The 71,809-nt window shown below is 32.8% G+C and overlaps 6 protein-coding genes, 1 long non-coding RNA gene and 2 pseudogenes across 15 annotated transcripts in view; 2 read left to right on the forward strand and 7 right to left on the reverse strand.

Moving 5' to 3' along the window:
- Positions 1-2,052, reverse strand: part of LOC123192815 — a 2,545-nt pseudogene extending 493 nt beyond the window's left edge.
- Positions 1-2,226, reverse strand: part of LOC123192818 — a 4,478-nt gene extending 2,252 nt beyond the window's left edge. For 2 of the 3 annotated variants that reach the window (XR_006496942.1, XR_006496941.1), the window contains exon 1: positions 2,051-2,226. This is a non-coding gene — a long non-coding RNA (uncharacterized LOC123192818). The remainder of the gene's footprint in view (positions 1-2,050) is intronic. The other variant, XR_006496940.1, reaches the window with a different exon arrangement.
- Positions 2,227-18,067: 15,841 nt separating this feature from the next.
- LOC123193574 (transcription factor MYB33-like) lies at positions 18,068-23,645 on the forward strand. Of its 4 annotated transcripts, none has more exons than XM_044606610.1 (5): positions 18,105-18,197; positions 18,626-18,720; positions 19,488-19,906; positions 21,309-22,317; positions 23,083-23,645. In XM_044606610.1, exons 3-5 carry the CDS (start codon positions 19,553-19,555, stop codon positions 23,388-23,390), a joined length of 1,671 nt encoding a protein of 556 aa, XP_044462545.1. In that variant the 5' UTR covers positions 18,105-18,197; positions 18,626-18,720; positions 19,488-19,552; the 3' UTR covers positions 23,391-23,645. The 4 variants fall into 4 exon arrangements, with proteins under 4 accessions (XP_044462548.1, XP_044462545.1, XP_044462546.1 ...); XM_044606611.1 differs by lacking the exon at positions 18,105-18,197 and adding an exon at positions 18,209-18,500; XM_044606612.1 differs by lacking the exon at positions 18,105-18,197 and adding an exon at positions 18,209-18,399.
- A 705-nt stretch (positions 23,646-24,350) lies between these two features.
- On the reverse strand, positions 24,351-28,720 carry LOC123230385 (annotated as a pseudogene).
- Positions 28,721-32,931: 4,211 nt separating this feature from the next.
- On the reverse strand, positions 32,932-37,942 carry LOC123193763 (uncharacterized protein At2g29880-like). Of its 2 annotated transcripts, none has more exons than XM_044606852.1 (3): positions 37,703-37,942; positions 33,923-34,278; positions 32,932-33,835 (listed from the first exon to the last, which is right to left on the reverse strand). In XM_044606852.1, exons 2-3 carry the CDS (start codon positions 34,274-34,276, stop codon positions 33,275-33,277), a joined length of 915 nt encoding a protein of 304 aa, XP_044462787.1. In that variant the 5' UTR covers positions 34,277-34,278; positions 37,703-37,942; the 3' UTR covers positions 32,932-33,274. The 2 variants fall into 2 exon arrangements, with proteins under 2 accessions (XP_044462787.1, XP_044462786.1); XM_044606851.1 differs by having other exon boundaries at positions 33,923-34,342; positions 37,703-37,941.
- A 2,687-nt stretch (positions 37,943-40,629) lies between these two features.
- On the reverse strand, positions 40,630-46,514 carry LOC123192330 (putative disease resistance RPP13-like protein 1). Its single transcript, XM_044604841.1, has 2 exons — positions 41,870-46,514; positions 40,630-41,362 (listed from the first exon to the last, which is right to left on the reverse strand). Exon 1 carries the CDS (start codon positions 46,297-46,299, stop codon positions 41,941-41,943), a length of 4,359 nt encoding a protein of 1,452 aa, XP_044460776.1. The 5' UTR covers positions 46,300-46,514; the 3' UTR covers positions 40,630-41,362; positions 41,870-41,940.
- A 6,028-nt stretch (positions 46,515-52,542) lies between these two features.
- LOC123193582 (putative disease resistance protein At3g14460) lies at positions 52,543-57,121 on the reverse strand. Of its 3 annotated transcripts, none has more exons than XM_044606622.1 (3): positions 54,107-57,121; positions 53,099-53,467; positions 52,543-52,969 (listed from the first exon to the last, which is right to left on the reverse strand). In XM_044606622.1, exon 1 carries the CDS (start codon positions 57,119-57,121, stop codon positions 54,203-54,205), a length of 2,919 nt encoding a protein of 972 aa, XP_044462557.1. In that variant the 3' UTR covers positions 52,543-52,969; positions 53,099-53,467; positions 54,107-54,202. The 3 variants fall into 3 exon arrangements, with proteins under 3 accessions (XP_044462557.1, XP_044462555.1, XP_044462556.1); XM_044606620.1 differs by having other exon boundaries at positions 53,051-53,467; XM_044606621.1 differs by having other exon boundaries at positions 53,051-53,484.
- Positions 57,122-57,184: 63 nt separating this feature from the next.
- LOC123193583 (putative disease resistance RPP13-like protein 1) lies at positions 57,185-58,808 on the reverse strand. The gene has a single exon (XM_044606623.1). It carries the CDS (start codon positions 58,589-58,591, stop codon positions 57,185-57,187), a length of 1,407 nt encoding a protein of 468 aa, XP_044462558.1. The 5' UTR covers positions 58,592-58,808.
- An 11,616-nt stretch (positions 58,809-70,424) lies between these two features.
- The window catches only part of LOC123192642 (galactoside 2-alpha-L-fucosyltransferase-like), a 2,351-nt gene continuing 966 nt past the window's right edge, over positions 70,425-71,809 (forward strand). The window contains exons 1-2 of the mRNA XM_044605269.1: positions 70,425-70,755; positions 71,155-71,809. The exon at positions 71,155-71,809 is cut by the window's right edge and continues 966 nt beyond it. Coding sequence (XP_044461204.1) covers positions 70,590-70,755; positions 71,155-71,809 — 821 coding nt within the window. The 5' untranslated portion in view covers positions 70,425-70,589. The remainder of the gene's footprint in view (positions 70,756-71,154) is intronic.

Raw genomic sequence — 71,809 nt, forward strand, 5'->3', positions numbered from 1 at the left:
GAATCATCTTCATCTATTAAACCAGGTTCATAATTCCACTTGAATGAGCCATAAACACGGGTGGTATCATATAATCATCATGATCCCCTTCCTCTCCATCCTGTCTTGATTTGACTTGATCTATGACTTCACCTGCATGTTCACAAATAAAAGTACCAGCACGGATAGGATCCCATGAACACAAAGCCCGACTTATTTTTTGTTTTAAACACTTCCAAATGAACTCTAAGGCCAGCTTGTGACACTCTGTTTTTACAATTAGGAGCACATGGACAGGAGGGACCGCATTCATATATCATAGGCTTTCGGCTTACTAGGACCCGTTTGCAGTATATCGACAATAATCCCTGTTTCTCTGCATGCATGAGCAATTTGGATTGCCCAGGAGGCATGCACTAGGACAGTTGCATCCAAAAGATGGCTGAGTCAATCTTAAGGACTTTGTATACTTTAGGGAAATAAGTAAAATAAGCAGGCCCTTTCTAATCATCAATATCATTCACAAGTGATACAGGTGTGCTTTCAGCCCCAGAAGTAAAAGGTCACAAAGAATAAATCCAACCCTTGATGACGAACCATTCTTCCAGTTTTGAATCAATTTCCAAAGAGAAAACGCGCCAGGCATTCTCCCTAGTTTATATTTAAACATGTTGCAACCTGATTTCCGCTTCTCCTTCCAAGATTCTCGAATCCTACACAGTCCATCATATACATAAACCTTTGTGTTGGGACTAACACCATCTTTCATGCCCCAAATAACTCTTACTTCATTACCCCAGCGCAAGATTCTCTCTAAAGCAAGATTACCCCATTCAAGGTCCTGATCAGATGACTGCTTGTCCTTGTTATTGGCATTTCCACCCTGCCCAGTATATACCAGAATATCATTATCCTCAGCGTCATCATCATACCCTCCAGATGATACAATGCTCAATGCCACAGGTTCTTCCTCTAAATCACCCCTCGAGATCATAAAATCAATCCCAGCCATGGACTGTGAATGCAAACCAATCACACACAACTCTATCCAAAAGAAGAAAATATCACCAATTTCCAACCCTGGAACAGCTCCAACCCTCTTCCTCATATTGGTTCGTACACCAGTTGTCAATAATATATTAGCCACTTTCAAATCAGCACACCTTATAATCCCTGTAGGAGACTCTCTTGCATCCTCAATCTGACGAAGTCTTCTCCTAGGGGCATCAAATCTAATCAATACACTATTAACAACTTGACTATTACCCTCATCCCAATCATATGAACTAATACCAACAGCAAAATCCTTACTACTAGATGCCACTAAATCCAGGACATCGCTCTTTTTAGCCTTCTATTGCCTAGAACCAGATTCCTGCAAATTATGAACCTTGCCACGTTTTTTCCCAACAGATCCCATCTCCCCATTAAACACATCTGAAGGATTAATATCTGGTGATCTAAATGACTGAGTGGGAGCCGCAAACGATGCAGGTGGTGTCTGTGACTGGCTAGAGTGGTTGTTTTGGCTTACATCAGGCAAATTTTGGGGAGCAACAAACGGGTAAAATGGCGAAAATCCAGCAGGGAAAGGCCCATAAGGAGGTGCACAAACAAAGGCAGGTCCTTCAGGACTTGAAGGTAACATAGGATACAAACTACGAAAAGGTTTTACTTCTAATACTTTAGTTTTATCAATAGGACCTTGAGGAACTGTGCTGTAATCTGACCCTCCTTCCATCACAAAACCTTACAACAACACAAAACAAATAGAAACCCACTTCACAATTCAGAAACTCATTTCTACACACTATTAAGTTTAGAATTTCAATATAATTTTTCTTCTTGCATCTTAAAACCTAGCAAATACACGACACAAACACAAATCGTGTATTCTCACAAAACCACCGTATATTTCAAAAGCCATTGCATTACACAAGTCAAAACTTAATGTCTTGCTGCAGCAAGAACAAAAAACTAAAACGAAAATTAGATTTTAAGCAAAGATCCAACAAAAATTGAGCTCAGGATCTGAAAAAAGTTGCAGATAAGAAGCGAGAAGTGGTCATACCTGAAAAGGGTGAGATAGTTTGCTAGGATTCGGAGCAAAGGGTGATTGAGTGGAGAAGAAATGCAGGCTTTGGTGTGTGAAGTCAATTCAAAGCCTGTGTTTTTCAGACCAATTTAAAAATAAAAACATTTGTTTTCTCTGGTTATATATATAGATGTGTGTGTGTGTTTAGTTCCACCACGTGAAAGGCAAGTTGGAAACTTTGGTGGGAATGCACCTAACAGTATACATGTGGTGGACTTTTCCACCACGTGAAAGGCAGGTTGGAAACTTTTGTGGGAATCCATTTAATGAAGAGGAGTTGGCACCTTAAGCAATGAATCTTGGAAAGTGGAATGATCTTATTGGCTGTGGTGAAGGAATTTGTCTACATAAACCTACCCCTTTTCATTGTGTATTGCCATAGGTTGAATTTTTCCAACCTACTTGTGTGGTATCTCTTATGTGCCATTTCGAGAATCAGTCTTGCATGTGTTCATATTTTGGTTTAGGATCATTGGTTTTATTTTGCTTTAAACTTATTAGGGGAGTGGCTCTAGCTCTTGACCAGTTTGTACAAGGTTAGCCTAGTCTCCTCTTCAATGCGTCGTCACAGTAACATTGTACACTCCTCATGGCTAGAGAGCTCGCAACTACAAATATTGCATCTATGAACCCAATGATCACACACACTCACTGTTAAACGTCTCATCACTTATAGTTGTTCAAGCTCTATCACGACTCCCAACCTAAGCCCATGACAAAATCCCTCACTCAAAATGAAGCACACTCTCGTACTTCACTCAACTCACAAAATACCCCAAACCCTGCTAGTCGCATTGAATGACCACGCGATGAGTGTCCCTCATATTGGCTAAAGGGAAGCTAAACTCCTTGTTAGGCGTGACATACCCTATCCTACCGATTTCCTCATGACATCTTGGAAGACTCTCGTCTTCCACTTGGTGCACCCCCTCGCTATGGCAGATGTATTCTTGGCATTTTCTTGTATTCTTCGAGATTTCCACCATTTCTTGCACAAGGCGATCAGTCTGTTGCCGCCTGTATTTTACTTGGAGGGATCTTTTTTCTCTACCTCAACATTGGTGATGGTTTGGCTCTAATACCAAATATCACAAGTTGAATTTTCCCGACCTGTCTCTATGGCATCCCCAATGTGTTGTCTCAAGAATCAATCTTGCATACGCCCACATTTTGCCTTAAGGTCACTGGTTTCGTTCTGCCTTGGACTCATTAAGGGAGCAGCTCTAGCTTCCAACTAGTTTGTGTAAGGTTGGTCTAGTCCCCCTTTCAATATGCAACCATAGCAACATTATGCAAGCCCTATGATTAAAACCCCTCTAACTACAAATATTGCATCCACAAACCCAATGCCTATGCACACTCACTCTTATACACTTCATCACTCATAGTTACTCAAAGCAATGTCATGGCTCTCAACCTGAACTCATGACAATATACACACAGAAAAATAAACAACACTTCTCCCACTTTTGAGCTTCATTTCTCTATCAAATATTTTGATCTTGCTTTTATCTTTCTTTTGTCTTTCTTTTATCTTTCTTTTCCAATTAATTATATTTACAACAATTCTTACGTTTTAACATTGTAGTTTTTTTTTTTTCAATTTCAGTACATATTAATGTTTTATTAAAAAAATAATCTAAAAATATATTAGTTAAAAGATTATTGGATATAAAATATTATTATGTTAAATAAAAATTGATAAATATAAATAATTATTGTATTTAGTTGAGAAAATAAAAAATTATAAAGATGTTATTTTACTTAAATTTTATTGGGTAAAATTATTCTAAAATATTTTTCATGTTATTTATTATATTAATAAAACTATGTACACAACTTTTGTATATTATATAATGATACATTGTTATTTGTGCATAAAGTTATGTACAAAAATCATGCATATGACACTACTCTTGTTAAATTAATTAGAAATAAGGGTATTTTGTCCTTAAAAATTAATTAGATAGAATACAACAAAATAAAGTTGACCTTGGTAATTTTTTAATATATAAAATGGAGTTAGTAATCAAATTATCACTTATGTTAAATGTTACATCACTATTAATAATAAAAAATTGGCCAAAAGACTTGTTCCCACCCAAGATATAATGAAATCTCAAAATTTAACCTTCTAACTTTCAAAAACCCAAACATCCATCTATAAACAAATTTATGTTAAAAATCTCAGTTAGGGTTAAGGGTAAAATCGTTACTTACTAAAAAAATTAAAGTTTTATTATATTTTTCTCCTTAAGTTTAAAAATCTCACAATTTTCCCTCAACTGAAAGTTTGAAAAGTGACAATTTCTCTTCTAAAGTTTTTTCCTCTTCTTTTTGACAACGATTAGCCATCTCTAATTGTTGGTCATCCTCCTTCCCACCTTATCTCTCTTTCTCAACCTCCTTTTTTTCCCTTTGGGGTGGTCTTCGACCTCATCTTTGTCTTAGACAAAGACCAATCATCTTCATCTAAGAGACAAAGACGATTTTGTCTTCGTCTGAGAGATTCAATCGAAGATCACCAGAGAGAAAAGAAAGAGAGATCGGGAGGTTGAGATAAGACGAAAAGGAGGACGGCCAATGGCTGAAGATAGCGAATCATCGTCGAAGAGAAGAGGAAAAAACCCTATAAGAGAAATTGTCACTTTTCAAACTTTTGGTTGGGAGGAAATTGTGAGATTTTTAAATCTAAGGAAGAAATATGATAAAACTTTAATTTTTAAAATTTTTTCAGTAAATGATGGTTTGACCTCTAACCTTAATTGAGATTTTTAATAGAAATATATTCATGGGTAGGTGTTTAAATTTTTGAAAATTGGAGGGTGAGACTTTGAGATTTCAACATAACTTAGGTGGGAACAAGTCTTTTGGCCTAAAAAATTATTGAAATCTATATTACTTACAAATCAAACAAAGTAACATAAAAAATAAAAAATAAATTACCATATATACCAACCAATCCAGCCCTTAGAGTATGTATTATTTACTTTATTTCACTATGAAATAACTCAATATAAAAGCTTTAATGATTATGGATTAAAACTTCATAAACGAGTAATGACCATAATGCCCATTTAACAAGTCTTTAAATAGAATTTAAATTAACTTATATAATGTGTATTGACTATAATACCCTTGAAATGCATCAAAAGTATTTCAGGTATACGAAATTAGTCATCATTCTAGGGTTTATACTAATATAACCAAAATCCTAATTTAAAGAGAAATTTTTAAAGAGAATGCTTACACTATTAGGTTAGAGAAATTAAAATTGACTGAGCTTTAAAGGATATAACGACAGATGGAAATTCCAAATTAAAATTTAATAATTTATTTATGTAAAATTGTCTCTAAAACAAACAAGGCAAAATTAGGTAGAATTAAGTGAATATAATATCATGTTTCACTTTCTAACACCTCTTATTCTGACTATACCCATTATCAAATATTTTTTAAATTTATTATTTTAACCAATTAGGGATAAAAATATATTAAGATTTGATTTTTCTGTAAAATAAATTTTAAAACAAAATATTGAAAATTGATGAGAACATATATATAGAGAGAGGCTTTACATTAGCAAATCATTTATATCATGCAGACTGGCCCTGGCCAATTTAAAGCCCATGAAGGAATGTTGAGCTAAAATCCTCTAAGAAATAAGTTCAACTAAAAGCAGTAAGATAATGAGGATGTTTGTACCTTAAGATCTTCCCAAAACTGAAATTTATAGAATTTAATTCCATAAGGTGGAAGACATTAAAGGAGCAAATATAAAAAAATATTCTAACTTATACATATAAATTGAAAATGTAGCATGTGATCAGGTAATATGATTGTTTACATTTTTTTCTCATTTTAAAATTACTCAATCACATGTCGTCCCATCAGCTTACATGAATAAATTGGTAAGATCTATTTATGTGTAATAGTACTGACTCTACAAGCATAGAATTAAACGATAACTATTGAATAAACTTACAAATACCCATTTTTGAATATCCAATTAGGGGTATCTTTATGATGCGTCACAATTTAATTGAGTGATTTGAATTAAAAATAAATTAATATTTAATCGTATATAATATATTATTTAAATATTCAATTAGATATTCGATCCAATAGCATTGTCCTAACCTTACACTATAGAGCTGTTTTTTAGCCCATACTGATAAGGCCCAAATTCCTCACAAATTATGTTTCTATCTATGGGAATCAGCAAAAACAAAAAAATGAAGCATTAGAAGAAAAATTACATGCATATGTTAAAAAGGGAAGTTATTGCTTTCAAGAGATAAAAGGATGCCTAAATGAAGCTCCTCTTTCAGAAAATATCTTTAAAATCTCAATATAAAGGGGTGAATTTGAAATATTTAAAATATCCTTAAAATCCTTTTGTGTTAGGATTTTTATTAAAAAATAAATGTAAAAAAATAATTATGAAAATTTATTAATATAAATTTTCTTTTATATTAATACAAACAAAGAACTCCATTGAGTTGAGTCGATAAATGAAACTTGAACTCATATTCTCTTATATATAAAATTTCTCTTTGGCCATTTAAACTATCCTTTAGGGGTGTATCTGTTTTTAAAATATCCTAACATCATATTTTATTGGATTATTTTTTAGAATTATGAAAATGAATTTGCTTTTATTAATTAAACAAAAAAGATTTTTAGCATTTAAGATAGACACAGATGGTGTTATTGGATCATGTTCGTATCATGTCAGTTCAGATTTCATATCAAAGACCTTCAACTTTAATCTAACCTGAATTAAAATCTTATTAAAAATTTTCAACTCTAACCTAACTCTTAAATATTCGAGTTGACCTGATTGAACCTAAATTGATCGGAAATTCTCTATTATTTTTACTCTCCAAAATATTTTTACTATTTTAGTTTCTTCACCAAATTATGTCAACCTACTATTAATAAAATACACGATATAACATTTTATTTTATTTATAACTGATCTAAAAATTGCATATTAAACCCTTAAAATGCATTAATAATCTGATTAATTAAATCATATTCTTATTACTTAATAATAAAATAAAATATTTAAATAAAAATAAAAAATAATATGAATAATTACAATTATATAAAAATAGAACTCTATGTAATTTGTAAATATTCCAACTGTTATTAATATCATCTTTCAACATTTCTATAATTTATCTCTAACAAATTCTATTAAAGTAACATTTCTCCAAAATATTTAAATCGATTCAGATTGAATCAAATTACTTTCGTATGAACTCTAACACTATCCAATTAATTTCGAATTGTATCAGTTTTACCTGAAATAAATTTTGTACTAAAAAATCAACTCAATAATTTATTTTTTTCGTGTCATATCATATCAGATTAACGAATTATATTAAAAATTATCAACTTTAATTTTGAAATATGGATGGATGTAGAACTTGCTCTTATTATGTACAAGGTCAAAAAACTACAATTTATGCATGCATCACCCTCATTTATTTGTTCTCATTAGACCAAATGACTATTTTCCACCCAAGGTATAGTGTAATCTAAACTGATATTTGCTAATTTTTAAAAACCTAAAATCTCACTCATAAGTCAATTTCTATTAAAATTTTTTAGTTAGGGTTAGGGGTAAAATTGTTATTTTGACAATAATATTTAAAAATAATAATTCATTAATTTTCACCCCGAAGTTTTAAAAACTAACAATTTCACCTTTGATTAAAATTTTTTAGTTTTAAAAAGTCGCATTTGCCCCCTAAACCTAGGGTTTTCTTTCCACTCTTATCCAACCACCGACGACCTCCACGAAACTCTCTAACCCATCTTCGACCATCACCTTGGTCTAGATTGGATGAATCTAGACCAAGGTGGTGGCTAGAGATGGGTTAGGGAGTTTTTTGGAAGTCATTGGATGTCAGAAAGAAGAGAAAAGGTTTTGGGAGGGCAACTATCACTTTTCAAAATTAGAAAACTTTAATAGGGGTGAACTGTTAGTTTTTAAAACTTCAGGATGAAAAAATAATAATTATATATTTTTTAATATTATTATTAAAATGATGATTTTACCCCTAATTTTAATTAAAAATTTTAATAAAAATTAGGTTATAAGTGAAACTTTAGATCTTTAAAAGATAGCAATATCAATTGGATTACATTATACAATAGGTGGGAATATGTCATTTGGCCTTCTCTTTAATGTTTGGCTACTTTTCTTGTAATTCATAAACAAGGAGATGAATTTAGGGTGGATTCCCCGTGACAACAAAAGCTAGAGATGTCACATTCAAAATGGAATATCAAGTCAACTATTTTTTTTTTTTTTGGGAAAGGATTATTTCCCACTTAAATTTTAGCCTAATCTCAAAGTCACATCCACAAGAGATGAAAAACCTAAACTCTCATCTATAGTCAAACTTCTGTTAATTTTTTCTATTAAAAAGAGAGGTAAAATAATTATTTTACTGTTTATATTAAAAGTTATAAAGTTTATTACTCCTCCCTCCAAGTTTTAGAAACTAATATTTTACCTTTACCTAACGTTTTTAAACTTTAAAAATAACATTTTCACCCCCCAAACCTAGGGTTTCCATATTTTTCAAAACTCAACTACCCCCCATAACTTTCAAAAACAATTGTTTTTACCCCCACTCTTCAACTTCATCTTCTGGCATTGTCTCTGGTCTCTTCCTTCTCCTGGTGTGACAGTGGTGGTGCAACAAAGAGATGAAGATCTCTTCATCGCACGATGTGACAAAGAAACGAAAATCTCTTCGTCACACGGTGTGACAAAGAGACGGAGATCTCTTCGTCGCATAACCCAGATAATGAAGGACGACACTTCGTCATCCTTCGTCTGTTCTTCTAGATCTAGATGACGCTTCGTCTTCTAGATCTGGGTTATGAAGGTTTATCCTTCGTCATCCTTTATAACTGGAGAAGGGAGATCGATGGAAAGCATCGGCCATTGGTGGTGGCTGAAGAAGGAAGCAAACCTAAGGGTAAAATCTAAACTTTTCAAACTTTGAAGATGGGTTGAAGTATTAGTTTTTAAAACCTGGATAGGGAAAATGATAAAAATTTTGAAGTTTTAAAGTTTATAGGTAAAATAATAATTTTACCCCTATCTTTAACTGAAAATTTGGACAACTATTTGATCATGGATGAGAGTTTAAGTTTTTCATCTCCCGTAAGTGTGACTTTGAAATTTGGCTAAAATTTGGGTGGGAAATAGTCCTTTTCACTTTTTTTTTAAGAGAAAGTCACATCATATAATTTACTAATCCTGAGACACATATACGTCACACATTCTACAATTTTTATGAGAAATTACATATGTTATATATGTGATCAACTAATTTGATGTCTAAATGATTTAACATTGCAATTAAAAATTTTCAAAGTACAAGCACTCAAGAATTTTCATATATATTATCTATTAATAGAGAGTTTTGGCATGAGTAGACATTGAGTTTGCCATTGAAATTCAATAACTCTCCTATTATACTAAGGTGTTGATGACGCTAATATAATTATAAAAAGTTTATACTTTACTTAAATAGTTACATATGTAATCCTAACATTCAGTATAAATTCAAAATAGTATAAAGGTTAGAGAGAGACACTTTTAATAGCACTCTAGTATTACAATGCTAATTTTTCTATTTATATTACTCAAATAATATCACCTATCATGGACATAAGCTCTTAGTTTTTTGATAGAGTCATGTTAAAAATCTTGACTACTCTTGATCTTCTTGTGTCTTTTCATCTTCTTGTATTGAATTTCATATAACACCTCCTCCAAAAGTATTACCCTCCAAATAAAAGCACTACGGACTTAAAATTACTTTGAGCATGCATTCACTTATAATAGTAATATACATATGACATTTATCAAATTTATTGAAATACTCTTATATTCAAAACTCGCGGAAATGTAACAAAGGATGTCTAATATATTCAATAACAAATCCCAACCACAAATAAAAAATGTGTAGCAACTGAATATCCAACAAACATAACAATTGTCTAGAAACCGAAAATCTCATAAAAGAAAATTATGCCCTCATAAGCCCTAAGTTTGCTAACTGCCACTCGCCTCACAATCGCTATGATCATTTGTCCCTATAAAATATAAAAAATAAGGGAATGAGTGATAATCACTTAGTAAGTATGAAACTCTACTTAACTTTTACAAAGTCTTTAAAATACATTGGCTCAATAGGAGAGAGACTTCTAACAACTTCCTTGTACTTTACCATTGTAATATTGTTATTCTCTTTATATTACTCAAATAATATCACTATTGTGGACATAGACTTTTAATTTTGTGGTAAAATCACATTAAACATTTGGATTGTCTCTTAATCTTTTCGTGCCTCTTCATTTTCTTGCATTGAATTTCATAACAAGACAATATGTTTCTTATTAGTGTTAATCTTATCATCGACGCTACTTTTATTTTTGTAATGAAGACTCATTCATGCATGAATTTTGTAATTCTCTTAAGTTTAATTAGTGCAATCTTTCTTGTGCAATAACTTATTATAATCACCATTCCTTTATCAACATTTGAAGTTTTAAATGCAACTTAATAACTAGAAATTTGAATAAAAATAGATTCCATTATTTTTGTTATACTAAAAACTATATGTTCCCAATTTTGAGTGTATAATTGGACACTCAAATAATATATTATAATATAATTGAGTAATTTTAAATTTAAAATAAATAACATTTATTCATATAGTAATATATTATCTAAGTATCTAATTAGATACTTTAAAAATATAACATTACTCTTTTATTGTAAAAGCTTCTTTCTTAAAATCATATTATTATTGCTCTCAAAAAGTAGCTTGAGTGATAAAAAATAAAGCTTCATATATAAGATAAAATACAACAGGAGGAGTGATAATATGATAAAATGAAAAGAAAATTTTCTAAAATACTGAGGATATATGTGATATTTTTCAAAGTGATAAAGAAATAATTAGAATTTTTTAATATTTTATTATTATTTTTTAAAAGAGATACAACACAGAACGAAATATGCGTTCAATTTCCTTAAAACTAAGTTAATTAGTAGAAGTGTGTATGATCTAATTTGATGTAGTTTGAAAGCCTTTTCAAATTAAACTAAAAAAACGAAGTTAAAATTTTTCAAACTAAACCAAATTATTTTAAATTTCAAATCAAACTGAAAACATTTGATTTGATCTGATTTAGATTATGGTTTGAACTTATTAAAATTATTTATATTTAAATATATATTATTTAATAAAATTAATTGAATAATAGTTTTGTAAAATAAATATGAAATATATACATATAATGTACATGTAAAAAAAAAGATAAAATAAATATGAAAAAATAAATTGTACATCTAGTTACTTATTAAAAATTTTATTAAATATATTTATATATATATATTTAAAAAAAATACAGTTTATGATTTGATTTGGTTTGAAAATAGCTAAAACCGTCATCCAAATTGAAAACTATTTTTTAAAATTTTATAACCTAAACTAACCATTTTATAAACCAAACCAAATCATAATTTTTAAATAGTTTAATCCGATTTTATGATTTAAACTGAATTATACACACATCTATTAATTTTAAATTAACATAAGTCTATGTATTATCCAAATTATATAACTACCACTTTTGTCATTAATTTTTTAAACTAATTTTTAATTGGATTCAACCACTAATCATAATATTTTCTTTCAAAAAGAAATATAAGAAATACTAATTCATAAAAAATTAAAGAAGCGAAAATTATAAAAAAATAATAAAAATATGTCAATTTTTAAAAATCTTAAATTTATAATTTTTTGATTCTATTAATTTTTTTAAAATTCCTTTTGTTTAAGGTAATTTAATCGAAATTTTTTATGTTAAGTTGATTTTTTCTTTTTCCTTGAAAACTTAGTTATTTTTCTTAATTTTATAAAACTTATTTTAGGGTTAATTTTAGGCCAAAGGACTATTTCCCACCCAAAGTATGTTATTATCTTAAAGTTTTCCCCGTTAACTTTGAAAATCTCATTTGTCTACCCTTGAACGGTTAAAATTAACGAAACCCTAACCCCTTAAAATTTTATCTTTTCTCCCCCCTAACCCCTAAGAACTAACCATTTTCCCTTAGGCCAAGTTTTAAAAAATAGCATTCCCCCCTAAGGTTTAGTTTTCAATCCCCGACATCAAATTCGGTGGCCTCTCTTCCCTTATTTGAAATATCGATCGACCCAGATCCAGTGTCATCTTCATCTGAAAAGTTGAAGAGCTTCGTCAATGAAGCTCTTTGTTTTTCCAGACGTCTTCTCCTGGGAAGACGATCGTCTTCCAGAAGAAAACGACGTCAGATCTAGGTCGATCGACATTCTAAAGAAGGGAAGAGAGGTCGTCGAAGCATGGTTGTGCATCGAGAAAGCTTCGTTGTCAGCAATGACGTCGGATTTGATGTCGAAGATTGAAAACTAAACCCTAGGGAGGGAATGTTATTCTTTAAAACTTGGTCTAGGGGGAAATAATTAGTTTTTAGGAGTTAAGGGGAGAAAGTGGATTAAATTTTAATTTATTTTTAATATTATAGATAAAATGAAGATTTTATCCTTTAAACCGTTAATTTTAATAGTCTATGGGTGGGTAAATGGAATTTTCAAATTAACTAGAGAAAACTTACGAAAATAGCAAACCTTGGTGGAAATAGTCCTTTGGCCTTAATTTTGTCATTCACATTTTATTTTCTGCACAGTGCACTCGTGTTTGACAATCTCTTATCCGCTTCGCCTTCTCCAAATCTCTTTCTGTTTCTTCAAGCTTTCTCTGTACTCCTTGCTCCATTGTCACCAGCGGCCTAAATTGTATCTTTCGGCTCTCCTCCACTGCTTCTTAAACTTGAAGCTTATGATTTTATATTATCAATTCATACTTATAGCAATAGAAAATGATAGAATACTGTTTAAGAACATTGGTTAATTTGACCGGAGGTTATAAACGCATCAAGCTGAAGATTTTGATCGCAGAAACAAGAATGAAGATGAGCATCAGGTTCAAAGAAGCCTGCAGGCATGGTGGTAATGAGTGAGGATGATGTTAAATCACTTTCTGGTTCATTCAACACTTGGTGTTGCAATTTCTGATGTTCCTCCCACTGATATTATTGCTCCTGCATTATCACAAGACACTAGTGGTTGTAAACAAAACTGGAAATTCATTCCATCTAGAAGCAAATTAATTAGAAGAAAGAAACCTGAAGGCAATTTGACGATGTTCGGAGTGCAAGGCCATTTGTGGTCTTAGAGAAGTGAACTAATAATTTTGGCCAAAGCACTTATTCCCACCTCAGGCAGGGTTTTGAAAATCGGAATGGATTGACTAATTCAACTGGTTACACAGTGAATTTATAATTTGGTTCACTTTGTATATAAATATTGATTTGTTTAAAATTTGCTCAAACTTGATAAATTGAAAAAAATTATTTAAAATTAACAAAACCGGATTTACATAATACTACATAATTTTTCTCTAATTAAAATTTAAAAGAATTATAATTTGTAGGATCTGAATTGAATTAATAATAAAATTTATTATTGATTTTTTTTTTTTATCTATGTAATAAAGTGTCAGTAGTTTAATTAATATATTTAAAATTATGTTTTATATGTTTCAAAAATATAGTTCATGTTTGATATTATTAAAAAATATATTATAATTTGACAATAGATTGAACTGGTTGGTTATCTGATTAAACAAGTCAAACCACAAACTAGTGAGATAATTGATTCGATTACTGATCTGATTTTAAAAACATTACCTAAGGTTTAGTTTATTAACAAAATTTTATCTGTTAACTTTCGAAAATCCATATATTCACCATCAATTGTTATTATTATTAAAAATATATTAATTATACGGATAAAAATATTATTTCACCAATAATATTAATAAAAACTAATTTTTTTTCAGCGTAATTTTGAAAACTTACTATTCCTTTCTCCTTCTAAGGTATTATTTTTTGACTCATTCAAATACGCCCTTATCTTTTAAAATAGGGAAATTGAATTTTTTTCCTTATTTTAATCTATGTATATATATATATATATATATATATATATATATATATATATATATATATATATATATATATGTCACTCATTTTAAAACTTAAACAAATATACTATAATAATAATCTACTTTTTCAAAATACCCCTCTTGACGTGACTCATGCAGAGATTCTCTCTTTTTCTCTGTAACTTTTTCTCTCTTCTTTCCCAGCTTTCAAGTGAGAAAGGAATCTCTACAACAACAAAAAAAAATTTCATCAGAGAACACACATGATTGAACAATAAAACTCATGAGAAAATCATTATAAAGGATTTAACTTGGACACAAAGGAGGGAGAGACAAAAATTGCTAAATTTATTAAGAAAATTAACATCTGTCGCAAAGATTTCACAACAAAATCATCTATATTCAGGTCAGTGTTGACTCAAGCTCGTATGTTATATGTTTTCTTTATGAATAATTGAAAATGAAATAAGTATAGTAGATTCATGTTCATAACTTCATGTAAAATTTAATTTTGTTATGATTTCATGTTATTAGATTTTTTAATGCTATTATTTCATGTTGTTTCTTTTATTTAAAGTTGTTATAATATTGTTTAATATTGTATTGATAGTTATAAAATACCAAAATTCAGGTCTAAAAAATTTCAGATGAAAAACAGGTTGGCGTTAACACCAACCCCCTGGGCCCCACTGAATTTATTTATTTTTTCTGTTTTCTTTCATTGTACTTAATTCTTTTATTTTTTATACTTGTTTATTTTAATTTGGTACTCATGCGTGTATTATTTTTATTATTTAAAGTTATTATAATATTATATTAATGATTATAAAATACAAAAATTCAAATCTACAAAGTTTTCAAACGAAGCAACCTCTTGGCATTAACGCAAACCTTTGGTCGCAAAGCCAAAGGCTTGGCGTCGCCAGCCCCTATCAGATTTTTTTTTTCCTATGCAATGGGTTCCATTGAATTTAAAGATTTCTTTGTTTTTAGTCCTTTGTTTTGGATTCCTACACTCTTGAGCTCCACTGCATGAATAAAAAACTAGAGAAAAATAAAGTCAAATATAATATTTTATTTTAGTTGTTCTTCATTTGTAATATTTTATTTTATTTTATATTATTTTTTCTCTATCTACAATTTAACACGTACATTTGAATTCATTTTTCAATCAAACTTGTAAGGGTCCATTATATAAAAAAAGAAAAAAAAAAAAAAAAAAATTGGGAGGTTGGCGATGCCACCAAGGTTGGCATTAATGCCAATGGATTCGCGACACCAACCCATTCTTCGTTTGAAATTTTTTCATATTTGAATTTTTGTATTTTATAATCATTAATACAATATTATAACAACTTTAAATAATAAAAACAATATGAAATAACAATATTAAACAATCTAGTAATATGAAATCACAATAATATTAAATTTTATATGAAGTCATGAACATAAATTTATCATATATTATTTAATTTTTAATTGTTCATAAAGAAAACACATAATATATTGATTTGAATATGAATGATTTTGTTATGAAATTTTTATAACAAATAGTAATTCTCTAAATAAATTTAGAATTTTCATCTCTTCCTCACTAAAAGACTGAAGGAAAAGAGAGAGGTAATATTCTTCCTTTCTACAAAGTTATATCAATAAAAGTATTTTAGAAAAATAAAATACTGTTACGATATTTTTATTTAAGTTTTGAGATAAATAATATATATATATACGGATTAAAATAAAGATAAAAATTTCAATTTTTTTATTAAAATATTTGTTATATCTCAGCAAACTACACTCTCTCTCTCTAATGATTATTTTCCTTAGTAATTTACTGTTGTCAACATTTTCTCCCTCTCCAGTGATATTTTCAACATATCTAACATAGTTTTTTCTAGTACTGTTTTCGCTTTCAAAGATTGGAATAAGAGAAAGATTGATTGTCAATTTCCAAGAACTCCCCTGTACTACTTGGGTTTATTCGGTCAACAATTTATTATAAGCTAGAGTTTGATAATTTTCACTATAACTCATTAATTTAATATAATACAATAAAAGAAATTAAGTTAAGATTGAATCTTTTTTATATGAAATTTAATTTAGAAATTTAGATTAATCTTAAATGATTTAAAATTAAATCAAATCATAACATGATTGATATGAAAGTAATTTAAACTAACACAAATATTTAAATAAATATTATTTTAGTAGAATTTGTTAAAGATAAATTACATAAATATTCATAAATAAGTATTAACAATAACTAAAATTCTTACCAATTGTATATAGTCATATTTTTATATAGTTTTTTATTACTCATATTGTAATTTATTTTCAATTAAAGTTGTTAATTTATTATTATGATAGTGAGAATGTGATTTAGTTATTAAAATTAATGATGTGTTTTAAAAATCTTATAATATAATTTTTTGGACAATTTATAAATAAGAGAAAATATTATATTATGTGTTTTGTTAATAATAGGTTAAAGTAATTTAGTAAAAAAATTAAAACGCTAAAAAACATTTAGGAAAGTCAAAACAATAAATAATTTTGTGTCGTTTTGGGTTATGTTGGTTTAATCTGAATATTATAGTATTGGGTTAAAATTGAAAATTATTGATACGATTTTAATTCAGATCAAATTAAAGTTAAATATCTTTGACCTAAAAGCTAAATTGATACCATATAAATGTGACATGACGATGCAAATTGTCCGCCTTTTATAAAGTTATTGAAAATGTATGTAAATGTTTTTAGTTAGGCCAAAGGACTATTTCCCATTCAAAGTATATTGTTTTCCTAAAATTCCTCTTATTAACTTTAAAAATTTTATTTATCTACTTATAAATTATTAAAATTAACGTTTTCAAGGGTAAAATCATCATTTTATCTGTATTATTAAAAATAAACTTAAAATTTATTTTATTTTCCTTCCAAACCCTAAAAACTAATAATTTCATCCCAACCCAAGTTTTAAAAAATAGCATTTCCCCCCCTAAGGTTTCCAATTTTCGAATTCAATTTTTTGACGTCGTTTCTTCCTCTCCAACGACCTTCAGACGATGCCTCTTCCTCTCTGACATCACCTCTTTCTGACAGCTCTCCTAGGAGTGGTCGTCTACGAAGATAAGTTGTTTTTGTCTAGATTAAAATAACTTAAATATGAAAATACTCTATAAATAAGTTATAATGACATTATTTATAAATTTTATGTATAAATAATAACTTATCATTATGCGGTTGAATCGTTTTAAATTATAAATAAAATAATATTTAATTATATTATAATATATTATTATTATATATAATTTGATTGTTTGAGACAGACATTGCACATATCATTTAATAATTCTAAAAGTTTTAAATTTTTATTAATTAATTATTGGAATAAAATTTCCCTTCATTAATTGTTTTCCCAAATGTAGGGGTACTCAAGTCCCAAAAAAGGTAAAAACCTGTTCCCAAGCTGTGAAAATTGATTATCATAAATTACTGTCACTAAAATGGTGATTTTATTAAATGAATCCAGAGAATAAAGGAGAACTTTTGAATAAAAAACAAATTTGATATTATTATTCTTTCTATTAAAAAATTGAATAAATATAAAAAAAAATTATACAATTTTCAATAATAAAAAATGTAAACAATTACAAGAGAGATTGAATATAAAAAAATAAATAAAAGAAAAAGACGATTATAGCCTTTGAATATAGAGAACAGTATTGGGATTGATAGTGTTAATTTCCTAAAATTCGCAGACGAGTGTTTTCTTTTATGCCAAATCTCTGGGTGGGTGGGGATGAGGGGGAAAATGAAAAGAAAAAAAGATCAAGGGGGGAAAAATAGAAAAGAAAAAGTGAGGCCATTGGCGTTATGGAAAGAAACAAAGCGAGTCAGTGATTGGTTGGTCCAGTCATTGAGTTCATTTGATTTAATTTTAAAAAAAAATCCCAAAAATAAAATATAATAAATAAAGTGATTTGATTTGATTCTCGTCCCCTCTCTTCTTCAAAAGCTGGGAAAAAGCTTCAACCTGGTACTCTCTCCTCCTTTCTCTCTCCTTCTTTTACTCTTCTTACGCCATTTCTCTCTTCGTTAAAAACCTCAATCTGTCTCTCTCATTCTCCTTTTCTTAACCCTATTCTCTTTTTCTCTTTCTTCTTCTAATTCTCTCGTTGGATCTCAATGTTTTATTCTTTGTATGCTCGGATCCTCTTGCTTCTTTTTTACAATTTCCGGTTAGCTTCCCCGTCTTTTTCTCGTCATTTCCTTCTGGGTTTTGGGGTTTTATTCATCTCGATCTATTACATTTGAGTCTCTCTAATTTCCTAAAATTAGGGTTTGTCTTTTTGTTATATTCTTTTCATTTCAGTTGTTTTTCGAGCAATTTAAGCTAAGATTTGTTGTCTTGTTTCAATTGGTTTGTCAAAAATTCATTACTGATTCCCACTTTGTTGTTTTCAGGTGCTCCATTTTAACTTTTGTTTCAGCTCTTAGCTCATTTAGGAGCTATTAATTGAGTTAAGAGTCTGTTTGTGTTTGGATTTTAATCTATTCAGGTATATTTCCTCTTTATGCGTTTAGCTTTAATTTTTTATAGATTTGAATTGATTGAGCTAAAAGATTCCATTTTTAGATAATTTCCATGAGATTCTTTTTTGTTATTTAGTTTTCTTTGGTTTACTGCTTAGCGTTTGAGTTTGTAATGTTCGTAGTATTGAGGATGATTTTTGTTTAATTAAAGGAATTAGGGTTTTTGCTTTTGTAAAGAGACCATAAATTGGTATGGGTCTGTTTTGGTTTCTAACTATTGGGAACTTTTTGGTGGTTCATTGCCTTCCATATATGGGTAAAAGAATTTAATTCAATATGGAAATCTTATTAACTGAGTGTCCATTTTTGTTCTCAAGAGATCCATTTTTTTTAGGTGTTAGTTGCTTCTATTGATCGCAGGATTCAACCCTTTGTTCAAGTTGTTTGTGTTACTTACTTTACTTCTGTGCCTGCCATTTCTAGCTAATTTATTTATATGTGAGCTCCAATTCGTTTTTCTTTTGATTATTTCAGTTGCTTCTGAGTTGTGTCTCCGTTTTTGGCTTTTTGTACTTGAACTTGCGTCAGGCTTTAGATTTAAGCGTCAGAAGAGTTTTTGGATTAGGCAGTATTAGTTTTGCTCTGTATGTTGTTTGCATCCTTTCGCAAGGATATAATTGAAAATAGCAAGTCTTTCAGAGTCTCTGAGTAAATATAAGAAAATGTGTTTAAAGTTTCGCTGTCATTTTAATTTATTGCTTGCTTAAAATTTTTTCTCTTGTGTATGCTTCAGGATTTCACCTTGCTGTTTGAATGGTTCTTTTCTGTGGGTGGAGATTGGTGTGATATTGTCAAGAGATGAGTCACACAACAAGTGATAGTGATGATAGGGTGCTTTCCAGAGGTCAGACTGATTTGCCGTTAGTGGATGAAGGTGGCAATTCTGTTCAAGGAGTTATACTGAAGAAAGGACCATGGACATCTGCTGAAGATGCAATTTTAATTGACTATGTTAAGAAGCATGGAGAAGGGAACTGGAATGCTGTTCAGAAGAACTCAGGGTTGTTCCGTTGTGGCAAAAGCTGCCGATTGAGATGGGCAAATCACCTGAGGCCAAACTTGAAGAAGGGCGCATTTACTCAAGAAGAAGAGCAGCTGATTGTTGAGCTCCATGCCAAAATGGGAAACAAATGGGCACGCATGGCTGCACATGTATGCTATTTTTTTGTTTGTTTGGATATTTTGAAAAATATATTTATTAAACTGAAATTGCTTTTTTTTTTTAACTTTTGGTCATAGCTACACATGACTAAAATATATGATTTCTTTTTTCAGTTTGCTCTGTTATATACGTTAGTTTGATGATGCCATTCCATGTGTTTAAGCATGGTAAACTTTAACCGTTCTGCTGTTTTCCTTCGTTTGGTTTGAAATATGTAAGAGAAAATCAGAATTTTTTTTTTTAAAAATTATTTTGGTATTATTGAAAGCCACATGTTTGCATATGTATCAATTAAGCAATAGAAAATGAAAATTGTTTACTCTATTTTGATAGTTGTGTCTTCTTCTGGTTCTCTTAAATGCTGTTGCATTCTCAATTGATCCCAACACATTCATTCAAGATTAGCAAAATGGAACTAAATTCTGTTTGGGAAAGGTCATATATAATTCCTTTCTATAATGTGTTAAAATTGTGAAAACTGGTTTGAACCTGGATTTCAGAAGCCAGCAATTACCAGTGTAATGCTGTACTGGTTCATGATGTTATGTGTTGAGATATTTCTACCACACTAATTATTTTAATGTCAGAAGACTCTGAACTCACCAATATACTACTGAACATGAAATGAGATAGCTGCTATATATGATGCAAGTACAGAGTTTTATAACTTAAAGATTGCATTGTGAAACTTGTAGTGTACTTGTAAGATAATAAGTGAGAAATGGTTTTGGTGTATAATTTGGTCAATATATTTTTTTTCTAATTTTGAAAACATGTTAGTTACTTTCAAGGAAGACTTATTTTGATATCTGCACTGTGTTCACAAATAATGCATTGCTTTTCTTTGGAAATTGTCAACACTCAGCATGACTTAATCAATTGTTAAATTGTGCTGTATATTTGATCCTAGAGGCTTTTTTTTCATTATCAGAAGATAAAAGATAAATATATAGATAGAAAACAGGAATATTCGTTCCTCAGTTTATCCAACATGTTAAGAACCTACCCTGTCCTTGAGAGATAAATTGTGATACATCCGCTGTATTTGAGGGATGATTTGTTAAGATGTTGATACTGCATTTCCTGCATTAAAGCCAATCTGCAATCTAGACGTGGTTTACATGGCACAGTTTAATCTCTATCAGATTTCATGTAATATTGTCAATCTTATGTTTACCTGAAATAAGCAAATTTCCCTTATCAAATGGGATTTTTGGCTCATATTTTGTTATAAGTGGGTATTTTGTAATTTCTTCTAATGAATATTGGTGTATTGGTTTTCCAGTTCATTAATCTTACTTCCCAGTTCTATAAATTGAAATCTAGGTTCCTCTATTTTTTTTGAATATGTGTCTTTTCTTTATCTAAAAGGATGTATGTCTGTTCTCTCAGTTGCCGGGTCGCACAGATAATGAGATAAAGAATTACTGGAATACTCGAATTAAACGACGTCAACGTGCTGGCTTGCCTCTCTATCCTCCAGAAGTGTCTTTCCAAGCATTGGAGGAGAGTCAAAACCAAAACATTGGTGGAATCAATAATGGGGTTAAAGGTCATCCTGATATCTTGCAGGCTAATGGTTATGAGATACCTGATGTTGTATTTGACAGTTTAAAAGCCAATCAGGGTGTCTTACCTTATGTCGCTGAACTTCCTGATATTTCCTGTAGCAACATGCTGATGAAAGGTCTGGGCTCTCCATTCTGTAGCTTCATGCCACCAACAATTCATCGCGAGAAGCGTCTACGAGAATCTGTGGGATTATTCTCTGGTTATAGTGAAAGAGCAAAGAACGAGTTCTGCTCATTTGATCAGTTCCAGAATGATACTCCTGATAAGATGGCTCCACCATTTGGGCTGCCTTTTCCTCTGGATCAAGATCCTACAACCAAAGCCCCTGAGACTTTTGGGGTAATACAGGGTGGCCAGACCCTTTCAAATGGCAATTTCTCTGCTTCTACGCCCACTTCAGGGGCTGTGAAGTTGGAGCTCCCTTCACTCCAATATCCAGAAACTGATTTAAGTAGCTGGGGTACATCATCTCCCCCACAACCTTTACTTGAAACAGTTGACTCTTTTATTCAGTCTCCTCCAACTGGTACTGTTGAGTCAGATTGCCCTTCACCGCGCAACAGTGGCCTGCTTGATGCTTTACTCCATGAGGCAAAAACTTTGAGCAGTGCAAAGAATCATTCCTCTGACAAGAGTTCAAATTCATCTTCTGTTACTCCTGATATAGCTGATAGTTGCCTGCCGAATGTTTGTCAAAATGAATGGGAAGACTACTGTGACCCCCTTTCTCCACTGGGTCATTCTGCAACCTCTCTCTTCAATGAGTGCAGTCCACTCAGTACCAGTGGAAGTTCATTGGATGAACAAGCTCCGATTGAGCCATATGTTGGTATGCATCAAACTCTTTGATATTATGATAATAATATATGGATAGAATGTATCTTTTTAGATTGTTTGAAACTTCATCCAGGAATTTCAGAATCATTATTTCTTTGAAGTTGGTAGAACCTATTATAGAATATACTGAATATTTTATACTGTTTATTTTTAGAATGCATATTGTGGGTAGGGCTGGATTCGAGCCGAGCCAGCTCGGGCTCGAGCTCGGCTCGGCTCGGCTCGGTTCGAGCCCGAAACGAGCCGGGCTCAGCTCGGCTCGATCGAGCTCGAGCCGAGCCCGAGCTGGCTCGGTATATTTTTTTAAAAATTTTTTTATACAAAACGGCGTCGTTTTGATTTTTATAATATATACAAAACGGTGTCGTTTTGATATAAAAAACGAGCCGAGCCGTTACCGAGCCGAACTGAAAACGAGCCGAGCCGAATTCGGCTCGAGTCGAGCTCGAGCCGAACTCGAGCCGGCCCTCAAAAAGCCGAGCCGAGCCCGAGCTCGGCTCGGCTCGAATCCAGCCCTAATTGTGGGTTATATATCGAATACCTGAAAAATTTTTGAACCATTCCAAATAACTTATGTTTGCCAAGAACTACTATGCTAAGTGCATCTCTTGTTTCCCTTTTTTTCTCGGGGCTGGAGAGATATATTGGCAAGTGGCTATCAGCTAAAATTCTTCGATTGAAAGCTGGATAGATTTTTCCAACTGCCCTGAACCTGTTTGCTCAATAGTTTCTCATGTAACTCTTGATTGTTCTGCAGGGTGCAAGGTGAAATTAGAACCGGTTGACCAGGCATGGACTCCTGATAGAGGAAAAGAAAGCAGTAACCTGTATGATCTTAGTCAGGCTGATGCTTTACTTAGTTCAGACTGGCTTGAGCAGGGGTCTGCTTATGTTAAGAACCCAACTGTGATTACTGATGCCATAGCAACCTTTTTTGGAGATGATTTGAGCAGTGAATATAAGCAGATGACAACAGGAACTTTGACAGCAAGTCAAGGATGGGGCTTTGGTTCTTCTGCATGGAATAACATGCCGGCAGTGTGTCAAATGTCTGAACTCCCTTGAAGTCTGTAGTGATTTCGGAAATGTATGAACTGCTTTGAAACTTTTTTTGGTTGATTGGTTTGAATATTGCTAGTCAGGTAATGGTGCCTGGCGGACAGCAAAAGTTGATTTGGGGTTTTGAACTTGTGGCATGATTTGTATGGGTCATTTGTGGATTTTGATTTCTTGATTCCTGAACCAGTGTGAATGCCTGTATGCAAAATTTGGAATTTATTAGATATAAATGCATTCAGGCTTCTTGTTTTAGTTTTTTAATAATTTTGCACTTCGTTATGGATGGATTTTAGCTAGTTTCGTGTTGATTTTCCTGATATTTGCCAGCTGCTGTTCTTTGAGTTTTTTATAGAACGATTTATAAATTCGGTGATTTTGAATTAGAGAAAACAATATTTAATTATATTGTCACATTAATGTTGTGCACCAATTTGTGCATATAATGCTATACAAATTAGACCATCAATTGTTGGATTTTTTTCCCTACCTTTTAAAGGTAGCCACAGGAGGTCTCATGTCTGTCGTAAGAGGTTTTCAATCTTCTTGGCAATGGCCTCTAAAATGTGAAAAAAACCATTTTTAAAAAAATATAACAATTTAGTTTTAATGTACGGATGTTTTTTAATAAATACACCAAATAATTTTTTTTTCGATGGAAAATTCAGTCGGGTGAAATCATTTTGGTGATGATTGCCTTTGATTTGAGGAAGTGATGGTTTGAAATTCATCCCGGGGTGGGGTGGTTGGGGGTGGGGCGGGTGTGTTGTGTGGTTGTGTGTGTGGGTGGTTCATATATGTAACCGATGCATGATTTTTTCTCCACTTATACCAGGGTTTTTTATTTTCTTTCGTCTATTAGATTTAATATGAATCCATGAATAACAAAATAGCAACAATAATATATTATGCAAATATGACACTGTAAAGTACTGCTCCATGTCTGCTTTTTACTCTCCTCTCGTTAAATTATTTTTCAGTTGATCTTGGTGATGAAACTGCATGCCATTGCAATGGAGGAGAAGGGTAATATAATTGACGAGCCAATCTTATCGGCGGAGTTGGCGGCAGTCTTGTTGTATAACTCATCTGGCTGGAGCTGCTGCCGCTGCTCATTGTTGTGCTTTCCACACTAAAGCTTTCATCGTCCTCCCACGGCGATGGCGTTTTAGACGACTCCCCCAAGCTACTTCCGGAATACGACGGTGCCGGAGAGAGCCCTCTTACATCACAAATATCTCCGCCTTTCCTTATGAAATTCAGAGCCACAATCACCTGCGGTATCGTTGATAACATTCATTCATACAATATCTTAGATAATTGTGATTAATTTGTTTGAAAATTTTTCTACATCAACTAATATTAATTATAATTTTAGTTTAATAAAAATCAGTAATTTAGTAACAGTTTATAAAAAAATTTAAATGATCAATAAAGATAAACCTAATATATTTAAAAATTATAATTTAAATAGATAACATTACTGTAACCTTTAAAGGTTATTAGACTTTTGATGAGAGAGTCAATTTATCAACTATATATTTATTAGATCTCACTCTGAAATCAAGTATAGCTTTTCTCATATTTTAGAAACAGAAAATCAATTACTTTTTACATATTTAAATTGTATAATATTTTAGATATTTTTATAATTCTAAAGAATTTCATTCAAATACTATATAACCTGTGAATTAAGATTGCATGATTTTATATAATTCATGCAAAATAAATCTTACATTATCATGAAAGACTTACATCATACATAGGGGGTCTCTTTTGGGCACCCTTGCTGAGACATTTTTCAACGAGTCGAACCATCCAATGGAGCTGATGAACATCTTGCAAATCTGGGATTCTAGGATCAATAAAATCCGGGTAGTTTTTTTCTTTTAATAGTGGCCTTGCCTGTAACAAAATAATTAATTCAACTGGATTCAATGAGCCCTTCACATATTAGAACTAAAAAGGGATGACTGGATGCAAATTCTCTGGCGTTTGAGGCTCTTACCCACCCCACAAGACTTTTCTCTTCTAGCTTTTTATCTGTAGTCTTGAGTCCAGTGATTAGCTGTAGCAATACCACCCCAAAGGAATAAACATCTGTTTTAGTTGACACTCTCCCATATTCTGCATATTCTGGTGCCAAGTATCCCAGAGTTCCTACAACTATAGTCTCTGAGTAGTTATCTGAGTCTCCGCATCGTGTAGTTCTTGCAAGACCAAAATCTCCCAGCTGGTTCAGCAGCAAATGATAAAACTTTTAACCTTGGTTTGGTAATATAGTTTCTAGAGTTGATTATTGAGTATGATTAATGTTCAGAAAATTTTTTATGTAGGTTAACATTTATTATGAGTTTGATTTAACAAAACCATTAATTAAATACTCTAATAACAGTTTATATATAAGCTTAAATAATTAAATAAAAATAAATCTAATACACTTAAAAATTATGATCTGGATAAACAATACTAGTATAAGTCTTAAGGTTTAATGTGCTGTTGATAGGAAGATTTATTAATCTACTATATATTGGTTAGATCTTCACTCTAAAACTAAGCAGTATAGATTTTTCATTAAAAATCATCATTTAAGGTGGTTCTAGAAATGAAAAGCCACTCACTTTTATACAAGTGAGGTAATTTCAGAAGTTATATGGATTTAGATTATATAGTGTTCTAAGTACTACTGTAATCTTAAAGTTTTACTTAGGATTTCATGATTTTATTAAGTTTATGCAATATAAATCTTACAATTAATTCTGAAATTTCATTAGCGATTAATCCATAAACTTAAATGATGACAGCAAGAGCCAACACTGAACACAAACAGTCCTTGTGGTGTGAGAGTAAAATGAAAGCATATTAAATTGTTACCAGCGGTTCGTAATCATGGGTGACAAGAATGTTTTTCGGCCTCACATCTCTGTGGACGATGTTGTTTTCATGGAGATACTGTAAGCCTTTGGCTGCTCCCACTGCTATTTTCAACCTGTTCTCCCAGCTCAAAACTACACGGGCGTGCTCTGCGTCCACGTTTATCAGAAATTATTCATCTTGAATCAGTCCTTTTCAGGATCAAGAGTTTCATCTATTCTTCAATTGTATTTGTGTACTTACTTGATAGATGTTGATCTAGTGAACCATTACAGACGTATTCATAAACAAGCAGCCTGTGATTTCCTTCTGCGCAAGACCCTAAAAGCGTCACCAAATTCTCGTGTCTAGCTTTGGTCAGCACCAGAACTTCGGACTTGAATTCCTTCTCCCTCTGGTGGCTGGCATTTTTGTGTTGCTTCACAGCAATCTTAACACCATCGATCTCACCTTTGAACACAGAACCAAACCCTCCTTCTGATAGATAGTTCTTCGCCGAGAATCCCTCGGTAGCACCTTGGAGTTCGGCATAGCTGAAGTCTCTCCTGCATCTTATTTTTGGTCGCCTATTGCCGCAAACTGAACAACTTGAGTTTTGAAATTCTTCACATGTTGGATTCCATCCCATAATCCAACATCTTTTTTCATCTAGAGTTTTTGGGTTATAAATTTCTTCTGCAATCTTGTTTTGAACACTTTGATGGGCATTTTGTTGGAGATCACCTGTTTCTCTTTGAAAGCTTCTAATAAAGGATTTTTCATTCTCTTGAAGATCTATGGAAGAAGTAGAACGTCTTGAAGCTCTATTGTTTGACGCTGTAGTCACTGTGGAGAGTTGGTTACCTGAAGAGGACTTGGAAAATGAAGATTTTCCATTGTTTTGCCATGGAGGTTCTCCACAATCTTCACATCCTTGTTCTTCAACTAAGTTGGCATTATCAGGATTTTCAGATTCTGGGAAATTTTCAAGAAAATATGTTTGATTTATTCTTCTTATATTACACAAAATTAAAGCACAAACTTATAAAGAAACATTGAAAGAGAAAATAAAAAGATAATTTACTTTTAGGATGAGAAAAAGCAGTGCTTGGACTAGCTGAAATCATTTCTGGAATCATTGGAGCATTAGTGGGTGTTTCATCCTGTAATTTTGATTTTGGTTGCGGTCCTCTCAACTGCTCCACAGAATTGTCCCTTTTCAGCCTTGAAATTCTGCATGAGAGCTTCTCCAAGAAGTATCCCATATCCTTCTTTATGTGCCTGTATTTATCAAACATAATGATATTTTTTGCTATACAAATAAACTTTCCTTCCCTTTCCTCTCTTGAGATTTAGGGGCGATTGGTTCGAGTAATGTTTTATTATCAAAATAGAAAGATTACCTTAAAGATAAATCATTTAAAAAATTATTAGGTATAGGTGATTACTATGTTTGATAAAACTTGATAGATATAAATAATTATTATATTTAATTAAAAGTAATAAAAAATACTAGTAAATTATTTTACTTAAATTCTCTTAAATATAATTATTTTAAAATATTTTTATATTATTTATCATATTAATTAAAAATAAATTTATTTTTGTCTAAAAAAATTAATAAATAATAATATAATTATAATAAAATTAAAATTATCTTGATAATCTTTAAATATCTTAGGTGAAAGTAGTAATCAAATTATCATTTAAATTATCTATCATATCAGTATTAATAATAAGAAATTATTATAATATTTTATTATTAATAAATTAAATAAAATAATAAAAAATAAATTATCAAGACAATATTTAAGTATTGGAACAACCCCCTTAATATAAATGGGATGTAAGGCTCCCAGCTTACAAATATGACTGACCTATCAAGTATGACATATGTTGCATTAAAAGATTTGACAGCTCTCACAGCAATCATCCTCTGAGAGGGTCCTGCACGAACCTCCACATGAAACTCAATCTGATGGACAGCATAAACAAAAAATTATCACATTAGCCCATGCATAAATATATAATAAATACTACTCCTGCCAAAGTGTTTATTGATATGACCTTTTCTGTTTCGCATTGCCTTGAAATATTCTTAATGTCCTCATTCTTATAGTACTCTTCCCTCTTCTTGGACATTTCTTCTTTAATGATTTTCTGGTTGGTTCCAAACATCGATTTTGAATCCATTTTGATCCTGTGTCCCACTGGGAACATAGGAGATTGGGGGTTGGGTTGAAAATAATAAAAGTTAAGAGAGTTTTTGCTGAATTTAAAAATCTAAGATACAATCCAAAAGTAATTTTTTAAGGTTGCATGAAAGATAACGTACTGGGATGATTAACCTGGTGAAGAATTCCAAGAAATGTAAGTGCATCTCCAGGTTTAAGAAATAAGCCCTTCAGGATTCCTTTGATTGCGCCTCGACTAACATCCCTTGATGCATCCATCACCGCCACCACCCTCTGAGCTTCCTCTTCCATTATTTATTTATCTTCCTTCGAGATTAATCTCTCTATCAAATTTTTCCAACCCTCTAGAAAAATTGACAAAAATTGATTAATCTAAACTAAATTCTACCTAACATACATCAACATATAAACAGGAAGAAAACTGGAAGAAATTTTCAAAAAAAGGGCATTGATAGAAACAGAAAAAATTTTCAAGAACAATCAGTTGTGACACCGACGCCGTAGCGAATCCTTTTGTAGAACAGAAATGTAAAGAGAAACACAAACACTAGCGGCCAGGGTGGTGGCAAAACCAAGCGCATATTCGGATATCCTGGAATGGACGGAAATTTTTTCAAGTTGCAAGCGGGGTTGATACTTTCTAGGATTTTAGTTTAGGTAGCAGGTTGAAGACCTCAGGACAGGAGAATAACAAAGGATAATGGGTGGAAATAACTAAGTTTTTGACTGATCTAAGAAGCCATATCTTGTAGGTAAGTATAATTTTTTTTTTAATTTGTTGTCCTGGTAAAGAGTTTATCAGAATAGTGATGGTGATTTTACCAGTAATTTAAGCAGCATACAGCTTCTCTTAAGCTGGTTTTAATATTATAAATCCCCTTAACTTTGTTCTTTAGCTAGGGTTTTTATTCAAGGAGGGGATGCAGCGACAGGTATTCTTCTTCTAAATATAATTTTGTCTGAATCTTGCTCAACATTAATTAATTATTAATGTAGCTATCGAAACTAAGTGACGAGGAGAAATTCAAAGACAATATTCTTGTTTTGTATAGGATTTATGAACAATTTGTAGACATAATTTAGGTCTCTATCTATGCACACAATTAATTGTACATAATAAAAACTAAAAGGCCAAAAAACTTATTCCCACCCAAGGTTTAGTTCATTGTTAAATTCTGGTCCGTTAAGTTTCAAAAATTTAAATACCTATCTGTCAACTATTAAAATTAAAAAAATTCGTTAGTTTTAAGGATATAATTATCATTTAACTAATAACATTTACAAAAATCATGACACACAATTACGTAATGACACATTATTTGAATACCTAATTTGGTCTCAAAACTTGTTTTAGGGATCATTGCTCTTTCTATATAGTTAAAAACTTAAGATGCTCTCCTAGTGATTTACTACCTTTTGTTGTAGCTTTTCTTATTCATTAATTTGTCCTATTCTATGGATTTCTTATGCTATAATTAAATTTTGCTTAATTGAGTTAATTAAGCTAAATTCTATCGACATCCCTGTGGTTAATGAAAGGGCTTAGTGACCACGGTTTCTCAAAGTGATTGATGGCCATTGTCACACCCCTACATATCCAAGGCGGAATGAGTCGCCCAAGTGCACACCATGGTTGGCCAAAACCGATGAGACTACATGAGAGATGTTGTGCAGAGCTGTGAGTGAGAACTGGTTACGGTTGCTTATGTATCGAAATGCTTTGAAAAGGAGCATAACGAGGTGTTAGATTGAAGTCTTATACATCGCGGACAAGGTTGAGAGTGTTACGCTTTGTTTCCATGGACTGCAAAGAACAGTTGGCTATTGTTGTGCTGCCATTACATGGAAGTTGTTGGCCATGCAAGTAGTTTTAACTGTCCTAGATACTACAATAACCAAGACTTGATCCCTAAAAAGATCCTAGGAGCAGTTTGGGTGTAACTGTTGTGTACAAATTCAAACCATGTAAACTGAATATATCTGACCACCTTGCGTATCATTTAAGTATGAGCACGTGCCATTATGTATGCATGAATGACTGACTACATGTATTATCCTTTCGTAATCAGATTGGAGCTGGCCGGTCCGTATGTGCTTTGTTATTCATTTTACTAGATGATTTTGAGCATACAGACACAAGAATCACTGTGACAAAGTAATTGATATCGTGTTGTTTGGACCCTTGTGTGTTGGACGATTGCTGAACTGGGTTTAGAGGAACTTGGCTGCATCATAGACGTCAATTTTATATAATAATGAGAATGAGACTGGAAAATTCTCCCTGTTATCGTGTTGCATATTTGTAGATGATATTAATGTGTAAATGATAAAAAAGTAATACTATACTTATTTATTTTGAGTACGTAAATAAATACATATTTATTTGTATCATCTATAATTCAAAATCATTCAATCACATGATAATATATATCAAATATGTACATATTTATGTACTTTCTAAATAAAATCTTTCCAAATGGGAGGTAATTTCTCAATAATGGCAATTGCTTGGAAGGTTTCACTAAAAATTGTCCTCTCAAAATGAATTTTATGTAATACCACTTGGATCTTTTGCCCTTTAATTGATGATAACTTTGGAGTGGACCATTTATAGTCTAAGAATCGTCCCACTACAAACTTTTTGGATCCAACATCCTCAATTTTATATTTACGATCTAAATATTCATAATTCTTAGGTCGTTCTTTAAAGCACTAATAATTTGATCAACACACTAATCATCTTTGAGCTTAGAAGTATTTTCAGTCAAGAATTTTGCAAGATTCAATGTATTCATATAAAAAAAAATATCTTTTGCTACCATTTGGTGATATTCAACCCGTTAAACTTTTTTCAGTTTCATCTTCATGGATCATGAAAACAGACACTGAAGCTACATGAGATGGTGTGAAGGCCGCAACTTGGGTCGATACATCAACAAGGATTGATCCAGATGCCCTTTTTTTCTGAAAAAGAAAATCAAAATGTTGAAATTGTGAATTTTTGAGTAGTAGTTGATAAATATTTTTCAGGCAAAGTTGGAGGGGTCATACATATGCGCTCCCGCTTAACCCAGCCTTTTCGGATTTAATTTCTCTATAATTATACTATTTAAATTTTACCATGACCATTTAATTGCCATATTCCACATGGATGACAACCTTTGGAGATGGTAAAAAACAAATGCTTTTCCACACCCAAATCAATAGTAAAACCAACCACGGTATTTTAGGTGATTTAGACGATCATATCAAAGTATAAAAATTTTTGAATCTAAAAACTTTTGATTCAATACTGTGTAAATTTTAATTGTCTTTATAATTATACAATACAATCTAGATGATAAAGCAAGTAATTTTTCAAGTACACACCTTTAACCAAATGCATCACAAGTTATACAAAAAAATTATCTATTATTTTCATTCATAGTTTGCATATGATAATCATTATTTTTTATATTTTTAAAATTAAGTAGATTTTTTCTTGATCTACTTGAATATAATGTATCATTAATGTTTAATTTAGTTTTATTATTCAACAAAACTATGACTCTTTTAGAGTCTTCAATCAGATTCATTAACCGTAAAATCGTATTTACTTTAGCTCCTTAAGAATTATTTACATTGTTATACTGTTTATCAAATACATGTCTATATCAATTTTAGAGTCTATAACTTGAGTAGATAGTATTGATAACGTGATAGAAATATGGAGAGATGAATAAGAGAGAAATATAACAAAGGAAATTGAGAGGCAAAAAACTAGGGACTGAAACTAGCAAAGTAAAAAGAATAGCGTATATATATAAACTTTCAAATGAAACTGATGATGCGTCTTTCTTTTCTTACAAAATGAGAGAAATTATGGCTTTTTATAATGCCTTCGCATTGCCCATATTAAATGCACCTACCCAAGAGTTTAATGCCACTCCTTTATTGCTTTGGTGGAAAAGCCACCACTCTATCATTTGTTACTTGGGTGGAAAACCACCCTTCTTCGCACAGCACATTCATTTTTCAGACAAATGTTGAGATTATTGAGAATTTATTAATTGATAAATTAATTAGTTGTAGATAGACTTGATTTTATGAAATTCATCCACACAAATTGATTATAAAGTTTTAGAAAATACCAATGAAAAGTATAATATTTCCTTTTATTTTAAGTTGGTATTCACTTCAGATTCATATCACGTTCATCTCATCCGTTTTGAGAGACAGTTTAGTCTAAAGCGTCCAATAGTTAAATTACTCTAAGCAAAGTTTACCTTCATTATTGGTATGAGCAATGTGTTATACCAAGTATCTTTCCCAGATCACCATTCTCATGACTCTTCATGGAGAGAGAATCTTTATGCTCTTTCTTTGTCTGGTAGAAGAGTTCCAGAGAAAGAACCCCGGTAACGTCTTCAGTGCTCTTCTTGTTAAAGCATAGTTGCATGAAATGTCATAGACAGCTAAACAATGCAAAATTTTTTGACAAAAAGCTAACTGAAAACAGTAGAAACCAGCTAATGCACGGTAAAATTCATACTGCCAAAAGATGAATGTCCACAAGTACAATGTTACCAGAAAACAATGCGAAGAAGCAAGAAAAGATGACGATCTTACACCTAGAACTAGCTTCACTTTGGAACAGAGGCTGGAAATGATTTCTGGAAACCTTTTCTCTGTGTCACCAACTTCTACGCATAAATGCTAACCTTGAGAACATCTAATATCTGTACATTCAACTCCAAACATCATTATTAAAAACGTTTAATGTGTAAACATTTGCAACATTTGCCAATGAAGTATTCCTGTGATTCTATAATCTATATAACAAAAATATCCCAAGGTAAGGCTTGGTCATTCCCACCACCAAAACTGTCGAAACAAATATATCTTTCTCATTCGAGCATTATATGTCATGAAGGCTCTGGCTTTAATAGGATCTGCATTCAAATACTCAAAAGCATACATCTGTTTTGCCTCTTCCAGACCATCGATCTCCATCACAGCCTCCAACAGTTCAAACGCATTGATTGCAGTTTTACTATGGTCCAAGGCATCAACTAAGCGCCGCATGCTTGAAGCCACAGCCAACATGGCATCCTGAAGAGCCTCTGAGTCACGAGGTCGTTTTGGAAGTTGTCTCAGAGGTGGTGCAAGAGGAGGATCTTGATTACCATCTTGCATATACTCTGGGGATCCGTTGTATGATTCTGTTCCATCTGTATCACTTGCATCTTCAGAATTTGGTGAAAGGAATGATGCAGAGTCATCTTCACAGTTCTTAACCTCAGTTGGATGGCTTCCATTCTTTGTCTTAGCCCAACGACTAGGTGCTTGATAATTTCCGCAAACAATTTTTAGCTCATCATACATCTCAATCTGCTTTCCTCGAAATCCTTTGGCATTAGGGTGCGCCTATTCCATTGATTTGAAGTGAAGCTCATTAGCATTAAACAAAAGAATGACAAATTGGGTTAATTTAAGACCAGCAGGGGAAATTACCATAAGGTATCTCTTCCATAGATCATCATCTTCACATTCAATCATCTTCGTAGTTGGGTTCCAATGAAATCCATCTTGACTGAGCAAATCCCTGATTACCTTATATCTTTTCTTAATTGTCTTTAGACGATTAACAACTTTTTGATTATTCAAGTTTAAATTAAAACGAGAGTTCACTGCATAACAGGCACCAGAGTATGCATTCTCATTAAAGCATTTGTCAATTTTATTCCCAGTTCTAGCCTGAACTGCAAGAGCTTCAATTAGACACTTGTCCATTGCAATTGACCACAAAACATTTCTTCCTTTATGCCTCATCTCCTTTCTCTGTCCTTGAAAGTCATATTGGTCCATTCCTAAACCAGTAAGAAAACGTATAACCACATATATGTGCTTTATAATAGAGCACAATTCAGCACACTGTTCAACAGAAAATCAAAGGCATAATCCAAGCAGTCAGTAAGATGGTTATAATAGTTCCAAGATCATCTACAATAATGATGACAGAAATGAAAAAATGAAATCAGGGAATGCCTACTTTTTGGCTTTGATGATTAACTAAATAAAAAAACAAAAATGAGATGACAGTCAAATTTACAAATAAAAGCATGATGTTAAGCACACATTGCATTCAAATTATGCTTGTTTGAATCTAAAACCAACTTAAGAGAATAAAAAATAATAATAAAGCACTTAGCAGACATGAAGCAATTTCTGATTATGAAATTGACATTTCACCTAATAATCATTTATAACTATAGGCATTCTAGCTTCCAGAATTCTTTTTCTTTTTTTCTCTTATATCCTAATTATGATAAATTTCAGTGGAGAATATACTATAGTCTTGCCAAAACGTCACGAAAATATAAATTATTTAGGAAAGTAAACCTAAAATGCTGTCAAGGGTAACCTTTAAGCTATAGGGATTAAGGGCTGTGAGTCACTGTGTAGAATTCATATAGGTGGGCTAAACTGGACCCAAACATCCTACAAATCTTAAGTTCATGAGCAATAGTTGCTGGATTTTCTGGTCAAACAAACAGAAAGGAAAAAAGGCTAATAGGTATGCAGGAGCAAAAGAGTAGGATGTAAGACTGATATTCGAGAGTGATACAGCATTGTAAATTCAGTTCCCACTGGCAAACAATTCCAAATTTGCAGCAGATGAGCCATGGCAACAATGTGTGGAACATTGTTAAACCTCTTCACAAGCTTGATGCCTTGATGGTTAAAGTCCATAAATTGGATCATTGCCAATTAAAATAAAGAGTTCCCGGCAGCCAATGCTGTTGTAGAGTTTTCAGGGGAAAAAAAAAAAAACCTCTCTTTTAACAAGTTCTTACCCTATGATTCCATGGAGCCTAAGGTCCGTGCACATAGACTGTAGATGTGAGGCTGAGAAAAATCTTCTTCACACTTTTTGCCCCCTTCAGTACTACATATTGAATTCTTGAACACAAACACCTGAAAGTTATCATCTTCAACTTTCAAGATTGTCTTTCCAAAATTCTAAAATACCTACGCCTAAGCTTTTATTTAAGTGGCAAAACTCTAGATATACCCACAACAAAATTATTTTAGTGAAATATTTATATCCTGGCTATATAGCAGCAACCAGATTCATCTTTCTCAACCCCAATTCTATAAACAAAGATATGTTTAATATTACACCCATTCTATTTTCTGAATCACATTTTTATCAGGTAAGATGCCTTCACCATAACTCATTGTAAAAGTTGGTATGCACTTTCCAGGTGCTGTCCTACATCCTAACAATTCTGGGCATAGGGACAAAGTGCTTTCCATAAAAGAAAAAGTATAGCTGCATAAATTTACTGGTAATGCTTTTCCTTTATTTAGTGGACAGATGCACAAGTTAAAGTGCTTAAAAAATCAAAATCATTAAGTCAGAAAACAAAAACACAGGCACATTGCAATAATAAGCTTAATTAACATCATTTGATGCCAAATTGTGTCAGAAACTTTCAGCCATATCTTTAATACTCAGGTCACAGTTAAGGTACAGGTGACTGTTCAACAAATATTAAACAAAGCTTGTGAGGTCACATTTTAAGGGGTCCAAGAAGTAAACATACTGATGACTTAATAAAAACTGAATTTTTTTTTCTTTTCAAAACTTTGGGAGGGTCATGCAGGTTACCCCCAATGCTATAATGCAGTTCTACCCAGGTCCTAGTCCTGGCTGTGGGATTCTACTCACTAGCACTACCATACCACTTAGTTCTAAAAAAAAAGAATCAACAAATGGTATCTTTAAAGTCTTTCTTCTTTCCCCGGATAATGCTAAATGAAGGGAAACTGAAAAGACAGAGGTTAAGAGTGACCTACGGATAGGTTTAATCAAGTCTTTTTTGCCTTGCTCTTAGGCCTGGAGTCAAAAATGAGGGAAGAACTGCTGGCTTTTATGCTATTAAGGAGGTTAGTCGTTCACTCTTCTTTTGGCCTTTGGCTCTTCTCCTACTAAGGCCAACCCTAAAGGCAAGTAAGCAAGTTGGCCAGTCTATCTTCTAGGAGGGAGGTTAAATGTTGGCTAGTAACTCTTACATGGCAGTTGCCAAAACCATAGACCATTCTCATTTAACAGCTGGCAGATCTTGGCCGTAGTGACTGAAGAGCATAATTTGACTGTCAGTTCTTAAGGCGGGAAGCTTTTCTTTCTTGTGGCGGTGGGCTCAGACATCCAAGAATGAAGATAGTTGGCTATATACATCAATTTATAGTATATTATGTAGATCAATTAATAGTACATAACATACATCATTGATTGGTGCTTCAGTAAGCAGTGAAATCACCATTATCAGCACAAGAGAAAGAGATAAAAGGGATACAGAATATTCAAAGAGTGATACATCATTTAAGCCAATAAAAACTATGATAATACAGTTGTTTTCCATTGTATAACCATCAGTACACAACATTCATTGAATCGAGCAACAAATACCCACTAGATAACAATTAAGAATTTGACTTCACCATAGTTTAAAAGTCTCCCGACGACATACCATAAACATTCCTTATGCAGCACCTCATACAATGCCTTTTACTTGATAGCACATGCGACTTAAATCCATTCATAGTTAAAATATACTAAATTATGGATAATGAATACATTAATCGTTAATGTATCCCAGAATCAAAATGTACAGAGTGGGTTATCTGAGTTGCTTAATACTTGTATATCTAAGAGAATTAAATTATCCACAAAGAAAAAAATAGTCAATGAGCCTGACTTTACAGTTCACAATCTTACAAGAATTAGTTGAAAGCTAAAGCAATCCCTCATTTCCTAAGCTTCCTCCAAGTGAAGCAAGCATTTCTTCAATAGGATAACATTTTTTATTGCCATAACAAGATAGGCAAGTCAGATTTAACATCTTAACTCAATTTTCAGTGAAAGAAACCGTTAACTTAAAGAAAAGGTCAGCAAAATTAGACACTCTTTTGTAAGTTGTTCTGGCCGTTCTTCCAAATTTTGCATGATAAATATTACTTCTATAGCAAATTCAAAAAACATAAATGAAAAAAGCTAAGAAGAATTAACAAAATCACATGTTAACAATAAAAAATCATAGGATTATTAAAACAACATTGCCACGCCATTAGTACAACATGCAAGAAACTACAGGACTACAGCAGCTCAATGCAAAAGGTCAACAATGTTGACCATTTATATAAAGTTTCTCCCTCTGAAAATGTGCAGTTGGCTCTAAAATGAACGAATTTGAGCTCAGAAACACATTCAGATAGTTGAATAGATACCTGAGCGACTGAATTGGCTGTAATCTGATCGCCGTGAAAAACTAGGAGGCGGAGGTGGAGACAGAGACCGCGTCAAGAAGATCGCAGAAGGAAACTGTTATTTAAAATCATTAGACGGTACTTAGGGTTCGCTTTTTTCTTCCTGTTTGTCGCGAAAAATTATTTATATGAAGTGTTAAAAAATTTTCCCAGCGGAGAAAAACACTTTCTCGAAAACCAAACGCGTGTTAAGAAATTTTCTATCTAGTGTTACTCGTGGGTCTCATAGTTGATCACCATTCTATCATAGACTGCCACGTGGAAACAGATATAACTAAAATATTTTATTAGTAAGACAAAATAAAATAAACTCTTTTTTTTTTTGTGAGAGTAGGTTATAATACGAGAAATATCATATATTTAAATAATTAATACAAATTTAATATAAATATAATATATTTTTATATAATTAAATATTATTTTATTTTTAATTTAAAATCGTTTAAAATATAATAATATATTATTATTTATACTCAAATTATATTTATTATTTATATACCTAATTTTTTATTATAATATTATTTAATATTGATAAAAAAAATTTATTAATTAATTATTTGACTATTACAAGATTATTTGTTTTAATAATTCACCTTAAGTATTATATTAATAGTAAAATAATTAAGACAACGAATTTTTTTAGTTGTTTAAATTAGATCTTACCAAGAGAAGACATGTGCGAGTCTAAAACCGGTCGGCATAAATAAGTAATAAAAATTTAAATTTGCATTTGACACCATGTGATAAGGATTGACATTGACCCAAGATTATTCATATTATTTTAAACAAATTTATGAAATAATTACCTTGTGATAATGGAAGACATACGAAGCAAAGCCTTGTGTCGGCTTTATAGACAGTGATGGGTTGTGTGGGCTGGCTTCGATGTAGCCTTTGGGCCTGTGGGCTGTGTCGGACCTAAGCCCCACACAATCGTGAGCTTTGTATCAGGTTGGCCCATAAAAATGAAAAGGGTTATGACATAGTCGTATCATATTAGGGACTATGCAGGCAGGCACACTGGCTAATCCGTTTTCATATTAATAAAAGAATAAATTAAAAAATAATTATTCAAATTTACTAATATAATTTTTTTTTCAAATTAATACAATCCAAAATCGTAAATTACAAGTGGATCATCTAAATCATATTTTGTTTATATTTTCAAATAATATAAAATTATTTTTTATTATTTATTGTCTCGTCCCACAATGTCTCTCACATTTTTTTTATATCTATTATTGTCATTATTCCGTTAATATCTATTAGCAACTTAATATGTATTTTGTTTACAATTTTATTAATTATTATGTTTTTTTAAAATGTTTTGATAATTAAAATACTTAATATGTTTTGAACAAAAAATATGTTCAAATGATTGGATCGACTTCATTTTTGTATAATCAATTGATTAAAAATAGGTGCACTATATACATTGTAATAGAATCTACAAAAGTGAAATTGTTTCAATCGCTTACACAAATTTTCTTTTTAGAACGGATTATGTTTTTTCATTATAAAAATATTTTTTTTTTAAATTAATAATTACAGAATTGGAAAAAAAAAAATTATATTGTTAATGGACATTAAAGAATAATAATGGTAATAGGTACACCCAAAATTACGAGTGATATTATCTGAAGATCATGTGAACAAGTTATTCGATTCTTCTTGTTAGTAGAACATATGAAATATAGTTATCTAATTCAAGTGTAGGGTAAACCACGAATAAGTGGTTAAAGAAAACAAGTTTATCGTGATGATATTAATAAAATAAAGAGTTCTTTTAATTAGATACAACAACTGTAATAGAAAATGATTTTATATTATTCAAAAATATAAACAAAATATGATTTAGATGATCGATTTGTAATTTTGATCCTCAACTATATTAATTTGAAAGGAAATTTATATTAGTAAATTTAAATAATTATTTTATTTAAAATTTTTTTTTATTAAAAACCAAACACAAAAAATTAATAAAAAATTGAATGAATAAAATATAAAATGAAATTGAAATAAAAATATTAAAATTGAATAAAGAAAATGTTGAATTTGAAAGGGATTAAAAGATGAGAATGTAGAGAGAGAATGAAAGATTAAAAAATTAGATTTAATGTATGTGATTTTAAGAGTGCGGGAGAGTGGGTTTATGTAGGAAAAAATTAAAAAATTAAAAAATTAAAAATTTTTTCAAAATAAAATATTTACAAATTTTAAGTGAGTGGGAAAGCTGCAACATGCTTAAGAAATTAAAACAATTAAAATTTTTTTTAAATGACGTGAACAGTATCAAGCCAAATTGAGCTCAAAAGGCCTATGCGCTTGGCACAACCTACTACGTTAGTGGGTCGTGCCTTTCTAGGTCAAGTTTTTTAGTCATACCTCTGGTCAGGCTATAAGTTAATTCAACCTATTTGACATGTCTAGTCTACTCTATGGAGTTTTTGGCAACATTGAAACTTCCTTGGACACAACAGAAGTATCAAAAGGTTTCATTCTCTTAGGCATATTGGCAATTACGAGAAATTTGAGATCAAAATTGACTTGCAAGTGGAAATGAAGTCGTCATTGAGAACATCCTTACCATTGAGGCAACAATGTACATGAAAGCAATAGAGGAGGTGGCGGTTATGACCAAAAAATGAGTGACAAGAGTAAAAAGTGTTGGGTGACAAAACGGAGAAATGAGAAAGAGTAAAAGCTTGAAGAGAGCTTTTCAAAGATCTCCTGGTGACAAAATGTTGATGTGTGAATTTGCACCAATGTAATGACATAACTATCTGAAAATGTCACGTTTGAATGTGATAGAATTGCAATAAACAGTGTTCGTGTGCATCCTACCCTATGGAAAGACATTAAATTGGAGTAGCACTTACTCGTAATTCTTGAAGAGATGGAAGGCTATAAATGCAATTTGATTGAAACTTGAGGTTTTGGCAATTCAATATTCTACTTGTTTTTAGCATATAGGTGAGAGCCTGGTCCTGGAAATCGTAAAAGAAGTGAACAATCTGCTATTTCCAACTGATGAAGAGACGCAAGGTTATGTAGGCCTTGGGGCAAGGACTCCAGGTTCCTGCAAACACTGATAGCAATTTCGGGATACTATAGTGGGCAACTGAAAAATAGATTCAGGGAAGCTTTTTAACAGAATCACAATCAGTCACTTTCAAGATTTCAAGAGAACTACTATGATGAATCGTATACTCTGAAATGGACTGCAAGATAGGATTTCAAGTCCTTCAAGAGTTCCAGACAGCAGGTCTCTTGATAAAGATTTGACAGAAGAACATCCTTCAGTGGCCAAATGCTCAAGTAACAAGGTAGTTTTGCTCTTGTGAAGTTTGAGAATCATCATTTCAACCAGAAACTCAGAACTTCTGATTTCAAGACCCATAAGAGAGAAGGGAAGGCCTACTTCAGGAAATGAGAAAGTGAAGGGCAATTCCAAATTCTGCGGCAACTCCTTAAGTACACCCTGTGATTTCGAGCAGTCAGAGAGAACAGAGGTTCTGAAATCCAATGTCATTTGATAAAGTTGTGAGCTTCCCCAGAAAAGAGAATTATTCTTCAAGAGCAGTTGGGTTTTGGAAACATCTTTCAAGCGGACATTCCAGCCTGAAAATTTTGCATATCCGCATATAGGTAATCCAAGTTAGTCCAACAATATATGTATAGCTGGCAAAGTGTCATTTGTTAAGTTTATACTTCTACTATACCATATATTTATTGAACTAAAAATTAATAATATGACACCAAAAGTTATTGTAATAAAATTTAAAAAGCCAGAATAATTTTACAATTAAAAAATTACAAGAAATAACTAAAAGAGCAGTAAATAAAGGAATCTGGTAAACAATATTGATGCAGAAATGGTTATTTCAAAACTATGAATCTGGTAAAAAGTTTATTTCTTTTGAAAGAAGCAGAGGCATTATAAGATCAAATTTTAGAACTTTCATACTAAAATTACAATGTTTTCTTTCCTTTATGTGAACAAAAAGAAGTCCTGTAATTACCTACTAGAAATCATATTGAGGACAAAGTAATAGCTGTGTCATCAACAATTTGTGAGAATAAAGCAAATGGGGACTCTGAAAACAAAATTGCAAAAATGAAACTCACCAATATCACTGTCCCATAGGAAAAGACTTCACTATGTTTACATAGGAGTAGACAAAAATGTTATCTGTATGTCAAAAAACATCCCAAAGACTCAGAAGCACTGTAGTCAGTTCTTCTTCTGGCGCAGTTCGGAGGCTGTCGCAATTCCATGTTTCCAGAGATTCAAGATTTTGAAGGTTCTTAAGTCCCTTGGGTAGGGATTTAAGATTTGGCAGGTGCTCAAGATGAAGCGAGGACAGATTGGCAGGCAACAACCAGCCTTCTGGAAATGATACTAACTCCTGACATCCACCAAAGGAGAATTCGGTGAGACAAGTGAGTTTGTGAAGGCCCCATTGTGATGAAGGCTTGAGATTTTTGCAATCCAGGATTGAAAGTGATATAAGATTGGCAGGAAGCCCGCCCTCTGGAAATGACACAAGACTGGAGCAACTATTAATGCATAGTTCTTCAAGACATGTAAGGCTATACATCCGATTTGGCAGAAACCTAAGATTCTGGCAATTAGAGATTCTAATTGACCGGATCATTGAGGCAGGCAAGCCAGGTTTGGAAAAAGACTGGAGACGAGGGCAGTCAGATATTTCCAAGTAATCAAGTAATGTAAGGTTGTGCAGTCCTTCAGGTAATGACTCAAGGTTCATACAATTGCTGATAATAAGCTCCTTAAGTTTCATGACAATGTTAGATGGGGCATTGGGCAACTGAAAAGTAGCTTTTGGGAAGGATTTGATAGAATGACACCCAGAAATTTTCAAGATTTCAAGCAAACTACTGTTGCAAATCATCTCCTCCGGAAGGGACTCCAAGTTCCAGCAGTTTTGAATTTCAAGTTCTTTAAGTGACCCAGAGAGCTCATCTCTTGGTAGAGATATAAGAGAAGCACACTCTTCAATAAACAAATATTCAAGTGAGAAGGGATTCTTGCTTCTGCAGGATTCATGTATCATCCCTTCCGGTAAAAACTGCAAGGCCCCACAGGTTTTGATTTCAAGACCCAAAAGCGTGGAGGGCAACCCCGTTAATGACACGAGTGAAGGACAACTCCAAATCCTCAACACTTTAAGAGATGTAAGTTTGTACAAGTTATCTGGCAACTCCTTCAAGTATGGACATCCTGAAATTTCTAGTAGTTGGAGAGAAAGAAGGCTTTGCAATCCAATATTATTTGATAAAGTTGTGAGCTGACCTAGCTGAGAGATCTGTAATTCTTTAAGAGCTGTTAAGTCTTGAAAAAATTCTTCAACCAGAAATCTTAGATTGTGAATTTGACGTATACGAATGTAGGTAAGTGAAGACTGTCCAATAATGCCCTCTACCACCTTGTCATCACAGTTGGTCAATTCTAGTTCAGAAATTGAAGGAAGCTTTGGAAGTGTTCTTAATTTTTGGCATCCATCTATCTGAAGTATTATCAAGGAAGGAAAGCAAGTTGGTAACTCCATCAAATTTGGGCACGACCAAATAGAAAGTTCGAGGAGGCAAGAGAAATCTCTGCATTTGTTTGAGCTGTCAAGTGTCTGATGGCTTGGAAGAGCTTCCAGTTTTTCACAACCACTGATAGTCATTTTCTTCAAGGTAGGAAAGTGTTGCTGGAATTTTCTCAGCTTAGGACAATTTCGAATTTCAATACTTTGAAGTTGAGGAAAGTCATCCATGCCTTCAAGTCCACTAGAAGACCACTCCTCCCAGGCTGACAAGTTCTCAAATTTTAAAGTCTCCAATGATGGAAAAGGTAGAACAAAAGAGCAACCATCACCATAGAATTCTGTACCCACCATTTTAATTCCTCTCATTCCTTCAATGGTAAGGTCTTTAAGTGATGGTAATTGTCCCAATGGTGGTAAAAACTGACACTTTGGACAGTTACTAAGTTGCAAGAATCCCAGATTGAAGAATAATGGGGATCCAATCCAACTGGGAAATCTTGTACCTCCGTAGTCCTTGATAACGAGTTTTTCTATGTTTTTGTGTGGCTGCAGCATGTCAAGTACATCTGTTTCAATTCTTTCATTCCTTGAATCATCCAAATCACTACTACTATCCAACTGCAATTCAACAGATTCCTGCCTATAAGCTTCCAGGGTTTCTCTGAAGCTTGGAAATCGTGGAACTTTATAGCTGCTCATGGCAAGATCCTTTCGGTTTCTGTGATGTTGGCGGGTTTTAAATACTTCCTCTTCATCTGTGTCTTTCACTGTATCTTCAAAATCGTTACTCCATTGTAACGTCAACTGAGTCAAATCCTTCTTGTCCTTTAAATTTGCCTCTATTGCATCAGTGAAACCAACCACATTTTGCAGTCCTGAAATAAGAAGTGTTCCCTGAAGTTGATGAATGTCCTTCAGGTCTCCAATTCCAGATCCACTTTCTTTACCCACAACGAAATGAGACAACGTTTGAAGATTTGTCAATCTACACATTCGCGGAGGCATCTCTATTAACCTGCTTCCACTAATCAGGAGATGTCGAAGGTTTGTTAAGTTTCCTATCTCTGAGGGCAACTTACTCAGAGAATAGCATTCTACTAAGATTAAAGTTTGTAAATTATAAAGAGATCCTATTGAGCCAGGCAAAGTTTTGATTGCCGAGCGAGAAAGATCTAAGTAGCGAAGATGCTTCAATTTGCCAACTGAATTTGGCAGTTCAGTGATGCGGCAGGCACTGAAAGACAGCACTCTCAGGTATTTTAGCTTTGGCAAGAGAATATGGGGAATTTGATTAGCCAAAAAGCTTGCTCCAATTTCTCCTGTTGGGTCCAATGGCAGAAAAGTGCGTAAGCACTCAACTCCATAGAAGGCATCAAATTTTCTGAGCATTTCCCGTCTACTACGATTATATGATGAATGTCGAGCCTTGTCAAAAATTCTGTTTCGGTAACCATTCATCACCTTGTCCTCCAATCTGAAGCAATAATCTCCAGAAACAAATTGAGCTAATTCTTTCATGAGGCCATGCATTACATAAAGTGAACTGTTGTGAACAGATTGTTGAAAAAATGACCTTGAGACTAGCTCATCAAAATATTCTCCACCTACTTCTTCCAACTTCTTCTCACCTGTTGGTTGCTGCAGAAAACCTTCTGCCATCCATAAAAGAACCAGTGACTCCTTGTCAAATTCATAATCTGATGGAAAAATCGAACAGTATGCAAAACACTGCTTTAAGTGAGGAGGAAGATGATGGTAGCTTAATCCTATAGTCCGAAGAATATCACCTTCATCATCTGGTAGATCCCATATATTCCAATTTGATGCATCATACCATTCCCCTTTCTGTCTAGAGTGCAGAAGAACTCCCAGTATCTTCGCCGCCAGGGGTAGACCTTCACACTTGTTCACAATCTCATTTCCAATAGCCACCAGATCTGGCATTGAATTAAAGTTTTGATTCTCAAATGCATGGTCCATGAAAACAGACAGACAATCTTCAAATGATAAAAATTCCAACGGATGAGCTGGAACTGTGCCTATACTTGCTGCAATATTGCTATCTCGAGTAGTTACAATAATTTTACTTCCTGTTGCCCCTGTTTTCAATGGATTCCATATGAGATCCCAATCATTATTTCTCCTACTCCAAACATCATCTAGAACAAGCAAAAATCTCTTTCCTGCCAATTTCTCCCTCAAACTAACTTGCAGCAGATTCAAATCATCAAAATCAACAGATTTTGAAGTGACAGAAGTGAGAATTGTTTTTATCACCCTTGTTACATCGAATTGATCAGAAACAAAAACCCAAACTCTCAAATCAAAATGCTTCTCCACTCTGCTGTCATTATACACGAGTTGAGCAAGGGTAGTCTTACCAATGCCGCCCATGCCAACTACAGGAACTACACAAACTTTACGATTACCTGAGTCATCGATTAACAGCGATTCAATAATAATGTTTTTATCTTTATCCCTACCATATACACAAGATTCATCAACTAGAGAAGTTGTGGGTAATCTTTGTTTGCTTCCAGATAATCTCCCTTTAACATCATCATTCAAACCTAGAACATCTTTATATTTAGCAACAAGTTCCAGCTTCTCAATTATCTTATTTATTTCGAAATCGACGCCTCTACTAAAAGGACTAAGAGGGCTCGAAATGAGTCGCCAATTGGCTACCTGATTTGCCTCAGTTTTTGATTCAGATTCCAGCTTGGATGTTAAAGCTACAGTGGCCAGCTTGTCCAATATATCCTCTGCATCATAAAGGGCACCTTTAGCCATATGCAGCCATTTTCTCACAGCAGGATAATAAAACTGCTTCCCCTCAGCATCATGAAGCAATGCAGTAACACTCAGCAGTGTGATCTTCAACTTTTCCAGCAAGTCATCGTATTTTCTGCCGCGAAATAATTCCACAAACTCGCGAGAAGCCAATCTGTCAAAAAGCACTTGCAGGAAAGCGGAGAGAAAAGCCTCCCCCACAGTCATGGTGCAAAAACAAACGAGGGAAACGAAAGTCAAATCAAAGAGAATAATCCAAATACTTCAAAAAGAGCAAACAAGTGAGAAGCAAAATGAGCTCTGCAAAAGCATTTCACAGAAGAAGCCTGAAAGTGTAGACACACCAGGTAGTCAAATGAGGCTAAAGGCAGAGAAAGAGAATAATTTAGACAAGTAAAAAGGGCAAACAACAAGCAAGAAGCATCTCCAGCTTTGCAAAGACAATACCAAGACGTTGCCTGAAAGCATTTCATAAATATTAAAAAATTAATTAATTAATTATTATAATATAAAAATATTTTTTATTAAAATTAATACGTCATCTGCAATTGTTAGGTCCGACCAAGTCGGGTCAGTTTGTGCGTCTCATACTTTTCATTAGTCAATCTGACTCATAAAGTCTGCTATTATGTAGGTTTTAAGATCAGTGGATTGCTCTAGAACTGGTCTAACATAACTCATTACCACCTTTAATTACAAATAAAAATATTTGTAAACCTAAGTACGACCAAACACAGCCAACCAAATTCAACGGTCCAAACCCCTTCACCAGTTCAATCTTATTAAACAAAACGTTAAGGATGAAAATTAAATACATTGTCGTACATAATGTTTTAACTAATTTCAGTGAGGTCCTACAAAATTTGGAGGTGACATTTAATCACCGCTTACAAGTATTTTTAAAAAGTATAAAATACTCTTGATCTATTAACGCTTACAATTGACCAAAATTATTCTAAATTTTTAACCTAACTATCATTTTTTTTACAATTCCGGTAACTTTTAATGTTATTTATTTAATACAAGATTAAGAACGTTTTTATAGAGGGATTCAAGATTTAATATCAAAAAGAACAAATTTAACATAAGTAATATAAAATTTACGATAGATGTTGTACAAACATGATTTTGCATCAAGAAGATGCGTTTGGTCAGAGTTTTATAAAAACTATTTTTGTCCTTTATTTTTTATTATTTATATTAACTTGTTTAGTTTATCAATAATAAAATATTTTGATAATTTTGTATTATCAATAGTAATATAAAAGATAATACGGATAATAATCTAATTATCACTTTCACTTTAAGAATTAAAAAATTAACAAAATAATTTTAATTTTATTATAATTATATCTTTATTTATTAATTTTGTAAGATGATAATAATTTCATTTTCAATTAATATAACAGATAATATAAAATTATTTTAAAATAATTATACTTAAAAAAATTTAAGTAAAATAATATATTAATATTTTTTTATTACATCAAATCGAACATAATAATTATTTATATATTCTATTTTTTTTATAAATTTTATCAAATATAGTAATAATTTATACTTAATAATTTTTAAGATAATTAATCTTTAAAACAATTAATTTTTGAGATAATCTATTTTTTTAAAAAATCTATTAATTTTGATAAGAAAAACTAAATACTCGAGCAGATGAATGAATCAAGAAGGATAGAATTTTTATCCTTCAGCAGTTTAGAGGGAGGAGGAGAGAAGACACAGGGTCAAGAAAGGTGGGAGAGAGAATTTTTATTGAAAGTGTAATTGTCCCTTATATATTTGGGTGGTACGATTAATATAAACCCTCAACTGTTATGAAAGGACGAAACTATTTTCACATATCAACTAAGTACCACAGTTTGAAAATGTCTCTTTCAACCCATATGCTAAGATTCCCCTTTAATCTGGACCTGGTCCAAATCTTAGCACTTCCATTTAAATTTCAACTGAGGGCTAAATACAGTTCAAAAACTGTGTTTCTCACCCATGCGTGACAACTTTCCCCCTTAATCTAAACCTTCTCCAGACTTACAGATCTCAACACTTACATTCTTTGATCAATTAAGAAGAGATTAGATTGGCAGAAAAGAAACTATAGACTCTCTTTAATCCTTTTTTGTTTTTTTTCTCTTTTCCTTTTTTTGTCTCGCTCTTTCTTTTTTATCTTTTCTTTTATTTTCTCTGCTTTTTTTATTTCTTTTCTTTTCTCACTTTTCCCTCCTCTTTTGTTTTTTGGCCAAACGACTATTTCCCACCCAAGGTTTGATGTTTTCTCAAGTTTCCACCCTTTAACTATGGAAACACCAAACACCCACCTATGACCGGTTAGATTTAACAAAACCCTAACTGTGGTAAGGGTAAAATCGTCATTTTCGCTATAATATTAAAAATAAATTAAAATAGAATCTAATTTTACCCCCCTAAACTTTAAAAACTAAAATTTTCCCCCAGCCTAAGTTTTAAAAAATGACAGTTTTACCATAGGGTTTGGTTTTAAAATCTCCAACGACCGTTCCGGCTCCATTGTCGACGACCTCTCCCTCCCGAAGCAGCCTCTCCTTTCGGCGAATGCTTTCCTCCCATTTGGAGGCTTGATCGGCTTCTTCTTCGCCTTGGGAGACGAAGAACTTCGTCGGGGAAGACGAAGTTTCTCGTCTTCCCAGACGAAGACAAAGCCGTCGTCTTCGTTTGGGAAGACGGTCATTTTTCCAGAGGTGCCGATCGAGCCTCCAAATGGGAGGAAAGCATTCGCCGGAAGGAGAGGCTGCTTCGGGAGGGAGAGGTCATCGGCAATGGAGTCGGAACGGTCGCCGGAACGGTCGCCAGAGATTTCAAAACCAAACCCCAGGGTGAAACTACCATTTTTTAAAACTTAGGCTGAGGAAAAATTTTAGTTTTTAAAGTTTAGAGGGGCAAAAAGAGATAAAATTTTCAGGCGTTAGGGTTTTGTTAAATCTAACCGGTCATGGGTGGGTGTTTGGTGTTTCCATAGTTAAAGGGGGGACATTTGAGAAAACATCAAACCTTGGGTGGGAAATAGTCGTTTGGCCTTTTTTTTTCTTCAACTTTTTTTTCTCACTTTCCTCTCTTTTTTTTTTGACCTTACTATAGGTATATATTTTCAGAAAGATTAACAAGCACAAGATATTAGAAATATACTTGACATACCTGAGGTTGAATTAGAAGTGTGCACTAGGCAGTTGACCCACCAAACAAAGGTGCAGGGAAAATGAAAGAGCAAGATAAACAAAAAGCAAAGTCAACCAAAAAACAAAGCAGAAAGGATTAGTAAGTAGCAGAACATGAATATACTCATCAAAATTGATGACAAAACAACTCCAAGTAGGTATCTGCGTATAGAAGCCAGACCCAGATTAGTATATGAGATAATAATACTAAGTCATGGTTCCAGCTGCTTAGCAAATTAAAAAAAACCACTGCACAGAGAGTCATAATGAGCAACATAACTACTGCCATAACACAGCAACAAATTCTTCATAGAGTATAGAATATCCTGTTTTCCTTTACTATTTCAACACCACAAACCAAAGTTACTGTTCATTTCACATAGTCACTAACCAGTGGTGGGTGAGAGAGAGGCAAAATTAGAGTAGAAAACAAGAAAATACGAATCTCATGAGGGTAGTAAAGTGTATGAGTGCAGTCAAGAATTTCAATGGACTCAGCCAACAGATAAAAGACCATGATTTTAGAATCTCATGAAGGTGAACAAACAGATAACAAAAGCAAGATAGATTTTAGAAACATAAAAGACCGTGTACTGCATAGGTTCTAGTCAGGCAAGTACAAAAATGTATTAGACAGTAAAAAGAACTCCAGCTAACAAATAGTCATATGAAAATCAATTCAGTCAAGACATAGAATATGCATTACATACCAACTAGTCATGTGTAAGTCAATTCAGGATGTCAAAAAAAAAAATATAGAATAGGCTTTGCATAATAAATAGTCATGTGAAAACCAGTTTAGAGTGTTAGCTTTAGCCATTGATCACCAACCACTAATCATTACTACAAACATTCAAAGCATTTTTGAGATGATAAAACCTATAAGCAGGCAATGCCTTGGTGAAAATATCAGCCTTCTGGTGTTCAGTGGGCACATATTGAATGACCACATTTTTTGCAATTACCTATTCTCTAATGTAACGAGCATCTATCTCAATATGTTTGGTCCTAGCATGGAGAACAGGATTAGAAGACAATGCATTGGCACTTTGGTTGTTACACCAAATGATAGGAGGTTTGTGAAATGCAAGCCCAAGTTCAGTGAATAATGTTTTAATCCAAGCAACTTCTGTGGTTGTGTGTGTTAGTGAATAGTATTCAGCTTCAGTGGATGATAAAGCAACAACCTTCTGCTTCTTGGAACACCATGAATCAGGCTGGTACCAAGAAACAGACTATAACCAGTTGTAGATCTTCTATCTTGAAGATTACTGGCCCAATCAGAGTCAGAAAAGCACTCTAATTGTAGCTTGGAGTTTTTGTGAAATGACTAACCATGGTTCAGTGTACCTCTAATGTATCTTAATACACGTTTATAGGCTTTCCACTGCAGTTGTGTAGGATTCTAAAGAAATTGGCTGAGGTTATTAACAGAATAGGATATATCAGTTCCTGTCAGTATAAGGTATTGCAAGGCTCTTTTGAGACCTCTAAACAAAGATGGTTGATCAAACTTGTCACTGTCTTCTGGAAATAGTTTTGAGTCAGTGGCAAATGGAGTGGAACAAGGCTTAGACTCATGCATATCGGCTTTGGTTAGGATATCCCTATCATATTTAGTTTGACACAGATGTAAACCATTGGGAGTTCTGGTGACTTCAAAACCAAGAAAAAATATAGTCAGCCTAAATCCTTTAATGCAAATTGGCTATTTAGTTAGGAAATGAATGTTTCAATGAGAGTAGTGTTGTTGCCTATTAACAAAATGTCATCCACATACACCAATACATAAACGATAACCTAACCAAACTGATAAATGAATACGCTGGTGTCAACCACAAAAGGAACAAAACCCGAGGACAAAAGAACTAACTTAAGCTTCTCAAACCAAGCTTTAGGAGCCTGTCTGAGACTATAAAGAGCTTTATTTAACTTGCATATAAGTTTTTCTTTGTGTGTGTAAAGGGAGATCGAAACTCATATTACATAAAACCAATTGACTTGCTTTAAGGTTCAATCCACCACAGTTATATACCACTCACTTTACTCACTTTTATTAGATGTAGAACTCTTTCTTTTTAGTCTACAACAAATGTTGATGAGATTTCCTGTCATCAACTAATATACGCAATTCATAGTTTTGCATAAGATAGGTTATAATAGCGATCGGGGAGGGAAGAGGAGATCGCTAGAGACAAAGCAGTGGCTAAAGAGGAGAGAAAAAAATCTAAGTGAAAGGAAAATAGTTATTTTTCAAATTTGCAAATGTTTAAATACGAATAAAGTTGTTAGTTTTCAAAATGTCAAATAACTATTCCCACCCAAGGTTTAGTGCAAACTTAACTTCCCATCTGCTAATATTGAAAATCCAAATATCTACTATTCTGTTAAATTTCACTGTTACTGTCAGAAGTAAAATTGTTATTTAACAAAATATGTTAAAAACTAAAATCGTATCATATTTCCACCCCCTAGATTTAAAAATTAACAAAGTCCCTCACCCACAGTTTGAAAAACTTATATTTCCCTTTACAGTTTTTGCAACAACTGTCGGTGGTCGAAGATGACAGCAATGGCGACGTTCTCCCTCCTTCTCGACTTCTCTTAGTCGTGTTCTATTTTCGACCATTATCGACTGTCCTCTCCCTTACCGGCCAACACACTATAAGACCGAGATCTAGATTTCTTTGTCGCATGACAAAAAGACTGTGCGTTGGCTAGTGAGTCGAAAATGGATCGCAACTGAGAGAGAAGCCAAGAGGGAGGGAGAACGTCGCCATCTTTGGCTATCAGCACTGTACTGAAAAACCCTAAGGGAAAATGTTGATTTTTCAAACCTTGGATAGAGGAAGGTAAGGTAAATTGTTAGTTTTTAAATCTTAGGAGGATGGGGAATGTGATGAATTTATAGTTTTTTTTAAATATTTTTATTAAATAACAATTTTACCCCTAACAGTAATGGTAAAATTTGATAGATAGATGAGTATTTAGATTTTCGATAATTAACGAGTGAAAAGTTAGGCTTGCACCAAACCTTGGGTGGAAAATAATCATTAGGCCTTTTCAAAATATGAGAGAAAAAATAAAATAAAATTATAAATTTTTTAATATTAATGTTAAAATTACGGTTTTAGCTTTATATATATTAGAAAATTTTAACATGTTTGATAATGAATAAGTATTTGAGTTTTTGAAACTATACAGGTATGAGTTTAAGAATTGATTAAACCTTGAGTGAGAATAACTCTTTTGGCCAATGAGAATACCTTATCGATTGCACACAAACCAAAGCTCACATTTGTGAACTTTTTTGGGATATTGCATGTCTTGATGGCGTGTCTTTCTATTTATTATTTGGACAAAATCTTGATGTCCAACAACTATGCATTATCTTTGGCTCGAAAAGGGTGTCCATATGCATAACAGTGAGCATCCCACCCTATGGAATGACATGAGATTGGAGTAGCACTTATTCGTAATTCTTGAAGAGATGGAAGGCTATACATGTAATTTGATAGAAACTTGAGGTTTTGGCAATGCAACATTCTACTTATTTTTAGCATAGAGGTGAGAAAGCCTTGTCCTGGAAATGGTAGAAGAAGTGAACAATCTGCTATTTCCAACTGATGAAAAGACGCGAGTTATGTAGGCCTTGGGGCAAGGACTCCGGGTTCCTGCAAGCACCGATAGCAAGTTCAGGATACTATAGTCGGCAACTGAAAAATAGATTCAGGGAAGCCTTTTTACAGACTCACAATCAACCACTTTCAAGATTTCAAGAGAACTACTTTGATGAATCATACACTCTGAAATGGACTGCAAGATAGGATTTCAAGTCCTTCAAGAGTTCCAGACAGCAGGTCTCTTGATAAAGATTTGACAGAAGAACAACCTTCAGTGACCAAATGCTCAAGTAACAAGGTAGTTTGCCTCTTGTGAAGTTTGCAAATTATCATTTCAACCAGAAACTCAGAACTTCTAATTTCAAGTCCCATAAGAGAGGAGGGAAAGCCTACTTCAGGAAATGAGAAAGTGAAGCGCAATTCCAAATTCTACTTCAGGAGGTTCTGCAATCTGATGTCATTTGATAAAGTTGTGTGTTCCCCCAGAAAAGAGAATAATTCTTCAAGAGCAGTTGGGTTTTGGAAACATCTTTCAAGCGGACATTCCACCTGAAAATTTTGCATATCTGCATATAGGTAATCCAAGTAAGTCCAACAATATATTTATAATAATGTTATGTGCACAAACAATAATGTATCATCATGTGATTAGATAGTTGAAAATTAAAAATAAAACAACATCCAATCACATAGTGATACATCATTGTTTGTGCACATAGTATTATTGATATATTTATAGCTAGTACAATGCCATTTGTTAAGTTAATACTTCTACTATACCATATATTTATTGAACTAAAAATTAATAATGTGACACCAAAAGTTATTGTAATAAAATTTAAAAAGCCAGAATAATTTTACAATTAAAAGATTACAAGAAATAACTAAAAGAGTAGTAAATAAAGGAATCTGGCTAACTATATTGACGCAGAAATGGTTATTTCAAAAGCATGAATCCTGCAAAATGTTTATTTCTTTTGAAAGAAGAAGCAGAGGCATTATAAGATCAAATTTTAGAACTTTCATATAAAAATTACACTGTTTTCTTTCCTTTATGTGAACAAAAGAAGTCCTGTAATTACCTACCAGAAATCATATTGAGGACAAAGTAATAGCTGTGTCATCAACAATTTGTGAGAATAAAGCAAATGGGGACTCTGAAAACAAAATTGCAAAAATGAAACTCACCAATATTACTGTCCGATAGGAAAAGACTTCACTATGTTTACACAGGCTGTGATCTTTCATGGACCAGGATTCGCACTTTCTTCAAAACTGTGGCTGTCAGTAAACGAAAATCCTATCTGTATCCCAAAAAGCATCCCAAAGACTCAGAAGCACTGTAGTTGGTTCTTCTTCTGGCACAGTTCGGAGGCTGTCACAATTCCATGTTTCCAGAGTTTCAAGATTTTGAAGGTTCTTAAGTCCCTTGGGTAGGGATTTAAGATTTGGCAGGTGCTCAAGATGAAGAAAGGATAGATTGGCAGGTAACAACCAGCCTTCTGGAAATGATACTAACTCCTGACATCCACCAAAGGAGAATTCAGTTAGACAAGTGAGTTTGTGAAGGCCCCATTGGGATGAAGGCTTGAGATTTTCGCAGTCCAAGATCGAAAGTGATATAAGATTGGCAGGAAGCCCACCCTCTGGAAATGACACAAGACTGGAACAACGATTAATGCATAGTTCTTCAAGAGATTGAAGGCTATACATCCGATTTGGCAGAAACCTAAGACTTCGGCAATTAGAGATTCTAATCGATCTAATCTTTGAGGCGGGCAAGCCAGGTTTGGGAAAAGACTGACGAAGTGGGCAGTCAGATATTTCCAAGTAATCAAGTAATGTAAGGTTGTGCAGTCCTTCAGGTAACAACTCAAGGTTCATACAATTGCTGATAATAAGCTCCTTAAGTTTCATGACAATGTTAGAAGGGGTTGTGGGCAACTGAAAAGTAGCTTTTGGCAAGGATTTAACAGAATGACACCCAGAAATTTTCAAGATTTCAAGCAAACTACCGTTGCAAATCATCTCCTCTGGAAGGGACTCCAAATTACAGCAGCTTTGAATTTCAAGTCCTTTTAGTGAGCCAGAGAGCTCATCTCTTGGTAGAGATACAAGAGAAGCACATTCTTCAATAAACAAATATTCAAGTGAGAAGGGAGTCTTGTTTCTGCAGGATTCATGTGTCATCCCTTCCGGCAAAAACTGCAAGGCTCCACAGGTTTTGATTTCAAGACCCAAAAGCGTGGAGGGCAACCCCGTTAATGACACAAGTGAAGGACAATTCCAAATCCTCAACACTTTTAGAGATGTAAGTCTATACAAGTTATCTGGCAACTCCTTCAAGTATGGACATCCTGAAATTTCCAATAGTTGGAGAGAAAGAAGGCTTTGCAATCCAATATTATTTGATAAAGTTGTGAGCTGACCCAGCTGAGAGATCTGTAATTCTTCAAGAGCTATCAAGTCTTGAAAAATTTCTTCAACTAGAAATCTCAGATTGAGAATTTGACATATACGTATGTAGGTAAGTGAAGACTGTCCGATAACGCTTTGTACCACCTTGCCATCACAGTTGGTCAATTCTAGTTCAGAAATTGAAGGAAGCTTTGGAAGTATTCTTAATTTTTGGCATCCATCTATCTGAAGTATTACCAAAGCAGGAAAGCAAGTCGGTAACTCCATCAAATTTGGGCATGACCATATGGAAAGTTCGAGGAGGCAAGAGAAATCTCTGCCTTGGTCTGAGCTGTTAAGTGTTGTCTGATGGCTTGGAAGAGCTTCCAGTTTTTCACAACCACTGATAGTCATTTTCTTCAAGGTAGGAAAGTGTTGCTGGAATATTCTCAGCTTAGGACAATTCTGAATTTCAATAATTTGAAGTTGAGGAAATTCATCTATGCCTTTAAGTCCACTAGAAGACCACTCCTCCCAGGCTGACATGTTCTCAAATTTTAAAGTCTCCAATGATGGAAAAGGTAGAACAAAGGAGCAACCATCCCCATAGAATTCTGTACCCACCATTTTAATTCCTCTCATTCCTTCAATGGTAAGGCCTTTAAGTGAGGGTAATTGTCCTAATGGTGGTAAAAATTGACACTTCAGACAGTTACTAAGTTGTAAAAACATCAGATTGTCGAATAATGGGGATCCGATCCAACTCGGAAATCTTGTACCTGCATAGTCCTTGATCATGAGTTTTTCTATGTTTTTGTGTGGCTGCAACATCTCAAGTACATCTGTTTCAATTTTTTCATTCCTTGAATCATCCAAACTGCTACTACGATCCAACTGCAATTCAACAGATTCCCGCCTATAAGCTTCCAAGGTTTCTCTGAAGCTTGGAAATTGTGGAATTTTATAGCTGCTCATGGCAAGATCTTTTCCGTCTCTGTGATGTTGGCGGGTTTTAAACACTTCCTCTTCATCTCTGTCTTTCATTGAATCTTCAAAATTGTTACTCCATTGTAACGTTAACTGAGTCAAATCCTTCTTGTCCTTTAAATTTGCCCCTATTGCATCAGTGAAACCGACCACATTTTGCAGTCCTGAAATAAGAAGTGCTCCCTGAAGTTGATGAATATCCTTCAAGTCTCCAACTCCAGATCCACTGTCTTTACCCACAACGAAATGAGACAACGTTTGAAGATTTGTCAATCTACACATTTGCAGAGGCATCTCTATTAGCCTGCTTCCACTAATTCGGAGATGTCGAAGGCTTGTTAAGTTTCCTATCTCTGTGGGCAACTTACTCAGAGAATAGCATTCTACTAAGATTAAAGTTTGTAAATTATAAAGAGATCCTATCGAGCCAGGCAAAGTTTTGATTGCTGAGCGAGAAAGATCTAAGTAGCGAAGATGCTTCAATTCACCAACTGAAGTTGGCAATTCAGTGATGCGGCAGGCATTGAAAGACAGCACTCTCAGGTATTTTAGCTTTGGCAAGAGAATATGGGGAACTTGATTAGCCAAAAAGCTTGCTCCAATTTCTCCTGTTGGATCCAGTGGCAGAAAAGTGCGTAAACACTCAACTCCATAGAAGGCATCAAATTTTCTGAGCATTTCTCGTCTACTGCGATTGTATGACGAATGCCGAGCCTTGTCAAAAATTCTGTTTTGGTAACCATCCATCACCTTATCCTCCAATCTGAAACAATAATCTCCAGAAACAAATTGAGCTAAATCTTTCATGAGGCCATGCATTACATAAAGTGAACTGTTGTGAACAGATTGTTGAAAAAATGACCTTGATACTAGGTCATCAAACTATTCAACGCCTACTTCTTCCAATTTTTTCTTGCCTGTTGGTTGTTGCAGAAAGCCTTCTGCCATCCATAAAAGAACCAGTGACTCCCTGTCAAATTCATAATCTGACGGAAATATCGAACAGTATGCGAAACACTGCTTCAAGTGAGGAGGAAGATGATGATAGCTTAATCCAATAGTCTGAAGAATATCACCTTCGTCATCCGGTAGATCCCATATTTTCCAATTTGATGCATCATGCCATTCGCCTTTCTGTCTAGAGCGCAGAAGAACTCCCAGTCTCTTTGCAGCCAGGGGTAGACCTTCACACTTTTTTGCAATCTCATTTCCAATAGCCACCATATCTGGCATTGAAGTAAAGTTTTGATTCTCAAATGCATGGTCCATGAAAACAGACCGACAATCTTCAAATGATAAAAGTTCCAACTGGTGAGCTGGAACTGTGCCTATACTTGCTGCAATATTGCTATCTCGAGTAGTTACAATAATTTTACTTCCTGTTGCCCCTGTTTTCAATAGATTCCATATGAGATCCCAATCATTATTTCTCCTACTCCAAACATCATCTAGAACAAGCAAAAATCTCTTTCCTGCCAATTTCTCCCTCAAACTAACCTGCAGCAGATTCAAGTCATCAAAATCAACAGATTTTGAAGTGACAGAACTGAGAATTGTTTTTGTCACCCTCATTACATCGAATTGATCAGAAACACAAACCCAAATTCTCAAATCAAAATGCTTCTCCACTCTGCTGTCATTATACACAAGTTGAGCAAGGGTAGTCTTACCGATGCCGCCCATGCCAACTACAGGAACTACACAAACTTTACGACTGCCTGAGTCATCAATTAACAGCGATTCGATAATCATGTTTTTATCTTTATCCCTACCATATACACAAGATTCATCAACCAAAGAAGTTGTGGGTAATCTTTGTTTAAATCCAGATAATCTCCCTTTAACATCATCATTCAAACCTAGAACATCTTTATATTTAGAAACAAGCTCCAGCTTCTCAATTATCTTATTTATTTCAAAATCGACGCCTCTACTAAAAGGACTAAGAGGGCGCGAAATGAGTCGCCAATTGGTTACCTGATTTGCCTCAGTTTTCGATTCAGATTCTAGCTTGGATGTTAAAGCTTCAGTAGCCAGATTGTCCAATATATCCTCTGCATCATAAAGGGAACCTTTAGCCATGTGCAGCCATTTTCTCACAGCAGGATAATAAAACTGCTTCCCCTCAGCATCATTAAGCAATGCGGTAACACTCAGCAGTGTGATCTTCAACTTTTCCAGCAAGTCATCGTATTTTCTGCCTCGAAATGATTCTACAAACTCGCGAGAAGCCAATCTGTCAAAAAGCACTTGCAGGAAAGCAGAGAGAAAAGCCTCTCCTACAGGCATGGTGCGAAGACAAACAAGGCGTAAAGTCAAGCAAAGAGAATTATCCAAATACTTCAAAAAGAGCAAACAAGTGAGAAGCAAAATGAGCTTTCCAAAATCATTCCATAGAGGAAGCCTGAAAATCTACGCACCAGAAAGTCAAATAAGGCAAACGAAAGCAAGCAAGAAGCACCATGGGCTTTTCAAAAACATTTCCTAGAAGTAGCCTGTGCTGACAGTATAGACTGCCTCACCAGGACAGCAAAAATTATTTAAAAATTAAAATGATAGTGTACTAAATTTAAATTTGATTTAATTAATTAATATTTTTTGTTTAATTTAAAATTAGTTAATTTTTAAATTGAATAAGTTTTGATTTATAATTTTATTAAATTAAAATTTTGATTCAATTTAAAAAATTGATAAATTGATTCGATTAACCAGTTTTGAAACCCCAACGCTCTATCTCAGTTAGAAAGGCCCAGCCTTGCTTGAGCCCTCCAGTTTCAGGCTAATCCGTGAAAGTATAACAGGTCGTACCAAACGTATGGATTAGTCAGAGCTGTGCCACCAGATTGGAGAGCGGGCTCATAGGCAAGCCCAGTACGCCCACTATACTATAGTGAACTATTTAAAAAATAAAATTTAAAATTTAAAATGCGTTCCTGTAGAAACCGTAGGCCTACCTAGCCAAAATTCAAAATTTTAATTTTTTTTATTTTTTCAATATAAACCCCCTCCCAAATCTCAAAATTCATACGATCTCAATTTTTATTCTCAATCTCTCATTCACAATCTTACATTCTCTCAACAATTTCATTTATTAATCTCTCTCTCATTCTCAATTCTCAATCAATATTGATCTATGTATAACAATTTAAATATTTGTTTGTGTTACAATTTTGTCAATTATTCATTAATTTTCGTTCATCAAAAAATTACAAATAGATTATGCTCAAATAAGTTTAATCCATTTGAATACTGTGACATTGATGATATTATTGATGATGCATCTAGAGTACCAATATGTAAAAATGGAATACCCATAAGTCTGACTAAAAATAAATAAATAAATAAAAATCTATTATGTGAGCTTACTTCGATTAAATAGGAGAAATGATCGAATATAAATTAATCAAATATAACCTACATCAACAATTATGATAATAATAGCTCTTGCAAAACGCTCTAACAATGTGAATATAAAGATTATAAAAAAGTGTCCTAAAGAGGGCTTTATAGAAGGGAGAATTTTTTATGGAATTCTTAGGTTGAAGGGTTTGATCTCATAGTTTAGAATAGAACAAGCTTAATCCTAACCGTGTGAAATATATATTATCCATTTATAAGTGTTTCTTGAGCTCCCCATTTTCCCTAGCAATCTTTCACACTTAAAGGATTCATGAAAGGAGTTACGATATTATCAATTATAAATAAAAAATTTAAATTCAAATATTAATTTTCTAATCTATTATATTAAAAATAAAATCATAATTAAGATTAATAAAATAGGAAAGGCCAAAGGACTATTTCCCACCCAAGGTATGCTGCATTCTCAATTTTTCTTTTTTTAACTTTGATAATTTCAAATACTCACCCATGAGTAGTTAAAATTAACGGTAATGAGGGTAAAATAGTTATTTTTTCTATAATATTAAAAATAAACTAAAATATAATCTCTTTTTGCTCCCCTAAACTTTAAAAACTAAAAATTTTTCCCAGCCTAAGTTTTAAAAAATGATAGTTTCACCGTAGGGTTTCGTTTCGAGATCTTCGGCTCCATTGCTAGCGACCTCTCCCTCTCAAAGCTTTCTCTCCCTCTAGCAGTCTCTCTCCTCCCATTTGAACGCCCAATCAACATCAAAGGAACAATGGAAGACGAAGTTCGTCTTCCCAGACGAAGCTCTTCGTCTTCCATGGTTCCTCCGAAGTCGATCGGGCGTCCAAATGGGAGGAGAGAGACCACTAGAGGGAGAGAAAGCTTTGAGAGGGAGAGACCGCCGGCAATGGAGCCAAAGATGACATCGGAGGTCTCAAAATGAAACTCTAAGGTGAAACTGTCATTTTTTAAGACTTAGGCTGGAAGAAACTTTTAGTTTTTAAAGTTTAGGAGGGAAAAAAGAGATAAAATTTTAAGGGGTTAGAGTTTTTTAACTGCTCATGGATAGGTATTTAGGATTATCAAAATTAAAAAAAGAAAACTTGGGAATACAGTATACCTTGGGTGGGAAATAGTCTATTGGCCAATAGGAAATTATTATTCTACTTATGGGTGGATGGCATGAAAAACGTACCAATTAAGAAAATATATTTTTTAATTGAAAGATATTTATTTGCGGGATATTAATTAAAATAGGCAGCCGCTTTCCCGCTTAAACGTTTTTCGGCAGCAATTCATATGTTTTACCCTTTTAAGCAAATTGAATTTTTTATTCCAAAAATACCCTCATTTAATTTCTCAACGTTTACCGTAGTATTTCGTCAATTAATTATTTACGTTTAACTATACGCATTAAGATTAATTTACCTGTAATAAATAAAATCTACAGATTGAAAATATTAATCTATGAATAAAATTGAAAAACACATTGAAAATCTATAGATTAAATAAAATTTATGAATAAAATCTCCAAATTTTATAAAATCTATAAATTTATAAAATAAATTAAATTTAAAATTGATTGATATATATGAAAAATAATTGATATATCGAAAACGGTATATTTTTTTCAAAACGGTGCGTTTTCTCAAAAGGGGTGCAGGAAAGTGTTAAGGGGTGCAAGAAGGGAATAAAAATACAAGCGAGCGTGTAAAAATACAAATGAGCGCGTGAAAATACAAATAGGTACATGAAAATACAAAATAAGTGCGTAAAAATATAAACAAGTGCGTGAAAATGTGAAAGGGTGCGTAAAAATACAAACGGGTGCGTGAAAATGTGAAGAGGTGCGTAAAAATACAAACGGGTGCGTGAAAATGTAAAAGGATGCGGGAATTGACTAAAGGGTACGGGTGTATGAAAGGGTGCGAGAATTGGTGCAGGTGCATGAAAAGGTGCGAAAATTTACTAAAAGGTTAGGGTGCGTGAAGGGTGTGAAAAATGTGTAAAGGGTGAGGGAAATTGCGGGGTATGGGGTGCGGGTTGCGGGGGATCTCCCGCACCCCTTTATAATTTATAAAGGGGTGCGGGATTATAAAAAGGGGTGCGGGAGAAGAAATTTCTCCCACACCCCTTTACAATATAGATTAATTATTATATATTATAAATATAATATATTTATATTATAAATATATTATATTATATATTATTATAAATATATTATATTAATATATATTATATTATATATTATTATAAATATATATATTAATATATAATATATTATTATATTTATATTATATTAATATATATATTTATTAATATAATATAAATATAATAATATATAATATAATATAATATATATTATAATTCTCCTGTACCATTTTTATAATTTCTCCGCATCTCTTTTGTTTTTCCTGCACCCTTTTTGTTTTTTACGCACTCGTTTATATTTTCACGCACCATTTCACATTTTCACGCACCCGTCTATATTTTTACACACCCCTTCACAATTTCACGTACTTGTTTGTATTTTTACGCACTCGTTTTGTATTTTTACGCACCCCTTCACAATTTCAAGCATCTGTTTGTATTTTTGCGCACCCGTTTTGTATTTTCACGCACCCGTTTGTATTTTCACGCACCCGTTTGTATTTTCACACCCCCTTCACAATTTCATGTACCCGTTTGTATTTTTACGCACTCGTTTTGTATTTTCACTCACCCCTTCACATTGTCACGCACCTATTTGTATTTTTATACACCCGTTTTGTGTTTATTATTTTCACACATCTCTTTTCTGAAAGGTGCAAGAATTATAGAAGGGGTGCGTGAAAATAATAAACACAAAACGGGTGTGTAAAAATATAAACGGGTGCATGACAATATGAAGGGGTGCGTGAAAATACAAAACGAGTGCGTAAAAATACAAACGGGTACGTGAAATTGTGAAGGGGGCGTGAAAATACAAACGGGTGCGTGAAAATACAAAACGGGTGCGTAAAAATACAAATAGGTGCTTGAAATTGTGAAGGGGTGCTTGAAAATACAAAACGAGTGCGTAAAAATACAAATGCATACGTGGAATTGTGAAGGGGTGTGTGAAAATATAAATGGGTGCGTAAAAATGTGAAGGGGTGCGTGAAAATATAAACGAGTTACGAGTGCGTAAAAAACAAAAGGAGTGCGGGAAAAACAAAAGGGGTGCGGGAAAAACAAAAAGGGTCCGGGGAAATTATAAAAAGGGTACATGAGAATTATAATATGTATTATATTAATATATATTATATTATATTATATATTATTATATTTATATTATATTAATAAATATATTTATAATAATATATAATATAATATATTTATAATATAAATATATTATATTTATAATATATAATAATTAATATATATTGTAAAGGGGTGCGGGAGAAATTTCTTCTCCCGCACCCCGCACCCTTTACACATTTTTTGCACCCTTCATGCACCCACACCCTTTAGTAAATTCCCGCACATTTTCATGCACCTGCACCAATTCTCACACCCTTTCACGCACCCGTATCTTTTAGTCAATTCCCGCATCCTTTCACATTTTCACGCATCCATTTGTATTTTTACTCACCCATTCATATTTTCACGCACCCTTTCACATTTTCACGCACCCGTTTTTATTTTTACGCACTTGTTTTGTATTTTCACGCACCTATTTGTATTTTCACGCACCCATTTGTATTTTCACACACTTGTTTGTATTTTCATTCCCTTCCCGCACCCCTTAACACTTTCCTGCACCTCTTTTGAGAAAACGCACCGTTTTGAAAAAAATGTACCGTTTTCGATATATCAATTATTTTTCATATATATCAATCAATTTTAAATTTAATTATTTTATAAATTTATAGATTTTATAAAATAAATTTTATAAAATTTGTAAATTTTGTTAATAAATTTTATTCAATCTATAGGTTTTCAATGTGTTTTTCAATTTTATTCATAGATTAACATTTTCAATTTGTAGATTTTATTCATTACAGATAAATTAATCTTAATGCGTATAGTTAAACGTAAATAACTAATCGGTAAAATACTACGGTAAACGTTGAGAAATTAAATAAGGGTATTTTTGAAATAAAAAATTCAATTTGCTTAAAAGGGTAAAACATATGAATTGCTGCCGAAAAACGTTTAAGCGGGAAAGCGGCTGCCTATTTTAATTAATATCCCTTTATTTGCTCATCAAAATATGAAATGTCACTTCTACCGATGATTATTCCTCGAAAAGATGGTAGTAGAAAACTACTGTATAATAATAGGTTTTCTCATTATTAATTTATATGATATTAGATTTTAAAGTATGATAATAAAGCTTATGATTTTATATATTAAATTATTAACCTCCATTGAGTCAAACCAACGAAAACCTTGGATTATTCATTAGACGGATTCAATTAGGTGTGGCCAAACACAGCCAATCAAATTCAACCATCCCAACACCTCCACCGGTTTAATATGATTAAACAAAACCTTAATGATTAAAATAAAATACCTTTTGGTACAAAATGTTTGAATCGATCGTCGTTTGGTCCAATAAATTTGACGGTGACTTAGATCACTACTCACAAGTATTTTTCAGAGGTATAAAATATTTTGATCTATTAACTCTTAACAATAGACCAAAATTATTCCAAATTTTTAACCTAATTATCTTTTTTTTACAATTCTGTTCATTTTTAATGTTATTTACTTAATATAAGATTAAAGGCGTTTTTGTGGACAGATTTAAGATTTAATATCAAAGAAAACATGTTTAATATAAGTAATATAAAATTTATGATAAATGTTGATGAGATTTTTTGTCATCAACTAATATACGTAATTCATAATATTGTATAAGATAAGTTATGATAATGATATTGAGGCTCTGATAATGAATCTTGATATTCATTTAGGTGTAAGATATAATAAATATAGAGAAAAACGGAACATAAAAGATTTTTAATGTGTGGTTTGACCTGATAATCAAAACGTCTACATCCGTGATATGTTATTAATCGGCATTGATATAACAAAATATATCTTGAGAAGGATGTAACTTCGATAAGGATCCTTAGAATAGTTACCAGGTTTCTAAGTAAACACTTTGCTCAATTTGACAATAACTCTCATGAATTTTGGCTCTCTCCTTGTGTGTATGTATCTGATATATTATATCATTTGGCACTCTCATTTTCTATATTAGCCTTTTATCTTTATAGAATAAAGAGAAGTTATATTCAAACAATATAATATGAGTATTCATAATTCAAATATAATTCTCAAGATTTATCCCTATTTTAACTGAACTAAAACATAAAACTCACATTAACAATATAATCTAAATTTATTAGGGAAAAATAGTTTTCCCTTGTAGGTTCAAAAAAGAAGAATAAGAAAATGATCTCATCAAGTTTCAAATGCATTGTTTGGGTTGATAACACATGTCGTAGGATTGCAATAAAAGATTAACATTAGTTCACGATTAACCTAAATTAGTTTTTGCCTTTTTGTCTAATCTTTTTTGACATTCTTTGCCTCTTGTAGCGTTTCATACTATCGACATTGTTTTTAGCTGCAAATATGAGGTCATCTACAATGAAACTCATTCAACTAACCAGAGGTTGAAGCTTTAAGAACTCACACTCATAATCCTTTGTTTAGGAGATCTAGTTCAAATCATTTAAAGTACACTCTTGCAAGGCCAATAATACCAATTCATTGAATGGTGGGCAATAAGTGTTCATTGGATAGTGTTAAAGTAAAGGAGCTAACAAGGATTTTAGAAAAGAGATTATGGAATGATGAGTGTCTTCCCACCATAGTGCGGACGTGTTTTACTGCGAGTGATGTAGTGTAAAGTGCCCCCTCATAGTTCATAGCATGTATGCATGTCTTATATCTTACTAATCTTACTTCTATCTAAATATATTCATAACTCACCAAACCATACTCTTGGGACGACCCCTGAATCTTAAGTCTCAAATTCCTTTTCTTGCTTTTCTTTTTTTTCTCTCCTTTTCTTTCCTTTCTTTCTTTCTTTCTTTCCTTTTTCTACTTTTCTTTCTTTCCCAAAAACTATGAAATATTGTTCATTTGGTAGAGCAGTCTTCTTTTTCATACAATTGCACAGCTCAAATGGTCTCTAATTCATACAAGCTATATATCATTGGAAAGAGAATTCAAAACGCTTTCCAAAAAGCTATAATAGCACTCATAATTCATAAGATAAGGTAGCCAAAACGTGGGATGAAGTCAGTGGCAAAAAACTGTCTTCACTGTTTATTTGGCAAGATAGTTTTTTTGTTTAAGTAATTTAACAGTCCAAATAGTCTCTGATTCATACAAGTTATATATCATTGAAAAGAGAATTCAAAGAGATTTCCAACAAGCTATAATAGCACCCATGATTCATCAGATAAGGCAACCAAAACATGAGACGAAATCAATGGTAAAACTATAAATACTATCCAACTCTCTGTCATCAACAAAATCACACACATAGACACCCCAAATGGCAAAACAACATTTCTCAACTTCAAAATCATCATTTATAACATAAATCCAAGGAACCAAAAGCCTAAAACATGCAACATATCAAGGATGATATCTCTTACCTTGTTTCAAGCCAATCTTTGCAAGTTGGCTCACTCCTCCTTGTTTTATTTCCTTTATCACCAAAATCACCTTAAATCAACACCAAAACATACTAATATATTCATATAACATGCATTCAATATATATAAACATAGGAAAAGGGGAAAAGAAAGAGATATTTTGGTTACCAAGCTCCAAAAGTGTTTCTTCTTCTTTTCTTGCCTTATTCTTCTTTCAAACTCTTCAAATCATCCACTTTCCTTCTAAAAATGAAGAAAACAAGCATGAAGGGGCTGTTTTTTCTGAAAGGGTGGAGAAGATGATGGAAAAGTATAATTGCCTTTTTGTTTTTTACTTTTCTCTCTTATATGATCTTTATCTCTTTTTCTTTTCTTTTCTTTTTTTTATATATTCTTTATATATATATATATATATATATATATATATATATATATAGCTTGAATTATTGCTAGGCTTGTTAGTGTATTTATAGGCCTAAGGTGTCTAATTCATCAAGCAGAGTTTAATGTCCTATCTTTAAAGGTATTATATTCTCTCCCTTGTTGTGGAGATGTTTGTTGAAAAATAATGGACCCAAGGAATTAAATGTGTCAGTGGGGATTAGGGATCTTCTCCTCGATGGTGTTCCATTATTGTCATTGTTGACAAGAATAGGCAATAGTTGGAAAAGGTTGTCTCTCGATAAATGATAGGTCCCCTTAATGATAAAGGTGTTGTTGGGGCAACATTAGGTGTCTATTGTGTAATGTTAGAGAGATTGCCTAAGATTGAATTTGGTTGGGCAGTCACATTAGAAGGTGATTGTTACGTTTCAACCATTGTGATCGATAGTTAGTGAAGGGCGAGACTAGGTGGTCTCAAATTAGTGTTAGATTCTTCAAATGTCTGGTCATTTGGAGCTCTTCTATTGCATCTTCCATAGACTATTAGGGAATGGTCGTATGCTAAAAATTGATAAGTGATAATTGTCTATGATAGTGAAGTATGATCAGAGTGTTCTTTCAAGCTCCAAACTATTGATAAGATTTCTCGTTACCAATTGATATTACAATTTAAAGTTTTACAAAAGATAGGTTACGATAGCAAAATTAAGGATCTATTAATGAATCTTGATATTCATTATGATGTAAGATATAATTAATATAAAGAAAAACATATCAAGAGGGATTTTAATTTGCTTCAACTCGATGGTCAAGAAACCTACATCTATAGTATGTTATTAACTGGCATTGATACAATAAAATGTATCCTGAGAATGATGTAACTTTGGAGAATAATCATTAGGATGGTAATTAGGTTTCTAGAAGAACTTTTTGCTCAAAATTGAGAATAACTCTTAGAAATAATAGCTCTTTCTTTGTGTGTATGTATTTGGAATACTATATCTCTTGACTCCTTCCTCCTCTGTATTGATCATTTATATTTATATAACAAAGAGAAGAGATTACATTTAAATAACAGAATATGAGTATTCATAATTCAAAAATTATTCTCAAGATTTATCCCTATTCTAGTTAAACGATATCAAAATAGTCATGTTAATAACATAATCTCAATTTGATAAGGAAAGATAACTTTCCCTTACAAGCACGAAAGGGAAGAATAGGAAAATGATCTCATTGATGTTGAGGAGATTTACTTCATTGTAGAGTTCTTCTAGTTGTCTTAGAATATACGGTTTATTTGCAATCCTAATTGATAGTTGGATATAGGAGATGTATCTAATCATTGTTACTATAGCTAGTTGTTAATCTAGTCTAATCATTGACTATAAGATGTTTTCATGAGTAGAAAACTACCATATAACAATAAAAATGACAAAAAACAATTGTATTCACATCTTTTAAATTGATTTCTAATTAATAAAGAAACTAAACAATCAATAAAATATTTATCTTCCTAAATAAACACAATTTTTATTTGATAAACAATAGAAAAAATGGGTTTCTTATCATATGGTTAGAACCAATTTCTAAAGTATATAATATTAAAATGGAAAATTTTGAAAAAAAATAAAAATTTTGAGTGGGGTCATTAGCCTCTACTCATTTATAGATGAATGTCCATAGGTGATTTACACTTTCACAAGATAAATTTTAACACAAGAGTGATTTTCAATTTTTCACTCGAAGTTTGGCTCAAAAACACTTTTTCATCTATCAAATACATAAATCATATTCATTATCCAAAACCTAACTCTATTAACAAAAAAAGAATCCTGACTTTATGTTAGAAAGTTAAACTAATATGTTATCATTAACTATTTCACTTTTCAAAATTATTATATCACCACAAATTAATAAAATTCTAAAACAACCCTTTGCATATCAAATTTAGCATCAACAACCTAATTTTTCCATTTTCACTTTCACTCCTTTTCTTTCTTGCAAAATTTGCCAATTCCATCAAGTTTATGGTGGGTTTGGTTTATGATGGGTTAGGGTTTGGATGCATAGTGGTTATGGCAGCTAGGATTTCCAAACTTGAATTGTAGGGATTTGATTATATGGTTTCAAACTTGTAAAAAGGGTTAAATTGTCATATTTGGAGTTTTAATAGGTTTGGGTTTAGGAGGGTGGTGGTTATGGTGGGTTTAGGCATGGGTGGGTATAGTTTTGGTGGGTTTTGGTTTGGATGGACAACAGTTGTGGTAGCTAGAGCTTTCAAACTTAAATTACAATAACTGATTTACAAGTTTTCAAACTTATAAAACTGCATAACTATCATGTTTGGAGTTCTAATTGGTTTGGGTTTGGCTTGGTGGTGGTTATGATGGGTTTCAACAAGCTTCGACTTGGATAGGTGGTGGTTGTGACAACTTATATTTTCAAACTGGAATATATAGATTAAAATATATGTTTCCAAACTTGTAAAAGAGTCAATAAGTTATGTTTAAAACATTAAGGTCAATTCTTACAAAAAGTTATTTTTTTTAATATTTTCAAAAGTTATAATTATAAAATTATTATTTTGTCATGATAGAGTTAACTTTTTAATAGATTCAGATTTTGGATAAGAATGTGTGGTTAATATGTTCGATAGGTGAAAAAATGCTTTAAGATTGATAAGATTTCTTGCTACCAACTAATATACAAAATTCAAAAACTTGTGTAAGATAGGCTATGGTAACGATGTTGAAGATTATTTAATTAATCATGATATCTACAGTGTAAAATGTGATAAATATAAAGAAAACAAAGCACTAAAGCATTTGTATATGCTCGGACATGATAATCGAAAACCTATGTCAATAGCAAGTTATTAAGTGGTGTTGCTACAATAAAATATACCTTGAGGAGAATATAACTTTGGATAAGAATTCTAGGGATATTTGAACCTCTAGAAGGGTTTTTTTGGTTTTTTCGTTCTATATGATAATAACACATAGGAATAATGGAATCATTATATTTGCTGGTAGGAGTGACTCATCAAAATTACTCATTTATATCTATTCTAATTGAATCAAAACAAACTAATCATATTAACAATATAATTCTCATTTGATAGGAAAAGATAGTTTTTTCCTTATAGACACGAGATGAATAGAAAAGTTATCATATTATTGTTGAAGAGATAAATTGCTCTATAGAGTTCTTATTGCTTCAGAGTAAAACGTTTACCCACTCTCATAAATGATTGATGAATAAGAGACGTATTTAGTCATTATTGTTATAATTAATGACTCGTTATAGTCCATTGGAAGTCCTACATGCAGATTTCGATAAGAAAAAACTTGGATGAAAAATGTAAATCCCTCTCCACATCCAATTTCTAAATATTACTTTCATCAGTCGGCATATATGAAAAGAAAATCAAAAGGGTTTTTCTAAAATGTCTTTGAACATGAGTGAAGCCTACTATGGATTTAAAAATTCCTTTGGTATATTACTAGACCAAAGGGTACTTAGATAAAACTTCAGGGACCCAAAAATTTAATAATTTGCCACGAAATTCCCCTTTCAAATATGAATAATTTTGATTAGTCACTCCCGCCAGCTGGCCAAAGTCAAGAAGAAAAAGTCAAAACGACATCGTCCTCATCTTGCATGCATGGTGCAATTTCTTTTGCTTCTTCGGCCTGGCAAATTCTATCAACACTTAGCTATAAGAATTGTTTTTAGTCTTTACATTTTGTCTTTATTTTCTTCTTCCTGGAACGCCAGGTACTTCTGATATTTCTTCTTTAAAGGTCAACTCAACCGAGTTGAAGTTTCAATCTTTTTCAGCTTTTGCTTTTGTTACCTACATATACGTTACATAATATTTCTAGGGATTCTGATGGTTTCAGGTGGGCGAAGAAAGCCTTTCTGTCTCAATATACAGTTGAAAGGACACCGTTTCACCATGCCACGCTTCCCTAAGCTTGCTACTTGGATGCTTCTTTTGCCTGTTTTGCTCTTTATCTTGCTCAGTTTCCATGAAAATCCCTTCAATCCAGTCAACCGTAAGATCCTTTAATTCAATTCAATATATTTGTGCTATTGATATTGTTTTGTTATTTCATTGAATGATTGATTTTAGTTAGTTCTTGTTCATATTTGTTGGCTTATTTGTGAATTCTTGAGTTTGTACAACATGATTAGGACTGAATATCAAAGAGAATGGTTAATTTTCTGTTATGTTCTGTTGCGCCATGTGATTTTAAATTGCTGATTTAGTTATGCTGAGAAATGAATTTCTGATTCTGATTGAGCTGCCAAATTCTTTGTATTAAAGTAATTAAACATGCTACTCTTGTAAATAGGAGTGCCTGTTGTGTTTGATTTTCTAATAAAAGTTGGAGTGACCAGTGTCCCTTGCATTGTTTTTGCTGTTAATTTTACTTGGTTTTGCTCCCTGTTAGGTTTAAAATATTTCTTTCAACTCAGATCGCCAGGCCACAAACGCCTTGATGGAAACTCTTGCTTGAGCAGGAACCAGAGTGTATTATATCGCAAATCTTCACCCCATAAGCCTTCTTCCTATCTTGTTGCCAAACTGCGTAGTTATGAAGAGCTTCATGAGCGTTGTGGACCTCATACTAGATTATACAACAGAGCCATGAAACAAATAAAATCTGGCCAAACTGATAGTTCCAGTGAGTGTAACTATGTCATTTGGGTGGCCTCTTGTGGCATGGGAAACAGAATACTGAGCATAACCTCAGCCTTTCTTTACGCTCTTCTGACAAATCGAGTTCTGCTCATAAATGAAGAACCTGAAATGGAAGATCTTTTTTGTGAACCATTTCCAAATGCATCATGGATATTGCCAAATGACTTTCCTTTCAAGGATCAGTCGGGCAGGTTTAAACAGAATTATGCCTATAGTTATGGGAACATGCTCAAGAAAAAGGCAATAACTGCTTCAATGGAGTCGCTGCCATCATATCTACATCTCTATCTTTCGGGTGATGGTGATCATCATGACAAGCTCTTTTTCTGCAATCAAGATCAAACCCTTCTTAGGAAAATACCCTGGTTGATAATGAAATCAAATGTCTACTTTCTTCCATCTCT

Source organism: Mangifera indica, chromosome 12 (genome assembly GCF_011075055.1).
Source record: "Mangifera indica cultivar Alphonso chromosome 12, CATAS_Mindica_2.1, whole genome shotgun sequence".
Taxonomy (NCBI): Eukaryota; Viridiplantae; Streptophyta; class Magnoliopsida; order Sapindales; family Anacardiaceae; genus Mangifera; species Mangifera indica.

What these genes read in the sequence shown, in the direction of transcription:
- LOC123193574 (XM_044606613.1), top strand. Translation starts at nt 19,553, where the DNA reads ATGAGTCACACAACAAGTGATAGTGATGATAGGGTGCTTTCCAGAGGT. An exon ending in GGGCACGCATGGCTGCACAT is followed by an intron (nt 19,907 to 21,308) that starts GTATGCTATTTT and finishes CTGTTCTCTCAG; the next exon opens with TTGCCGGGTCGCACAGATAA. An exon ending in TCCGATTGAGCCATATGTTG is followed by an intron (nt 22,318 to 23,082) that starts GTATGCATCAAA and finishes ATTGTTCTGCAG; the next exon opens with GGTGCAAGGTGAAATTAGAA.
- LOC123193763 (XM_044606852.1), bottom strand. Translation starts at nt 34,276, where the DNA reads ATGGACCAATATGACTTTCAAGGACAGAGAAAGGAGATGAGGCATAAA. An exon ending in TATGGAAGAGATACCTTATG is followed by an intron (nt 33,836 to 33,922) that starts GTAATTTCCCCT and finishes TCAATGGAATAG; the next exon opens with GCGCACCCTAATGCCAAAGG.
- LOC123192330 (XM_044604841.1), bottom strand. Translation starts at nt 46,299, where the DNA reads ATGACTGTGGGGGAGGCTTTTCTCTCCGCTTTCCTGCAAGTGCTTTTT.
- LOC123193582 (XM_044606622.1), bottom strand. Translation starts at nt 57,121, where the DNA reads ATGCATGGCCTCATGAAAGATTTAGCTCAATTTGTTTCTGGAGATTAT.
- LOC123193583 (XM_044606623.1), bottom strand. Translation starts at nt 58,591, where the DNA reads ATGCCTGTAGGAGAGGCTTTTCTCTCTGCTTTCCTGCAAGTGCTTTTT.